At 58.3% G+C, this 66,823-nt stretch overlaps 1 protein-coding gene across 1 annotated transcript; it reads left to right on the top strand.

Moving 5' to 3' along the window:
* Positions 1-27,368: 27,368 nt before the first annotated feature.
* On the top strand, positions 27,369-66,412 carry NPHS1 (NPHS1 adhesion molecule, nephrin; the record flags this gene model as incomplete). Its single annotated transcript, XM_068999300.1, has 23 exons — positions 27,369-27,374; positions 28,214-28,247; positions 29,836-30,030; positions 32,361-32,452; positions 33,648-33,777; positions 36,037-36,118; positions 36,791-36,894; positions 37,825-37,949; positions 39,652-39,820; positions 41,359-41,516; positions 44,089-44,215; positions 45,228-45,352; positions 49,481-49,658; positions 50,381-50,513; positions 54,796-54,968; positions 56,138-56,275; positions 60,184-60,324; positions 61,534-61,655; positions 63,645-63,834; positions 64,463-64,646; positions 65,293-65,591; positions 65,997-66,108; positions 66,249-66,412. Coding segments are annotated over exons 1-23 (3,181 nt in total), but the record flags the coding sequence as incomplete, so codon positions are not given.
* Between the last annotated feature and the right edge of the window lie 411 nt (positions 66,413-66,823).

Here is a 66,823-nt window from a genome sequence, read left to right as displayed (position 1 = left end):
CTCCCAGTCCCCTCCCAGTCCCTCCCAATCCCCCCCAGTCCCTCCCAGTCCTCTCCCAATCCCCTCCCAGTTTGATCCCAGTCCCTCCCAGTCCCTCCCAGTTTGATCCCAGTCCCTCCCAGTCCCCTCCCAGTCCCCTCCCAGTCCCTCCCAGTCCCTCCCAGTCCCCTCCCAGTCCCTCCCAATCCCCTCCCAGTCCCCTCCCAGTCCCTCCCAGTCCCTCCCAGTTCCTTCCCAGTCCCTCCCAGTCCCCTCCCAGTCCCTCCCAGTCCCTCCCAGTTCCTTCCCAGTCCCTCCCAGTCCCCTCCCAGTCCCTCCCAGTCCCCTCCCAGTCCCTCCAGTCCCTCCCAGTTCCCACCTCTCCTCCCGAGCCGTTCCAGTTTCCGAGCCTCGATTTTGTCGCAGCGCCGGAGCCTGGGGGGGGGGGAGGGGCCCGGGGGGGGCGTCAGGGGGTCCCAAAATTCCCAAAAAACCCCAAAAGATCCCAAAAAATCCCAAAAACCCCAAAATGTCCCAAAATATAAAAAAAAAAATCCCCAAAATCAGCCCAAAATCACCCAAAAAAAACCAAAATCACCCCAAAATCTCCAAAAAGTCAGCCCAAAATCACCAAAATCACCCCCAAATCACCCCAAAATCACCAAAAACCCCAAAATCACCCAAAAAATCACCCCAAAATCAACGCAAAATCACCCAAAAAACCACAAAATCACCCCAAAATCTCCAAAATCCCTCAAAAATCACCCCAAAATCACCAAAATCACCAGAAAATTACCCCAAAATCACCAAAATCCCCAAAATCACCCCAAAATCAGCCCCAACCCCCCAAATATCCACCCCAAATCCCTCCTAAACTCCCCAAAATCCCCCAAAATTCCCCCAAATCCCCTTTAAACCCCCCAAAATTGCCCAAATTTCCCTCAAATTTCCCCCAATTTTTCCCCAATTTCTTCAAATTTTTCCCAAAATCGCCCAAATCCCCCCCAAATCCCTCCCAAATCCCCTTTAAATTCCCAAAAACTGCTCCAATTTCCCCAAAAATCACCCCAATTTTCCCAAAATTGCACGAATTTTGCCGAATTTTCCCCAAATTTTTCCTAAAACCCCCAAAACCTCCCCAGTCTCCCCAAAATCCCCCAAAATCCCCCCAAATCCTCTTTAAATCCCCCAAAATTGCTCAAATTTCCCCCAATTCCCCCCAAATTTTTCCCAAAATCGCTCCAAATTTTCCCCAAATTTCACCCAGTTTTTCCCAAATTTTTCCTAAACCCCCCCAAAATCTCCCCGAATCGCCTTTAAACCCCCAAAAATCCCCCCAAAATTGCTCAAATTTCCCCCAAATTTTTCCCCCAAACCCCCTGAATTCCCCAACCCCCCCCAAAATCTCCCCAAAGTTCCCCCAAAGTCCCCCAAAATCCCCCAAAATTCCCCAAATCCCCTTTAAACCCCCCAAAAAACCCTCAAATTTCCCCGTATTTTCCCCAAATTTCGCTCCAATTTCGCCGAATTTTTTCCTGATTTTTCCCCAAATCTCTCCCAAATCTCCCCAAATTTCCCCAAAGCTCCCCCAAAATCCCCCCAAATCCCCTTTAAACCCCCCAAAATCCCCCCAATTTCGCTCCAATTTTGCCATATTTTCACCAAATTTTCCCCAAATTTTGCTCAAATTTCGCCAAATTTTTTCCCAATTTTTCCCAAATCTCCCAAAATCTCCCCAAACCGGCCCCCAAACCTCCCCAAATCCCCTTTGAACCCCCCAAAATCGCTCCAAAATCGCGCCAATTTCCCCGTATTTTCCCCAAATTTCGCCGCATTTTCCCCGTATTTTCCCCAAATTTCGCCGAGTTTTCCCAAATTTCGCTGAATTTTTTCCCGATTTTTCCCAATCTCCCAAAATCTCCCAAAATCTCCCAAAACCGCCCCCAAACTTCCCCAAATCCCCTTCAAATCCCCCCCCAAAATCGCTCCAATTTTACCGTATTTCCCCTAAATTTCCCCGTATTTTCCCCAAATTTCGCTCAGTTTTCACCGAATTTTCTCCCGATTTTTCCCAAAATGCCCCGAATTCCCCCAAAACCTCACTCCCAGCGCTGCTTCTTGGGGTTGGGCCCCCCGAACTTGGGCCCCAAATCCCCTTTAAACCCCCCCAAAATCCCCCCAAAATCCCCCCAAAATCGCTCCAATTTCGCCCCAATTTCACCAAATTTTACCAAATTTTCCCCAAATTTCGCTCAAATTTTGCCGAATTTTCCCCAAATTTCACCAAATTTTTTCCCGATTTTTCCCAAATCTCCCCCAAATCTCCCAAAATCCCCCCAAACCGCCCCCCAAACCTCCCCAAATCCCTTTTAAACCCCGCAAAATCGCTCCAATTTTACCGTATTTCCCCTAAATTTCGCCGCGTTTCCCCCGTATTTTCCCCAAATTTCGCCGAATTTTCTCCCGATTTTTCCCGAAACGCCCCAAATTTCCCCGATTTCCCCCCAAAACCTCACTCCCAGCGCTGCTTCTTGGGGTTGGGCCCCCCGAACTTGGGCCCCAAATCCCCTTTAAACCCCCCCCAAATCCCCCCAATTTCGCTCCAATTTCGCCCCAATTTTACCAAATTTTCCCCAAATTTCGCTCAAATTTCACCAAATTTTTTCCCGATTTTTCCCAAATCTCCCCCAAATCTCCCAAAATTCCCCCAAACCGCCCCCCAAACCTCCCCAAATCCCTTTTAAACCCCCCCAAAACCCTCTCCAATTTTACCGTATTTCCCCTAAACTTCGCCGCGTTTCCCCCGTATTTTCCCCAAATTTCGCCGAATTTTCTCCCGATTTTTCCCGAATCCCCCCGAATTCCCCCCAAAACCTCACACGCAGCACTGCTTCTTGGTGTTGGGCCCCCCGAACTTGGGCTTGTCGCGGCAGTTGGGGCACAGGGCGCAGTCCTGGGGCCGCCGGCAGCCCCGGCAGCGGCCGCAGCGCGACCCCCGCGAGCCCCCCCGGCGGGGGCCGGCCCGGGGGGGGAGGGGCGCGCCGGACCCCCCCCCGGCGTTGGAGGGGGGGGGAGGGGCGGCCGGAGGCGGGGGAGGGGCGGGGGGAGGTGGAGGAGGAGGGGGGAGGGGGAGGGGGAGGGGCCGGGGGCGTTTGGGCGCAGCCCCTCCCCCGCAGTCGGAGGCGGCGTCTGGAAATGGGGGGGGGGGGAGGGGGGGTTAGAAAGGGGGGGTTTTGGGGGGATTTGGGGGGGATTCAAGGGGATTCAAGGGGATTTGGGGGGGTTTTGGGGGGATTTGGGGAAATTTGGGGGGATTTGGGGAGATTTAGGGGGGATTTGGGGGGATTCAAAGGGGTTTGGGGGGATTTGGGGGGGTTTTGGGGGATTTGGGGAAATTTGGGGGGATTTGGGGAAATTTGGGGGGATTTGGGGGCATTGAAGGGGATTTGGGGGGGGATTTAGGGAAATTTGGGGGAATTCTGGGGGATTAAAAAGGGATTTGGAGAGATTTGAGGGCAATTTTGGGGGGATTTGAGGGGGATTTGGGGAGATTCAAGGGGGATTTGGGGGGAGTTTGGGGGGATTTTGGGGCATTTGGGGGGATTTGGGGGGATTTGAGGGCAATTTTGGGGGGATTTGGGGGGATTGAAGGGGATTTGGGGGCGATTTGGGGGGATTGGGGGGTGTTTGTGGGGTTTTGTGGGATTTGGGGGGGATTTGGGGAAATTTGGGGGGGTTTGGGGAGATTTTGGGGGGATTCAAGGGGATTCAGGGGGAACTTGGGGGGATTTCGGGGGGATTCAAGGGGGATTTGGGGAAATTTGGGGAGATTTGGGGGGGATTTGGGGGGATTCAAGGCGATTTGGGGGGATTTAAGGGGATTTGGGGGGGATTTTGGGGGGATTGGAGGAATTTTGGGGGGATTTGGGGGCATTTGGGGGGATTTAAGGGGATTTGGGGGCGATTTTGGGGCATTTGGGGGATTTTGGGGGGATTTGGGGGCATTTGGGGAATTTAAGGGGATTTGGGGCAATTTGGGGGGGGGTTTGGGGGGATTTGGGGAAATTTGGGGGGGTTTGGGGAGATTTTGGGGGGATTCAAGGGGATTTGGGGGGGAATTTGGGGGGATTTCGGGGGGATTCAAGGGGGATTTGGGGAAATTTGGGGAGATTTTGGGGGGATTTGGGGGGACTTAAGGGGATTTGGGGGCGATTTTGGGGCATTTGGGGGGATTTTGGGGGGATTTGGGGGCATTTGGGGAATTTAAGGGGATTTGGGGGCGATTTTGGGGGGATTTGGGGGGATTTGTGGGGGATTTGGGGGGATTCAAGGGGATTCAGGGGGAATTTGGGGGGATTTTGGGGAGATTCACGGGGGATTTGGAGAGAGTTTGGGGGGATTCAAGGGGGATTTGGGGAGAGTTTGGGGGGATTTTGGGGCATTTGGGGGGATTTGAGGGGATTTGGGGGGGATTTGGGGGGATTGGGGAGGATTCAAGGGGATTTGGGGGCGATTTGGGGAGATTTTGGGGGGATTTGGGGGCACTTGGGGGGATTTAAGGGATTCAAGGGGATTTGGGGGGGTTTGGGGGGGATTTTAGGGGGATTTTGGGGGCATTTGGGGAAATTTGGAGGGATTTAGGGGGATTCAAGGGGATTTGGGGGGGTTTTGGGGGGTTTAAAGGGCATTTTGGGGGATTTGAAGGGGATTTTTGGGGGGATTTGGGGGGATTTGGGGGGTTTTGGGGGGATTTGGGGGGATTCAAAGGGATCTGGGGGGGATTTGGGGGGGATTTGGGGGGGGATTTGGGGGGTTTTTGGGGGGGATTTTGAGGATTTGTGGGGGATTTTGAAGGACATTTTGAAGGTTATTTGGGAGGATTTTTGAGGGGGATTTTGAGGTTTTTTGGGGGGATTTTTGGGGATTGTGGGGGTTTTGGGGGGATTTTGGGGGAATTTTGAGGTTTTTAGGGGGATTTTTGGGGATTTTGGGGGGATTTTGGGGGTTTTTTTGGGGGGGATTTTCAGGTTTTTGGGGGGGATCTTTGGGGAAATTTTGAAGGTTTTTTGGGGGGCTTTGGGGGGGGATTTTGAGGTTTTTGGGGGGGATTTTTGGGGGGTTTTGGGGGCGATTTTTGGGGGGTTTTGGGGGGGATTTTTTGGGGGGTCCCTCACCTTCGGGGGGTGCCCCCGGCCGGGGGGGGCTGCGGGGGCTGTCGGGGGGGGGGCGCTCGGCGGCAAACGTGCTTGATCCGAGGGGACCCCTGGGAATTTCGGGAGGGTCCGGGGGGGGGGGAGGGGGGTCAGGAACAGCCCCAGACCCCCCCAAAACCCCCCCGGGAGTCCCAGACCCCAAAATCCCCCCCCCCATTCCCAAAAAAACCCCCAAATTCCCATAAAATTCAGTTACAAACGTGCCCTGAAATTCAGCAAAAAAACAGGGAAATTCAGCCAAAATTACCCCAAAACTGAACCAACATTCACCCAAAATTTGGCAGAAAAAATCAGCGAAATCCCCCCGAAATCAGCTGAAAATTTACCCAAAATCCGCCCCAAAGTTCACCCAAATCCGCTCGAAGTTCACCCAAAATTCACCCAAATCCACCTAAATCCACCCAAATTCGTCCAAAACTCACCCCAAATTCACCCAAAATTCACCCAAATCCGCTCGAAGTTCACCCAAAATTCACCCCAAATCCACCTAAATCCACCCAAATTCACCCAAAACTCACCCCAAATTCACCCAAAATTCACCCAAATCCACCTAAATCCACCCAAATCCACCCAAATTCACTCCAAATTCACCCAAATCCACCTAAATCCACCCAAATTCACCCCAAATTCACCCAAATCCACCTCAAATCCACCCAAATTCAGCCCAAAATCACCCAAAATTCACCCAAATCCACCTAAATCCACCCAAATCCACCCAAATTCACTCCAAATTCACCCAAATCCACCTCAAATCCACCCAAATTCACCCAAATCCACCTAAATCCACCCAAATTCAGCCCAAAATCACCCAAAATTCAACCAAATTTACCTCAAATTCACCCGAAATCCATCCAAAATATCTCAAAATCACCCCAGACCCCCTAAAACCCCAAAATTCCCCACAAATGACCCCAAATCCCCCCAAAATCCTCCTGAAATATCTCAAAATCACCCAACCCCCCCGAAATTCCCCCAAAATCCTCCAAAATCCCCCCCAAAATCCCCCAAATCCCCCAAAATGACCCCAAATCCCCCCAAATCCCCCCAAATAACTCCAAATCCCCCCAAACTGCTCCTGAAATATCTGAAAATTACCCAAAATACCCCCAAAATACCCCCAAAATCCCCAAATTCTCCCCAAAATCCCCCTAAATTCGCCCAAAATCCCCCCAAAATCCCCCAAATCCTCCCAAACCACCCCAAAGGATCCCAAAATCACCCCAACCCCCCCAAGTGACCCCAAAATCCCCCAAAACCCCCAAAACTCCCCTAAAATCCCCTCAGATTCCACCCAAAAAATCCCCCCAAAACCCCCCAACTTCCCCCAAAACCCCCCAAAAATCCCCCCAAAACCCCCAAATGACCCCAAATCCCCCCAAAATCCCCCGAACCCCCCAAATGACCCCAAAATCCCCCCAAAATCCCCCCAAAATCCCCCAAATCCCCTCCCCCCCCCTCACCTGGGGGTCTCCCGGGACTCCCTGGGGCTCCTCCGGCTCCTCCGAGCCCCCCTGGAACAGAGGGGGAGGGGAATTGAGGCTGGGGCGCCCAAACCGCCCCAAATCCCCCCAAATCCACCCCAAAATCACCCCCAAAATCAACACAAATCACCCCAAATCACCCAGAATCACTCAGAATCACCTAAAATCAACACAAATCACCCCAAAATTCACCCAAATCACCCCAAAAATCACCCCAAAATCAACACAAATCACCCCAAATCACCCAGAATCACCCAAAATCCACCTAAAATCAACACAAATCACCCCAAAATCCCCCCAAATCACCCCAAATCACCCCAAAATCAACACAAATCACCCCAAATCACCCAGAATCACTCAGAATCACCCAAAATCCACCTAAAATCAACACAAATCACCCCAAATCCACCCCAAATCACCCCAAAATCACCCAAAATCACCCGAAATCCTCCCAAAATCAACACAAATCACCCCAAATCACCCCAAAATCAACAGAAATCACCCCAAATCCATCCAAAATCACCCAAATCACCCAGAATCAGCCCAAAATCACCCCAAAGCCACCCAAAATCGCCAAAAACCCCCCAAAATCTACCCAAATCAGCCCAAAATCACCCAGAATCACCCAAAATTCACCCAAAATTCACCCAAAATCCTCCCAAATCACCCCAAAATCAACACAAATCACCCTAAAATTCACCCCAAATCCACCCAAAATCAACACAAATCAGCCCAAATCACCCAGAATTCCCCAAAATCCCCCAAAATCTACCCAAATCACCCCAAAATCAACACAAATCACCCCAAAATCCACCCCAAATCAACACAAATCACCCCAAATTCCCCAAAATTCACCCAAAATCACCCCAAAATCTACCCAAATCCACCCCAAAATCAACACAAATCACCCCAAATTCCCCAAAATCCACCCCAAAATCACCCCAAAATCTACCCAAATCCACCCAAAATCAACACAAATCACCCAAAATCACGCAAAATCACCAAAAATTGCCAAAAAATGCCCCAAAATCCACCCAAAGTCACCCCAGAATCAACATAAGCCACTCCAAATCACCCCAAAATCGCCAAAAAATCAACCAAATCCACCCAAAATCCACCCAAATCAGCAAAAAATCACCCCAAATCCACCCAAAATCAACACAAATCACCCCAAAATCCTCCCAAATCACCCAAAATCACCCAAAACTCACCCAAAATCACCCCAAATCCACCCCACATCACCCCAGAATCAACACAAATCACCACAAATCACCCCAAATCCCCCAAAATCCATCCAAATCAACCCAAATCCACCCAAAATTCCCCAAAAATCACCCCAAATCACCCAAATCACCCCAAATCCACCCCAAATCACCCCAAAATCAACACAAATCACCCCAAATCACCCAGAATCACCCCAAATCCACCCAAAATCAACACAAATCACCCCAAATCACCCAAAATTACCCAGAATTCACCCAAAATCACCCCAAAATCCTCCCAAATCAGCCCAAAATCACCCCAAATCACCCAAAATCCACCCAAATCAACAAAAATCCACCCAAAATTCCCCAAAATTCACCCAAACTCCACCAAATCCACCCAAAATCCCCCAAAATCAACACAAATCCACCCAAAATCCACTCAAAATCACCCAAATCAGCCCAAATTCACCCAAGTCCAACCAAAATCCCCCAAAATCCACCCAAATTCCCCCAAAATTCACCCAAAATTCAGCCAAAATCCCCCAAATCAACCAAAATCAACCCAAAATCACTTAAAATGCCCCCAAATTTCAAGAATTCTCCCAAGATTCCCCCAAAATCCCCCAAAATCAACCCAAAATCACCCAAACTCCTCGAAAATCTCCCCAAAATTCCTCGGAACTCCCCCAAAATTTCCCGAATTCCCCCAAAATTCCCAGAATTCCCCCCAAAATTTCCCGAATTCCCCCCAAATCTCCCCAAATCAGCCCAATAGCCCCCAAATCCCTCGAAAATCCCCCCAAAATTCCCCCAGTTTTCCAAAAATTCCACAAAATTCCCCCCAAAACCCCTCGGAATTCCCCCAAATTTCCCAAATTCCCCCAAAATCTCCCCAAATCCCAAAAATCCCCCAAATTGCCCCCAAAATCCACCCAAAATCCACCCAAATTCCCCCAAATTTCCAGAATTACCCCCAAATTCCCCCAAAGTCAACCCAAAATCACCAAAAATCCTCAAAAATCCCCCCAAAATTCCCCAATTTCCAAAAAATTCCACAAAATTCCCCCCAAAATCCCTCAAAATTCCCCCAAAATTTCCCAAATCTCCCCAAATCCCCTCAAACCCCCCCAAAATCCCCAAAAATTCCCCCTAAAACCCTCAAAATCCGCCAAAATCCCACCAAATTCCCCCAAATTTCCAGAATTACCCCAAAATCCCCACAAAATCTCCCCCAAATCAACCCAAAAATCACCAAAAATTCCACAAAATTCCCCCCAAAACCCCTCGGAACTCCCCCAAAATTTCCCGAATTCCCCCCAAATTTCCCGAATTCCCCCGAATCTCCCCAAATCCCCTCAAAATTCCTCCAAATTTCCAGAATTCCCCCAAAATCGCCCTGAAATCCCTCAAAATGCCCCCAAATTTCAAGAATTTCCACAAAATCCCCCCAAAATCCCTCAAAATTACCCAAACTCCTCGAAAATCCCCTCAAAATTCCCGCAATTTCCAAAAATTCCACAAAATTCCCCCCAAAATCCCTCAAAATTCCCCCAAAATTTCCCAAATTTCCCCCAAAATTTCCTGAATTCCCCCGAATCTCCCCAAATCCCCTCAAAATTCCCCCAAATTTCCAGAATTACCCCAAAATCCCCCCAAAATCCCCACAAATTATTCAAATTCCTTGAAAATCCCCCCAAAATTCCCGCAATTTCCAAAAATTCCACAAAATTCCCCCCAAAATCCCTCAAATCCCCCCCAAATCCCCAAAAATTCCCCCCAAAACCCTCAAAATCCTCCAAAATCCCACCAAATTCCCCCAAATTTCCAGAATTCCCCCCAAATCTCCCCGAAATCCCCCAAAATCAACCCAAAAATCACCAAAAATTCCACAAAATTCCCCCCAAAACCCCTCGGAACTCCCCCAAAATTTCCCGAATTCCCCCAAAATTTCCCGAATCCCCCCAAAATGTCCCAAATCTCCCCCAAATCCCCCCAAACCCCCCCCGCCCCCCCCCCCCCGGGCCCCTCCCCCACCCTGTGCCTGCGGTCGATCCTCCCCAGCTGCAGCCGGGCCCGGCTCAGCAGGTCGAACACGCGCCCCGTGACGTCATCCAACCCCGCCGCCGTGACGTCATCGGCACCGCCGCCCACGTCACCGCCCGTCCCCGCCGAGGCGCTTCCGGCCGTGACGTCATCGCGGAGGGCGGCGCCGCCCCCCTCCTCAGCGCCCCCTAGCGGCGGCGGCGGCGCGAGGCGCGCGGGCAGCGCCAGGTGGTTGGGGCCGGAAGTGGGCGGGGCTTGGGGCGGAAGCGAGGGGGCGGGGCCGGGAGCGGCGCTCAGCGATTGGTAGATGCGGAGGTGGGCGGGGCCGGGGGTGAAGAGCGGCGCGCGCAGCAGGAGGGGGCGGGGCCGGCAGGGGGCGGGGCCCGGCGGGGTCACGTGGAGCAGCCGCAACGTCACCGGGAGGGGGGGGAGGGAGGGGGGAGGGGGCGCTCGGCGCCACCGGGAGGGGCCCGGAAGGTTCCCCGATGACGTCGCTGCCGTCGGTGACGTCACTTCCGCCTTCGGCGGCCTCGCCGCCGCCGTTGAGGGCGCGGCGGGCGGCCTCGGTGACGTCACCGGAGGGCTTGGTGACGTCATTGGGGGCTCTGATGACGTCGGCGCCGTCCCAGCGGAAGGTGGGCGCCCTCAGGATGGCACGGCGGGGGGGGGGGGAGGGGCAAACCGGGGTAGCCCCGGGGCTACCGGGAACCTCCGGGGGGGGGGCCCGGGGGCTCCTTGGGGCCCTCAGGGGGGTCCCGGGGAGGGTCCTGGGGGGTCTCAAGGGGGTCCTGGGTGGGGCTGGGGGGGGTCCTGGGGGTCCCCGGGGGGGGTCCCTGGGGGTCCTTGGGGGTCTCGGGGTGGCCCTCGGGGGGGTCCAGAGGGTCCAGGGGGTCCTTGGGAGGGTCCCGAGGGTCCCCGGGGGGGCACTCGGGGTGGTCCCGGTGGTCCTTGGGGGTCCTGGGGGGGTCCCCAAGAGGGTCCCGGTGGTCCCCGGGGACGTCCCGAGGGTCCCTTGGGGGTTCCCGGTGGTCCCTGAGGGGTCCTGGGGGGGTCCCGAGGGTCCTTGGGGGTCTCCGGAGGGTCCTGGGGGGTCCTTGAGGGGGTCCCCGGGAGGGTCCCTGGGGGGTCTCCAGACTGTCCTGGGGATCCTTGGGGGGGTCCCGAAGGTCTTTTGGGGGGGTTCCCGGTGGTCCCCAAGAGGGTCCCGGTGGGTCCCGGAGGGTCTTGGGGGGATCCCGGTGGTCCCCAAGGGGGTCCCTGAGGGGGTCCCGGTGGTCTCCGGGAGGGTCCCTGAGGGTCCTGGGGGGGTCCCGGTGGTCCCCAAGGGGGTCCCTGAGGGCCCTGGGGGGGGTCTCGGTGGTCCCCGGGGGGGTCCCGGTGGTCCCTGAGGGTCCTGAGGGGATCCCGGTGGTCCCCGGGGGGGTCCCTGAGGGCCCTGGGGGGATCTCGGTGGTCCCCGGGGGGGTTCCGGTGGTCCCCGGGGGGATCCCGGTGGTCCCTGAGGACCCTGGGTGGGTCCCGGTGGTCCCCGGGGGGCTCCCGGTGGTCCCTGAGGACCCTGGGTGGGTCCCCGGTGGTCCCCGGGGGGCTCCCGGTGGTCCCTGAGGGCCCTGGGTGGGTTCCGGTGGTCCCCGGGGGGCTCCCGGTGGTCCCTGAGGGCCCTGGGTGGGTCCCGGTGGTCCCCCGGGGGGCTCCCGGTGGTCCCTGAGGACCCTGGGTGGGTCCCGGTGGTCCCCGGGGGGGCTCCCGGTGGTCCCTGAGGACCCTGGGTGGGGTCCCGGTGGTCCCCGGGGGGGCTCCCGGTGGTCGCGGAGGCTCCTTGGGGGCTCCCCGGCGGTCACTTCCGGGATGGGCGTGTCCGCGAAGCGCCTCGGGGGTCTGATTGGCCGAGCCGAGCGGGCGCTGACCAATGGCATCACGAACTGCCGCAAGCCCCGCCCACCGCCGCCGCCGGCCCGAGCCCCGCCCCCTCGGCGAGCTCCGCGGGGGGCGGGGCCAGCGCCGGCCGAGGCCACGCCCCCTCCTCGGCCACGCCCCTTCCGCCTCCTCCAGGCCCCGCCCCGGAAGCGCAGGAGGCGCAGGCGCGGACGGGGCGGGGGGCGGGGCGAGGGCGAGGAGGCCACGCCCCCCGCGCGGGGGGGGGGAGGGGGCGGAGCCGGGGGGGAGCCGCGAGCCTGTGGGGGAGGGGAGAGGGGGGGGGTCAGGGGGGGGGTTTTGGGGGGGTTTTGGGGGGTTTGGGGGGGTTTGGGGGGGGTTTTGGGGGCTCCCAGGGTGATTTGGGGGGGTCAGGGTGATTTTGGGGCGGCTTTTGGGGGTCCCAGGGATGTTTTGGGGGGATTTGGGGAGATTTTGGGGGGGCCAGGGGGGATTTTGGGGCCATTTTGGGGGATTTTGGGGCTCTCAGAGCGATTTGGGGGGGTCCCAGGGTGATTTTGGGGTGAATTTGGAGGGTCCCGGGGTAATTTTGGGGGGTTTTGGGGCTCCCAGGGGTGATTTGGGGGGGGTCTCAGGATGATTTTGGGGTGAATTTTGGGGGTCCCAGGGATGTTTTGGGGTCACTTTGGGGGGTCTCGGGGTGATTTTGGGGTGATTTTTGGGGGTCTCAGAGTCATTTTGGGGGGATTTGGGGAGATTTTGGGGGTTTTGGGGTCACTTTGGGGGGGTCTCAGGGATGATTTTGGGGTGAATTTTGGGGGTCCCAGGGATGTTTTGGGGGGATTTGGGGAGATTTCGGGGGGATTTTGGGGGGTCAGGGGGGGTTTTGGGGTGATTTTTGGGGGTCCCAGGGATATTTTGGGGGGATTTGGGGGGATTTTGGGGGGATTTTGGGGAGTCAGGGGGGGTTTTGGGGGGGTCCCGGGGGGATTTTGGGGTGATTTTGGAGGGTCCCAGGGTAATTTTGGGGTAATTTTGGGGGGGTTTTGGGGGGTCCCAGGGTGATTTGGGGGGTTCTCAGGGTGATTTTGGGGTGACTTTTGGGGGTCCCAGGGATATTTTGGGGTAATTTGGGGAGATTTTGGGGGGTCAGGGGGGATTTTGGGGTGAATTTTGGGGGTCCCAGGGATGTTTTGGGGGGATTTGGGGAGATTTTGGGGGGTCAGGGGGGATTTTGGGGTGAATTTTGGGGGTCCCAGGGATGTTTTGGGGGGATTTGGGGAGATTTTGGGGGGGTCAGGGTGATTTTGGGGTGAATTTTGGGGGTCCCAGGGATGTTTTAGGGGGATTTGGGGAGATTTTGGGGGGTCAGGGTGATTTTGGGGTGATTTTGGGGTGAATTTTGGGGGTCCCAGGGATGTTTGGGGGGGATTTGGGGAGATTTTGGGGGGTCAGGGGGGATTTTGGGGTGATTTGGGGGATCCCGGGGGGATTTTGGGGTGATTTTGGAGCATCACAGGGTAATTTTGGGGTAATTTTCGGGGGTTTTGGGGCTCCCAGGGTGACTTGGGGGGGTCTCAGGGTGATTTCGGGGTGATTTTTGGGGGTCCGAGGGATATTTTGGGGGGATTTGGGGAGATTTTGGGGGGTCAGGGTGATTTTGGGATGAATTTTGGGGGTCCCAGGGATGTTTTGGGGGGATTTGGGGAGATTTTGGGGGGCCAGGGGGGATTTTAGGGGGGTCAGGGGGGGATTTTGGGGTGACTTTTGTGGGTCCCAGGGACATTTTGGGGGATTTAGGGGATTTTGGGGGGTCAGGGGGGGTTTTGGGGTGACTTTTGGGGGTCCCAGGGATGTTTGAGGGTGATTTGGGGGAATTTTGGGGGGGCCAAGGGGGATTTTGGGGGGTCCTGGGGGAATTTTGGGGTGATTTGGGGATCTCAGAGTCATTTTGGGGTGGCTTTGGGAGGTTTTGGGGTGATTTTGGGGGGTTTGGGGGTCATTTTGGGGGTCTCAGGGTGATTTTGGGGTGACTTCTGGGGGTCCCAGGGATGTTTGGGGGGGGATTTGGGGAGATTTTGGGGGGTTTTGGGGTCACTTTGGGGGGTCTCAGGATGATTTTGGGGTGAATTTTGGGGGTCCCAGGGATGTTTTGGGGGGATTTGGGGGGATTTTGGGGGGATTTTGGGGAGTCAGGGGGGGGTTTTGGGGGGGTCCCGGGGGGGATTTTGGGGTGATTTTGGAGGGTCCCAGGGTAATTTTGGGGTAATTTTGGGGGGTTTTGGGGGTCCCAGGGTGATTTGGGGGGTTCTCAGGGTGATTTTGGGGTGACTTTTGGGGGTCCCAGGGATATTTTGGGGTGATTTGGGGAGATTTTGGGGGGTCAGGGGGGATTTTGGGGTGAATTTTGGGGGTCCCAGGGATGTTTTGGGGGGATTTGGGGAGATTTTGGGGGGGTCAGGGTGATTTTGGGGTGAATTTTGGGGGTCCCAGGGATGTTTTGGGGGGATTTGGGGAGATTTTGGGAGGTCTTGGGGGGTCTCAGGGTGATTTTGGGGTGATTTCAGGGGGTTTTGGGGCTCCCAGAGTGATTTTGGGGTGATTTTGGGGGGTCCCAGGGATATTTTGGGGTGATTTGGGGGGATTTTGGGGGGTCAGGGGGGGTTTTGGGGTGACTTTTGGGGGTCCCAGGGATGTTTGGGGGTGATTTGGGGGAATTTTGGGGGGGCCAAGGGGGATTTTGGGGGGTCCTGGGGGAATTTTGGGGTGATTTGGGGATCTCAGAGTCATTTTGGGGTGGCTTTGGAGGTTTTGGGGTGATTTTGGGGGTTTGGGGGTCATTTCGGGGGTCTCAGGGTGATTTTGGGGTGACTTCTGGGGGTCCCAGGGATGTTTGGGGGGGATTTGGGGAGATTTCGGGGGGATTTTGGGGGGGTCAGGGGGGGTTTTGGGGTGATTTTTGGGGGTCCCAGGGATATTTTGGGGGGATTTGGGGGGATTTTGGGGGGATTTTGGGGAGTCAGGGGGGGTTTTGGGGGGTCCCGGGGGATTTTGGGGTGATTTTGGAGGGTCCCAGGGTAATTTTGGGGTAATTTTGGGGGGTTTTGGGGGTCCCAGGGTGATTTGGGGGGGTCTCAGGGTGATTTTGGGGTGACTTTTGGGGGTCCCAGGGATATTTGGGGGGGATTTGGGGAAATTTTGGGGGGTCCCAGGGTGATTTTGGGCTGATTTTGGGGGGTCCCGGGGTGATTTTGGGGTGACTTTTGGGGGTCCCAAGGTGATTTTGGGGTGATTTGGGGGGGTTTTGGGGCTCCCAGGGGGATTTTGGGGTGATATTGGGGGGATTTGGGTTTCCCAGGGGGATTTTGGGGTGATTTTGGGGGGATTTGGGGCTCCCAGAGTGATTTCAGGGTGATTTTGGGGGGATTTGGGGTCTCCCAAGGTGATTTTGGGGGATTTGAGGCTCCCAGGGTGATTTTGGGGTGATTTTGGGGGGATTTGGGGTCTCCTAAGGTGATTTTGGGGGATTTGAGGCTCCCAGAGGGATTTTGGGGTGATTTTGGGGCTCCTAGGGTGATTTTGGGGTGATTTTGGGGTTCCCAGGGTGATTTTGAGGTGATTTTGGGGCTCCTAGGGTGATTTTGGGGTTCCCAGGGTGATTTTTGGGGTAATTTCAGGGGGATTTGGGGTTCCCAGGATGATTTCGGGGTGATTTTGGGGTTCCCAGGGTGATTTTGGGGTGATTTCGGGGGGTTTTGGGGTCACCGACCTCTGCGGGAGCGCCGTGGGGGGAGGGGCATCTCCAGCTCCTCGGGGAGGAACCCCCGGAACTCCTCCTGGGGTGGGGGAGGGGCGGGGGGCGGGGTCAGTGCAGGCCACGCCCCCTCCCCAAAAAAATCCTCCCAAAAATCCCCAAATTCCTCCCCCAAATCCCATCAGGACTCCCCAAAAACCTCCTCAGGAGCCCCAAAACCGCCCCAAATCCCCCCAAAATCCCCCCAAAACCCTCTCAGGACCCCCCAAGACCCCCCAGACCACCCCCAAAACCTTCAGGACCCCCCCAAAATCCTCTCAGGAACCCCCAAATCCCCTCAATCCGCCCCAAAATCCCCCTCAGGAACCCCAAAATCAGCCCCCAAAATCCCTCAGGACCCCCCCAAAACCCCTCAGGATCCCCCAAAATCCCCTCAGGAACCCCCAAACCGCCTCAAAGTCCCCAAACTCCCCCCAAACCGCCCCAAATCCCCTCAGGAACCCCCCAAAATCCCCTCAGGACCCCCCCCCCCAAATTCCTTCAGAACTTCTCAAAATCCCCTCAAACCACCCCAAATCCACTCAAACCGCCCCAAAATCCCCTCAGGATCCCCCAAAATCCCATCAGGAGCCCTCAAAACCCCCTCAGGACCCCCTGAAATTCCCTCAGGACCCCCCAAAATCCCCTCAAACCTCCCCAAAATGCCCTCAGGATCCCCCAAAACCCCCTCAGGACCCCCCCAAAATCCTCTCAGAAGCTCCAAAATCCCCTCAAACCGCCCCAAAACCCGCTCAGGACCCCCCAAAATCAGCCCCAAATCCCCTCAGGACCCTCAAGACCCCTCAGGACCCCCCAAATCCCCTCAGAATCCTTCAAATCCCCTCAAACTGCCCCAAAATTCCCTCAGGAGCCCCCAAAATCAGCCCCAAACCCCCTCAGGACCCCCCAAAGACCCCCCCAGGTCACCCCCAGAACCTTCAGGACCCCCCCAAAATCCTCTCGGGAACCCCCAAACACTTTCAGGATCCCCCAAAATCCCCTCAGGGTCCCCAAAATCCCCTCAGAAGCCCCCAAATCCTCTCAGGAGCCCCCAAAATCCCCTCAGGACCCCCCAAATCTCCTCAAACCGCCCCAAAACCCTCTCAGGACCCCCCTAAATCCCCTCAGGACTCCCCAAAATCAGCCCCAAACCCCCTCAAAACCCCCTCAAAACCCACTCAGGAATCCCCAAAATCCCCTCAGGACCCCCCAAAATCCCCTCAGAAGCCCCAAATCCCCTCAAACCGCCCCAAACCCCCTCAGGACCCCCCAAAATCAGCCCAAACCCCCTCAGGACCCTCCAGACCCCTCAGGGTCCCCAAAACCCCTTCAGGACCCCCCAAACTCTCTCAAATCGCCCCAAAATCCCCTCAGAACCTCCCCCAAACTCCCTCAGGAACCCCCAAACCCCCTCAAAGCCCCCCCAAACACCCCAAAATCCCCTCAGAACCTCCCCCCAAACACCGCCAGGGGCCCCTAAACCCCCTCAGGACCCCCCAAAATCCCCTCAAAGTCCCCCAAACCCCCTCAAAAGCCCTCAAACCCCCTCAGAACCCCCAAATCCCCCCAAACCACCCCAAATCCCCTCAGAGCCTCCCTCAAACCCCCTCAGGAGTCCCCAAAATCAGCCCCAAATCCCCTCAGGACCCCCAAAATCCCCTCAGGACCCCCCAAACCCCCTCAGAATCCCCAAACCCCCTCAAGCTGCCCCCAAACCCTCTCAGGGTCCCCCAAAATCAGCCCCAAATCCCCTCAGGACCCCTGAAGACCCCCCCAGATCACCCCCAGAACCTTCAGGACCCCCCAAAACTCCTCAGGACCCCCCAAAATCCCCTCAGGAACCCCCAAAATCCCCTCAGAAACCCCCAAATCCTCTCAGGATCCCCCAAAATCCCTTCAGGATCCCCCAAAATCCCCTCAGAAGCCCCCAAATCCTCTCAGGAGCCCCCAAAATCCCCTCAGGACCCCCCAAATCTCCTCAAACCTCCCCAAAACCCTCTCAGGACCCCCCAAATCCCCTCAGGACTCCCCAAAATCAGCCCCAAACCCCCTCAAAACCCCCTCAAAACCCACTCAGGAATCCCCAAAATCCCCTCAGGACCCCCCAAAATCCCCTCAGAAGCCCCCAAATCCCCTCAAACCACCCCAAAATCCCCTCATAACCCCCCCAAACCCCCTCAGGAGCCCCCAAAATCCCCTCAGGACCCCTAAACCCTCCCACACCCCCCCCCAAAACCCACTCAGGAATCCCCAAATCCTCTCAGGACCCCCCAAAATCCCCTCAAACCTCCCCAAAACCCCCTCAGGATCCTCAAGACCCCTCAGGATCCCCCAAATCCCCTCAGGAACCCCCAAAACCTCCTTAAATCGCCCCAAAACCCCCTCAGGACCCCTCCCCAAATCCTCTCAGAATCCTTCAAATCCCCTCAAACCGCCCCAAAACCCCCCCAGGACCCCACAAATCCCCTCAAACCCCCCCAAAATCCCCTCAAACCCCCCCAAAATCCCCTCCGAATCCCCTCAAACGGCCCCAAATCCCCTCAGGCCCTTCCAGACCCCCCAAAATCCCCCAAATCCTCTCAGGGTCCCCCAAAATCCCCACAGAAACTCCCCCAAATCCCCTCAAACCACCCCAAAATCCTCTCAGGAACCTCCACATCCCCTCAGGACCCCCCAAAATCAGCCCCAAACTCCCTCAGGACCCCCAAAACCCCCTCAGAATCCTTCAAATCCCCTCAGGACCCCCCAAATCCCCTCAGGATCCCCCAAAATCCCCTCAGGATCCCCCAGAATCTCCTCAGGAGCCCTCAAATCCCCTCAGGACCCCCCAAATCCCCTCAGGATCCCCCCAAATCTCCTCAGGATCCCCAAAAATCCCCTCGGGACCCCCAAAACAGCCTTGAAACCCCTCAGAATCCCTCAAATTCCCTCAAACGCCCCCAAAGCTCCCACAGGGACCCCCAAAATCCCCTCAGGAGCCCTCAAACCCCCCCAAATCCCCTCAGAATCCCTCAAAATCTCCTCAAACCCGCCCCAAACCCCCTCAGGAGCCCCCAAAATCAGCCCCAAATCCCCTCAGGACCTTCCAGACCCCTCAGGATCCCCCAAAATCCCCTCAGGACCCCCCAAATCCCCTCAACCCCCCCCCAAACCCACTCAGGAATCCCCAAATCCCCTCAAACCTCCCCAAAATCCCCTCAGGACCCCCCAAAACCCCCTCAGAATCCCTCAAATCCCCTAAAACCACCCCAAAACTGCCTCGGGGTCCCCAAAATCCCTTCAGGACCCCCCAAACCCCCTCAGAATGCCCCAAACCCCCTCAGGACTCCCCAAAATCAGCCTCAAACTCCCTCAGGACCCCCCAAACCCCCTCAGGGTCCCCAAAATCCCTTCAGGACCCCCCCAAACTCACTCAGGATCCCCCAAAATCCCGCTCAGGAATCCCCAAATCCTCTCAGGACCCCCCAAATCCCCTCAAATCCCCGAAAATCCCCTCAGGACCCCCAAACCCACTCAGGACACCCCAAATCCCCTCAAATCCCCCAAAACCCCCTCAGGGGACCCCCAAACCCTCCCCAAACCCCCTCAGGAGCCCCTCAAACCTCCTCAGGACCCCCCCAAATCCCCGCAGGACCCCCAAAATCAGCTCCAAATCCCCTCAGGACCCCCCAAACCCACTCCGGACCTCCCAAATCCCCTCAAACCACCCCAAAATCCCCTCAGGACCCCCCAAAACCCCTCAGAATCCCTCAAATCCCCTTAAACCACCCCAAAACCCCCCTCGGGGTCCCCAAAATCCCCACAGGACCCCCTAAACCCTCTCAGGACTCCCCAAAATCAGCCCCAAACTCCCTCAGGACCCCACAAGCCCCCTCAGGGTCCCCAATATCCCTTCAGGACCGCCCGAAAACCCGCTCAGGAATCCCCAAATCCCCTCAGGACCGCCCCAAATCCCCTCAACCTCCCCAAAATCCCCCTCAAACCGCCCACAAAACCCCCTCAGGAACCCCCAAACCCTCTCAAACCTCCCCAAACCCCCTCAGGAGCTCTCAAATCCCCTCAGGAACCCCCAAACCCCCTCAGGATTCCTCAAACCTCCTCAGGAACCCCCAAATCCCCCAGAAACTCCCCCCAAATCCCCTCCAGACCCCCAAAATCGCCTCAAAAATCCCCAAAATCCCCTCAAACCCCCCCAAACCCCCTCAGGACCCCCCAAATCCCCTCAAACCGCCCCAAAATCCCCTCAAACCGCCCCAAAACCCCCTCAGGGACCCCCAAACCCTCTCAAACCACCCCAAACCCCCTCAGGACCCCTCAAATCCCCTCAAACCGCCCCCAAACTCCCTCAGGATTCCTCAAACCTCCTCAGAACCCCAAATCGCCCCAGGAAACTCCCCCAAATCCCCTCCAGACCCCCAAAATCGCCTCAAAAATCCCCAAAATCCCCTCAAACCCCCTCAGGACCCCCAAATCCCCTCAAACCGCCCCAAAACCCCCTCAGGGACCCCCAAACCCTCTCAGGAGCCCTCAAACCTCCTCAGGAACCCCCAAATCCCCACAGAAACTCCCCCAAATTCACTCAAGACCCCCAAAATCGCCTCAAAATCCCCAAATCGCCTCAGGAACCCCCAAATCCCCTCAGCCCCCCCCAAATCGCCTCAGGACCCCCCAAAACCCCCTCAGGACCCCCAAATACCCCTCAGGAACCCCCAAATCCCCTCAGGGACCACCAAAATCCCCTCAGGACCACCAAAATCCCCTCAAACCTCCCCCAAACCCGCTCAGGACCCCCAAATCGCCTCAGGACCCCCCAAATCCCCTCAGGAACCCCCAAATCCCCTCAGGGACCACCAAAACCCCCTCAGGACCACCAAAATCCCCTCAAACCTCCCCAGCCCCCCTCCCCCCCCCTCAGCCTTTTCCCGCCGCTCCCTCCCCTCCCCCCCCTCCCCCCTCACCGTCCGGGCGGGCCTTTGGCGCTCCCCGAGCAGCGCCCGCAGGCGGCGGAGGCCGCGGCCGATGGCCACGAGCGCCCGGAGCGCGGGGGTCGGGCCGGGAAGGGCCCGGGGGACCCCCGAGAGGGGTCCGGGAACGAGGGGGCCCGGGAAGGGCCCGAGGCCACGGCGGGGGCCGGGCGGGGAAGCGGCCGCGGGCGGCGGCGGCGGCGGGGCCCGCCGCCATCTTGGGCCGGGGGCGGGCCTAGGGCGGAGCCAATGGGGAGAAGGGCTGGGGAGGGAGGGAGCCAATGGGGAGGCGCGAGGTGGGTGGGGTTGAGTGGAAGCGGGGCCAATCAGAGCGGAGAGGGGCGGGGCTACGGAGGCGGGAGACGGCGGGAGGAGGGGGCGGGGTTGGAGAGAACCGGAGCCAATCGGAGCGAGAGGTGGGCGGGGTCACGCGGTACCGGGGCCAATCAGAGCGAGGAGGGGGCGGGGTGAAGGAGGGGGCGGGGCTAAGAAGCACCGGGGCCAATGGGGAGAGCGGCTGGAGGGGAGCGGGGCCAATCAGAGCGCGCGGAGGCGGCGGGGTGGTGGGGGGCGAAGGGAAGGGGCGGGGCTAAAGGGCACCGGAGCCAATGGGAGACAGGCGGAGAGGGGAGCAACCAATCAGAGCGCGGCGTTGGGCGTGGTTAGACAGGGGGGGCGTGGCTACGGCGGGCCGGACCAATCAGAGCGGGGCGGGGTCAGGGAGCGGAGGGGGCGTGGCCCTGTGGGGGCGGGGCTGCGCGGAAGGGGGCGTGGCTTGCTCGGACGGGAGGGGGGAGGGGGTCCCTGAACACCCCCCCCCCCCAAAAATCCTTTGGAACCCCCAAAATCCGCCCCAAAAGCACCAAAATTCGCCCCAAAATCCGCCCCAAAAAGCCCCAAAATCCGCCCCTAAATACGCCCAAAAATCCCCTCCCAAAAGCCGCCCCAAAATCCCCTCCCAAAGGCCCCAAAATCCGCCCCACAAGCCCCAAAATCCGCCCCAAATTCCCAAAATCCGCCCCCAAATCCCCCAAATCCACCCCAAAAGTCCCTCCCAAAAGCCTCAAAATCCACCCCAAAAGCCCCAAAATCCGCCCCAAAATCCTCCCCAAAAGCCCCAAAATCCGCCCAAAAATCCCCAAAAGCTGCCCCAAAATCCGCCCCAAAATCCCCAAAATCCACCCCAAAAGCCCCTTCCAAAAGCCCCAAACATCTGCCCCAAAATCCGCCCCAAAAGCCCCAAAATCCGCCCCAAAAATCCCCCAAATCCGCCCCAAAAGCCCCAAAATCCGCCCCAAAAGCTGCCCCAAAATCCGCCCCAAAATCCTCCCCAAAATACCCAAAATCTGCCCCAAAATCCGCCCCAAAATCGCCCCAAAAGCCCCAAAATCCGCCCCAAAATCTGCCCCAAAATCGCCCCAAAAGCCCCAAAATCTGCCCCAAAATACGCCCAAAAATACTCTCCCAAAAGTCTCAAATCCGCCCCAAAAGCCCCAAAATCCGCCCCTAAATACGCCCAAAAATCCGCCCCAAAAGCTCCAAAATCGCCCCAAAATCCGCCCAAAAATCCCCCCCCCCCAAAATCCACCCCAAATCCCCAAAATCCGCCCCAAAATCCCCTCCCAAAAGCCCCAAAATCCACCTCCAAATTCCCAAAATCCGCCCCAAAAGCCCCAAAATCCGCCCCAAAAGCCCCAAAATCCGCCCCAAAATCCGCCCCAAAATCCGCCCCAAAAGCCGCCCCAAAAGCCCCAAAATCCGCCCCAAAATCCGCCCCAAAATCTGCCGCAAAATCCGCCCCAAAATCCGCCCCAAAATCCGCCCCAAAATCCGCCCCAAAATCTGCCCCAAAAGCCCCAAAATCCGCCCCAAAATCCGCCCCAAAATCCGCCCCAAAATCTGCCCCAAAAGCCCCAAAATCCGCCCCAAAATCCGCCCCAAAATCCGCCCCAAAATCTGCCCCAAAATACGCCCCAAAAGCCCCAAAATCCGCCCCAAAAGCCCCAAAATCCGCCCCTAAATACGCCCAAAAATCCGCCCCAAAAGCTCCAAAATCGCCCCAAAATCCGCCCAAAAAGCCCCAAAATCCCCAGAATCCGCCCCAAAAGCCCCAAAATCCGCCCCAAAAGCCCCAAAATCCGCCCCAAAATCCCCAAAATCAGCCCCAAAATCCGCCCCAAAATCCCCAAAATCCCCAAAATCCCCAAAATCCCCTCCCAGGAGCTCTCTGGACCCTCTCGGGGACAAATTTGGGGTCCCAGCCCCTCTTGAGGTGAATTTTGGGGGTCCCTGGACACTTTTTGGGGTCCCTGGACCCTTTTTGGGTGAATTTTGGGGTCCCAGCCCCTTTTTGGGGCCAATTTTGGGAGGGTCCCTGGAAATTTGGGGTCAATTTTAGGGGTCCCAGCCTCTTTTTGGGGTCCGTGGTCCCTTTTTGGGTCAATTTTTGGACCCGTTTTGGGTCAATTTTGGGGGTCCCAGCCCCTTTTTGGGGTCACTGGACCCTTTTTGGGTGAATTTTGAGGGTCCCAGCTCCTTTTTGGGTCAATTCTGGGGGTCCCTGGAAATTTGGAGTGAATTTTGGGGGTCCCTGGACCCTTTTTGGGTCAATTTTGGGGTCCCCGAACCCTTTTTGGGGAGGATTTTGGGGTCCCTCGATCGGTTTTGGGTCAATTTTTGGGGTTCCCAGCTCCTTTTTCGGGCTCCCTGGACCCTTTTGGGGTCCCTGGACCCATTTTGGGTGAATTTTGGGGGTCACCGGACATTTGGGGTCAATTTTTGTGGTCCCTCAAACGTTTTGGGGTCAATTTTTGGGGTCCCAGCCCCTTTTTGAGGGTCCCTGGACCCTTTTGGGGTCAATTATGGGAGTCCCAGCCCCTTTTTGGGTGAATTTTGGGGGGTCCCAGCCTCTTTTTTGGGGGTCCCTGGACCCTTTTTGGGTCAATTTTGGGGTCTCTGGACATTTCGGGGCAATTTTGGGGGTCCCTCGATCGTTTCTGGGTGAATTCTGGACCCATTTTGTGTCAATTTGGGGTTCCGAGCCCCTTTTTGGGGTCCGTGGTCCCTTTTTGGGCCAATTTTGGGGTCCCAGCCCCTTTTGGGGTGAGTTTTGGGGGTCCCAGCTCCTTTTTGGCGTCAATTTTGGGGGTCCTCAGCCACTTTCGGGGGCAATTTTGGGGTTCCAGCCCCTTTTTTGGGTCCCTGGACCCTTTTGGGGTGAATTTGGGGGTCCCAGCCCCTTTTAGGGGGTCCCAGCCCATTTTAGGGTCCCTGCACCCTTTTTGGGTCAATTTTGGGGTCCCCGAACCCTTTTTGGGGAGGATTTTGGGGTCCCTCGATCGGTTTTGGGTCAATTTTTGGGGTTCCCAGCTCCTTTTTTGGGCTCCCTGGACCCTTTTGGGGTCCCTGGACCCATTTTGGGTGAATTTTGGGGGTCCCTGGACCCTTTTTTGGGTGAATTTTTGGGGTCCCTCGATCGTTTCTGGGTGAATTTTTGGGGTCCCAGCTCCTTTTTGGGGTCCCTGGACCCATTTGGGGTCAATTTTGGGGGTCCCCGGACCCTTTTTGGGTCAATTTTGGGGTCCCTGGATCCTTTTTGGGGGTGAATTTTGGGGTTCCCAGCTCCTTTTTGGGGTCCGTGGTCCCTTTTTGGGCCAAATTTGGGGTCCCAGCCCCTTTTGGGGTCAATTTTGGGGGTCCCCGGACATTTGGGGTCAATTTTGGGGTCCCTCGATCGTTTTGGGGTGATTTTTTGGGGTCCCAGCTCCTTTTTGGGGTCCCTGGACCCATTTGGGGTCAATTTTGGGGGTCCCCGGACCCTTTTTGGGTCAATTTTGGGGTCCCTGGACCCTTCTTGGGGGTGAATTTTGGGGTTCCCAGCTCCTTTTTGGGGTCCGTGGTCTCTTTTTGGGTCAATTTTTGGGGTCCCCGGACATTTGGGGTCAATTTTGGGGTCCCTCGATCGTTTCTGGGTGAATTTTTGGGGTCCCAGCTCCTTTTTGGGGGTCCCGGGACCCTTTTTGGGTCAATTTTGGGGGTCCCTGGACCCTTTTGGGGAGGATTTTGGGGGTCCCAACTCCTTTTTGGGGCTCCCGGCCCATTTTAGGGTCAATTTTGGGGGTCCCTGGACCCATTTTGGGGTGAATTTTTGTTGTCCCAGCCCCTTTTTTGGGGTCCCTGGACCCTTTTGGGGAGGATTTTGGGGGTCCCTGGACCCTTTTGGGGTCAATTTTGGGGTCCCCGGACCCTTTTTGGGTGAATTTTTGGGTGAATTTTTGGGGTTCCCCTCCCCCCCCCCCGTTCCCAGCTCTGTCCCCCCCCGCTCCCCTCCCCCCCTCCCCTCCCCCGCATTCCCCAAATTCCCAACTCCGGGATCCTCCAATGGCAGCGCGGGGGGGGGAGGGGAGGTGGGGGAGGGGCCCTGGAGGGGGGGAGGGGCCTCAGGCCCCGCCCCTCCCCCCCCAAAAGGGGCCCCGGGGGCTCCTCCCCCCCCCAAAAATCCCCGGCGGGAGCCGCAGCCGGGATGGGGGAGGGGCTGGGCTGGGTGAGTGGGGGAGGGGAGGGGATTTGGGGGGTCCCGGGGGGGATTTGGGGGGAGTTTGGGGAGATTTGGGGGGAGTTTGGGAGAATTTTGGGGCGTTTGGGAGAATTTGGGGGAGTTTGGGGGGAAATTTGGGGAATTTGGGAGAATTTGGGGGAGTTTTGGGAGATTTGGGGGAGTTTTGGGAGAATTTTGGGGGGATTTGGGGGGAGTTGGGGGGGCTGGGGGGGAATTGGGGGAATTTGCGGAATTTGGGAGAATTTTGGGGAGAATTTGGGGGATTTGAGGGGAATTTGGGGGAGTTTGGGGGGGAATTTGGGAGAATTTGGGGGAGTTTTGGGAGATTTGGGGGAGTTTGGGAGAATTTGGGGGGATTTGGGGAGTTTTGGGAGAATTTTGGGGGATTTGGGGGAATTTGGGGAATTTGGGAGAATTTGGGGGGAGTTTGGGAGAATTTTGGGGGGGTTGGGGGGATTTCGGGGAGAATTTCGGGGATTTGGGGGGGAATTTGGAAGAATTTGGGGGAATTTTGGGAAATTTTGGGGAGTTTGGGAGAATTTTAGGGGGATTTGGGGAGGATTTGGGGGAATTTGGGGAATTTGGGGGAATTTGGGAGAATTTGGGAGAATTTTAGGGGGATTTTGGGAGGATTTGGGGGGAATTTGGGAGAATTTGGGGGAGTTTGGGAGAATTTTAGGGGGATTTGGGGAGGATTTGGGGGAATTTGGGGAATTTGGGGGAATTTGGGAGAATTTGGGAGAATTTTAGGGGGATTTTGGGGAGGATTTGGGGGAATTTGGGAGAATTTGGGGGAGTTTGGGAGAATTTTGGGGGGAATTTGGGGGATTTGGGGGGATTTGGGGAATTTGGCAGAATTTGGGGGGGTTGGGAGAATTTGGGGGAGTCTGGGGAAATGTGGGGGAGTTTGGGGGGGAATTTGGGAGAATTTGGGGGAGTTTTGGGAGATTTGGGGAGTTTTGGGAGAATTGATTTGGGGGGATTTGGGGAGTTTTGGGAGAATTTTGGGGGGATTTGGGGGAATTTGGGAGAATTTGGGGGGAGTTTGGAGAATTTTGGGGGGGTTGGGGGTATTTGGGGAACTTGGGAGAATTTTGGGCGGAATTTGGGGGAATTTGGGGGAGTTTGGAGAATTTGGGGGGCTTGGGGTGGATTTGGGGGGAATTTGGGAGAATTTTGGGGAATTTGGGGGAATTTGGGGGAGTTTTGGAGATTTGGGGGAGTTTGGGAGAATTTTGGGGGGCTTGGGGGAATTTGGGGGAGAATTTGGGGAAATTTGGGGGAATTTGGGGAGTTTTGGGGGAGTTTGGGAGAATTTGGGAGAATTTTGGGGGGCTTGGGGGGATTTGGGGAATTTGGGAATTTGGGAAAATTTGGGGGGGATTTGGGAGAATTTGGGGGGATCCTGGAGAAAATTTTGGGAAATTTGGGAGATTAGGGGGAAATTTGGGGCAATTTGGAAGAATTTGGGGGGATTTTTGGGGAAATTTGGGGGAATTTGGGGGAGTTTGGGGGGTTCTGGGGGGGTTTGGGGGAGTTTGGGGGGGGATCTTGGAGGGGTTCTGGGAGAATTTGGGGGGCTCCTGAGAGAAATTTTGGGAAACTTGGGAAAATTTGGGGGAAATTTGGGAAAATTTGGGGAATTTTAGGGGAATTTGGGGGAGATTTGGGGCAATTTGAGAGATTTTGTTGGAATTTGGGAGAATTTGGGGGAGTTTTGGGGAATTTGGGGGAGTTTTGGGGGGTCCTGGAGGGGTTTGGGGGAAATTTGAGGGAATTTGGGAGAATTTGGGGGCTCCTGGGAGAAATATTGGGAAATTTGGGCAATTTGGGGAAAATTTGGCATAATTTGGGGGATTTGGGGGGAATTTGGGAAAATTAGGGGGGTCCTGGGTGGGTTTGGGGGGATTTTGGGGAGATTTGGGAGAATTTGGGGGAGAATTTGGGGGAATTTGGGGAGAATTTGGCAGAATTTGGGTAAAATTTGAGGGAATTGGGGAGGATTTTGGGGCAGTTTGGGAGAATTTGGGGGAATTTGGGGCAATTTGGGGAATTTGGGCTGAATTTCGGGCAATTTTGGAAAAATTGGGGCAATTTTGGGGAATTTGGGCTGAATTTCGGGCAATTTGGGGGAAATTGGGGAGAATTTGGCAGAATTTGGGTAAAATTTGAGAGACTTGGGGAGGATTTTGGGGCAATTTGGGAGAATTTGGGAGAATTTGGGGCAATTTGGGAGAATTTCGGAAAATTTGGCGGAATGTGGGTAAAATTTGGGAAAATTTGGGAGAATTTCAGAGAATTTTGGGGCAATTTTAGGATAATTTGGGGCAATTTGGGAAAATTTGGGGCAATTTGGGGAAAATTTGAGGCAATTTGGGAGAATTTGGGGGAATTTGGGGGAATTGGGGAGAACTTTGGGGCAATTTTAGGATAATTTGGGGCAATTTGGGCTGAATTTGGGGCAATTTGGGAAAATTTGGGGCAATTTGGGCTGAATTTGGGGCAATTTGGGGCAATTTGGGCTGAATTTGGGGCAATTTGGGAAAATTTGGGGCAATTTGGGGCAATTTGGGGCAATTTGGGCTGAATTTGGGGCAATTTGGGAAAATTTGGGGCAATTTGGGCCAATTTGGGCTGAATTTGGGGCAATTTGGGCCAATTTGGGCTGAATTTGGGGTAATTTGGGTCAATTTGGGCTGAATTTGGGGCAATTTGGGAAAATTTGGGCTGAATTTGGGGTAATTTGGGTCAATTTGGGCTGAATTTGGGGCAATTTGGGAAAATTTGGGGCAATTTGGGCTGAATTTGGGGCAATTTGGGCCAATTTGGGCTGAATTTGGGGCAATTTGGGAAAATTTGGGCCAATTTGGGCTGAATTTGGGGCAATTTGGGGCAATTTGGGCCAATTTGGGCTGAATTTGGGGCAATTTGGGGAGAATTTGGCAGAATTTGGCAGAATTTGGGTAAAATTGGAGGGAATTGGGGAGGATTTGGGGGCAATTTGGGGGAAATTTGGGGGAATTTGGGGGTCCTGGTTGGGTTGAAATGTTTGACCTTTTGACCTTTTGACCTTTTGACCTTTTGACCTTTGACCCCGGGCAGGCTTTGCTGGCGCTGACGCTGCTGGGGGGGGCAGGTGAGGGGTCACTGAGGGGTCACTGAGGGTCACTCAGGGGTCACTCAGGGGTCAGGGAGGGGTCACTCAGGGGTCACTCAGGGGTCACTCAGGGGTCACTCAGGGGTCACTCAGGGGTCACTCAGGGGTCAGGGAGGGGTCACTCAGGGGTCACTCAGGGGTCACTCAGGGGTCACTCAGGGGTCACTCAGAGGTCACTCAGGGGTCACTCAGGGGTCACTGAGGGGTCACTCAGGGGTCACTCAGGGGTCACTCAGAGGTCACTCAGAGGTCACTCAGGGGTCACTCAGGGGTCACTCAGGGGTCACTCAGAGGTCACTCAGGTCACTCAGGGTCACTCAGGGGTCACTGAGGGGTCACTCAGGGCTTCACTCAGGGGTCACTCTGGGGTCACTCAGGGGTCACTCAGGGTCACTCAGAGGTCACTGAGGGCTCACTCAGGGGTCACTCAGGGGTCACTCAGGGGTCACTCAGCGGTCACTCAGGGCTCACTCAGGGGTCACTCTGGGGTCACTCAGGGGTCACTGAGGGGTCACTCAGGGGTCACTCAGGGTCACTCAGGGGTCACCGAGGGGTCACTCAGGGGTCACTCAGGGTCACTCAGGGGTCACTCAGGGGTCACTCAGGGGTCACTCAGGGGTCACCGAGGGGTCACTCAGGGGTCACTCAGGGGTCACTCAGGGGTCACTCAGGGGTCACCGAGGGGTCACTCAGGGGTCACTCAGGGGTCACTCAGGGGTCACTCAGGGGTCACTCAGGGGTCACTGAGGGGTCACTCAGGGTCACTCAGGGTTCACTCAGGGGTCACTGAGGGGTCACTCAGGGGTCACTGAGGGGTCACTCAGGGGTCACTCAGGGGTCACTCAGGGGTCACTGAGGGGTCACTCAGGGGTCACTCAGGGGTCACTGAGGGGTCAGGGAGGGGTCACTCAGGGGTCACCGAGGGGTCACTCAGGGCTCACTCAGGGGTCACTCAGGGGTCACTCAGCGGTCACTCAGGGGTCACTCAGGGCTCACTCAGGGGTCACTCAGGGGTCACTCAGGGGTCACTCTGGGGTCACTCTGGGGTCACTCAGGGGTCACTCAGGGGTCACCGAGGGGTCACTCAGGGGTCACTCAGAGGTCACTCAGGGGTCACTCAGGGTCACTCAGGGGTCACTCAGGGGCACTCAGGGGTCACTCAGGGGTCACCGAGGGGGTCACTCAGGGGTCACCGAGGGGTCACTCAGGGGGTCACTCAGGGCTCACTCAGGGCTCACTCAGGGGTCACTCAGGGGTCACTCAGAGGTCACTGAGGGCTCACTCAGGGGTCACTCAGGGTCACTCAGGGGGTCACTCAGAGGTCACTCAGGGGGTCACTGAGGGGTCACTGAGGGGTCACTCGGGTCACTCAGGGGTCACTCAGAGGTCACTGAGGGCTCACTCAGGGTCACTCAGGGGTCACTCAGGGTCACTCAGGGGTCACCGAGGGGTCACTCAGGGGGGTCACTCAGGGGTCACTCAGGGGTCATTCAGGGGACACTCAGGGGTCACTCAGGGGTCACTCAGGGGTCACTCAGGGTCACTCCCCGCCCCCCTCCCCCCTCAGGCTCCGCCCCCGAGGTGGCCCCGCCCTTCCTGGAGCAGCCGGCCAATGGCAGCGCGGCGCTGGGCGCGGGGGCGGAGCTTCGGTGCCGCGTCCGGGTGGGCGTGGCCGTGCAGTGGGCGAGGGGGGGGCTCCTGCTCGGGGCCACGCCCACCCGCGCCACCCTCGCTACCGATTGGCTGGAGACCCCCCAGAAAGGTGGGCGGGGCTAAAGGGGGCGGGGTTTTGGGGAGAAATTGGGGGTTTTAGAATGGGGGATTTTGGGGCATTTTGGGTGGTTTGGGAGGGTTTGGAGAGTTGGGGTTTGGGGAATTTTGGGGGGGTTTGAGAGGATTTTGGGGGCTGAAATTTGGGGGGTTTTGGGGTGGTTATTGGGGAGAAATTGGGGGTTTTAGAATGGGGATTTTGGGGCATTTTGGGCGGTTTGGGGGGGGTTGGAGGGTTGGGGTTTTTGGGGTATTTTGGGGGATTTGGGTGGATCTTGGGGCTGAAATTTGGGGGGTTTTGGGGACAATTCTGGGGAGAAATTGTGGGTTTTAGAATGGGGGATTTTGGGGCATTTTGGGCGGTTTGGGAGGGTTTGGAGGGTTGGGGTTTTGGGAATTTTGGGGGGGTTTGGGAGGATTTTGGGGCTGAAATTTGGGGGGTTTGGGGCCAATTCTGGGGAGAAATTGGGGGTTTTAGATGGGGGATTTTGGGGCATTTTGGGTGGTTTGGGAGGGTTTGGAGAGTTGGGGGTTTGGGGAATTTTGGGGGGGGTTGAGAGGATTTTGGGGCTGAAATTTGGGGGGTTTTGGGGACAATTCCGGGGGAGAAATTTGGGGTTTTAGAATGGGGGATTTTGGGGCATTTTGGGCGGTTTGGGGGGGTTTGGGGCGTTGGGGTTTTGGGGAATTTGGAGGGGTTTGGGGGGATTTTGGGGCTGAATTTTGGGGGGTTTTGGGGTGTTTTTTGGGGAGAAATTGGGGGTTTTAGAATGGGGAATTTTGGGGGATTTTGGGCGGTTTGGGGGGTTTGGGCGTTGGGGTTTTGGGTTATTTTGGGGGGGGTTGAGAGGATTTTGGGGCTGAATTTTGGGGGGTTTGGGGGTGGTTTTTGGGGAGAAATTGGGGGTTTTAGAATGGGGGATTTTGGGGCATTTTGGGCGGTTTGGGAGGGTTTGGAGAGTTGGGGGTTTGGGGAATTTTGGGGGGGGTTGAGAGGATTTTGGGGCTGAAATTTGGGGGGTTTTGGGACAATTCCGGGGAGAAATTGGGGGTTTTAGAATGAGGGAATTTGGGGCATTTTGGGCAGTTTGGGGGGGTTTGGAGAGTTGGGGTTTTGGGGAATTTTGGGGGGATTTGGGTGGATCTTGGGGCTGAATTTTGGGGGGGTTTTGGGGCCAATTTGGGGGAGAAATTGTGGGTTTTAGAATGGGGGATTTTGGGGCATTTTGGGCGGTTTGGGGGGGGTTTGGAGGGTTTGGGGTTTTGGGGAATTTTGGGTGGTTTTGGGTTAATTTTGGAACAATTTTGGGATGATTTTGGGCAACTTTGGGGCTGATTTTGGGGTAATTTGGGGATGATTTTGGGTAGTTTTAGGATCACTTTGTGGTGATTCTGGGCAATTTTGGGATGAATTTGGGTAATTTTGGGCAAATTTGGGATCATTCTGAGTAATTTGGGGTTGATTTTGGGATGATTTTGGGGTCATTTTCGGGCTGATTTTCGGGTCATTTTGGGGCTGATTTGGGTCATTTTGGGATGATTTTGGGTAATTTTGGGCTGATTTTGGGGCTGATTTTGGGGCTGATTTTGGGTAATTTTAGGATCATTCTCGGTAATTTTGGGGCTGATTTCGGGCTGATTTCAGACAATTTTGGGGCTGACTTTGGGCAGTTTTGGGATCAATTTTGGGATCGATTTTTGGGCTGATTTTGGGCTGATTTGGGGCCGATTTTGGGGCTGACTTTGGGCAGTTTTGGGATCGATTTTGGGATCGATTTTGGGCTGATTTGGGCCGATTTTGGGGGCAGTTCGGAGGCGATCTTGGAGCGATTTTGACTCGATTTTGACTCAATTTTGGGGTGATTTTGAGGCAATTTTGACTCAATTTTGAATCGATTTGGGGCGATTTTGAGTCGATTTTGGGGCGATTTTGAGTCGATTTTGGGGCGATTTTGAGTCGATTTGGGGCGATTTGAGGCAATTTTGACTCAATTTTGAGTCCATTTTGGGGCGATTTTGAATCAATTTTGGGCGATTTTGAGTCGATTTTGACTCAATTTTGAGTCAATTTTGAGTCAATTTTGGGGCGACTTTGAGTCGATTTGGGGCGATTTTGACTCAATTTTGACTCAATTTTTGAGTCAATTTTGAGTCAGTTTTGAGTCAATTTTGGGGCGATTTTGGGGCGATTTGGGGCTTTGACCAAACGGGGGGCGGGGTTATGCGGGGCGGGCGTGGCCCGGGGTGGGCGTGGCCGTGGTGGGCGTGGCCTGAGGTGGGCGTGGCCCCAGGTGAGCACCACCTGCGCATCCGGCCCGTGAGGCTCGAGGACGACGACGTCTTCCAGTGCCAGGCGGGGGAGGGGAACGGCAGCCGGCCCCGAGCGTCCCGGCCCGCCCAGCTCAGCGTACTGGGTATACTGGGAGGGACTGGGAGGGACTGGGAGGGGATTGGGGGGGACTGGGAGGGGATTGAGAGGGATTGGGAGGGACTGGGAGGGACTGGGAGGGGATTGGGAGGGACTGGGAGGGACTGGGAGGGACTGGGAGGGACTGGGAGGGGATTGGGAGGGATTGGGAGGGGATTGGGAGGGGATTGGGAGGGACTGGGAGGGACTGGGGAGGGGATTGGGAGGGACTGGGAGGGACTGGGAGGGGATTGGGAGGGGATTGGGGAGGGACTGGGAGGGACTGGAGGGGATTGGGAGGGACCTGGGATGGACTGGGAGGGACTGGGAGGGGATTGGGAGGGGATTGGGAGGGACTGGGAGGGGATTGGGAGGGACTGGGATGGACTGGGATGGACTGGGAGGGACTGGGAGGGACTGGGATGGACTGGGAGGGGATTCGGTGGACTGGGAGGGGGATTGGGATGGACTGGGAGGTTACTGGTTATTACTGGGAGTCACTGGGAGGTCACTCAGTGGTCACTGGAACTCACTGGTTTTTACTGGGACGTACTGGGCTGTCATTGGGAGTCAGAGGACCGCCCCTCCCCCCCTCCCAGTCCCTCCCAGTTCCCTCCCAGTCCCTCCCAGTCCCTCCCAGTTCCCTCCCAGTCCCCTCCCAGTCCCTCCCAGTCCCCTCCCAGTAACTCCCAGTTCCCTCCCAGTCCCTCCAGTCCCTCCCAGTCCCCTCCCAGTCCCCTCCCAGTCCCTCCCAGTCCCTCCCAGTCCCTCCCAGTCCCCTCCCAGTCCCTCCCAGTCCCTCCCAGTCCCCTCCCAGTCCCTCCCAGTCCCTCCCAGTCCCTCCCAATCCCCTCCCAGTCCCCTCCCAGTCCCTCCCAGTCCCCTCCCAGTCCCTCCCAGTCCCTCCCAGTCCCTCCCAGTCCCCTCCCAGTCCCTCCCAGTCCCTCCCAGTAACTCCCAGTTCCCTCCCAGTTCCCTCCCAATCCCCTCCCAATCCCCTCCAGTCCCTCCCAGTCCCCTCCCAGTCCCTCCCAATCCCCTCCCAGTCCCCTCCCAGTCCCTCCCAGTCCCCTCCCAGTCCCTCCCAGTCCCTCCAATCCCTCCCAGTCCCTCCCAGTCCCCCTCCCAATCCCTCCCCAGTTCCCTCCCAGTCCCCCCCAATCCCCTCCCAGTGCCTCCCAGTCCATCCCAGTCTCTCCCAGTGCCCCCCGGGCCGCCGGTGCTGGAGCTGCTGGAGGGGGCGGAGCTCCCGGTGCCGGGCGGGGCCGAGCTGCGCCCTTCGCTGCCGCGCCCCCGACGGGCGGCCCCCGCCCAGCCTGGAGCTGCGCCTCGGTGAGCGCCGCGCATTTCGGGCCATTTCGGGCAATTTCGGGCAATTTCGGGCGGATTTCGGGCAATTTTGGGCCGTTTCGGGCCATTTCGGGCGATTTTGGGGGATTTTGGGAAATTTTCGGGCGATTTTGGGGGATTTCAGGCAATTTTGGGGGATTTTGGGCAATTTCGGGGGATTTCGGGACATTTCGGGACATTTTGGGCAATTTCAGGACATTTTGGGCGATTTCGGGCGATTTCGGGACATTTCGAGGGATTCGGGCCATTTTGGGGGATTTCGGAGGATTTTGGGCGATTTTGGGGCATTTCGGGCGATTTGGGGGCATTTCGGGGCATTTCGGGGGATTTTGGGGCATTTCAGGGGATTTCGGGACATTTCGGGCTATTTCGGGGGATTTCAGGGGATTTGGGGCATTTCGAGGGATTTCAGGCGATTTTGGGCGATTTCCGGGAGATTTCAGGAGATTTCGGGCGGTTTCGGGCAACTTGAGGTGATTTGGGGTGATTTCGCGCGATTTCAGGAGATTTTGGGTGATTTTGGGCGATTTCGGGGCATTTTGGGACATTTCGGGGGATTTTGGGAGATTTCCGGACATTTCGGGACATTTCGGGGGATTTCAAGCGATTTCGGGGCATTTTGGGGCGATTTCGGGCAATTTTGGGCCATTTCGGGGCATTTTGGGGCATTTTGGACAATTTCGGGACATTTTGGGCCATTTCGGGGCATTTCGGGCCATTTCGGGCAATTTCGGGGCATTTCGGGCAATTTTGGGGCATTTCGGGTGATTTCGGGGCATTTCAGGGGCATTTCAGGGCATTTTGGGGCATTTCGGGGCAATTTCGGGCGATTTAGGGCCATTTCGGGGCATTTCGGGGCATTTCGGGCGATTTCGGGCAATTTCGGGCCATTTCGGGGCATTTTGGGTGATTTTGGGCAATTTCGGGGGATTTCGCGACATTTCAGGGCATTTCGGGGCATTTTCGGGCAATTTCGGGGAATTTCGGGGCATTTCTGGCCATTTCGGGTGATTTTGGACAATTTCGGGGCATTTCAGGGGATTTCGGGCCATTTCGGGGCATTTCGGGCCATTTCGGGCGATTTCAGGGCATTTTGGGCAATTTCAGGGTATTTTGGGCCATTTCGGGGCATGTTGGGCAATTTCGGGGGGAATTTCGGGCAATTTTGGGGGATTTCGGGCGATTTTGGGCAATTTCGGGGGATTTCGGGACATTTTGGGCAATTTCTGGGCATTTCGGGGCCTTTTGGGGCATTTCAGGGGCATTTCGGGCAATTTCGGGGGATTTCGGGACATTTCGGGTGATTTCGGGCCATTTCGGGGGATTTCGGGCGATTTCGGGGGATTTCGGGACATTTCGGGGCATTTCGGGGCATTTTGGGCAATTTCGGGGCATTTTCAGGCGATTTGGGGGGATTTCGGGCGATTTCGGGACATTTCGGGCGATTTCAGGCGATTTCGGGGCATTTCGGGCGATTTCGGGACATTTCAGGGCATTTCGGGCCATTTTGGGCAATTTCGGGCGATTTCGGGGCATTTCGGGTGATTTTGGGACATTTCAGGGGATTTCGACACTTACGGGCCATTTCGGGCCATTTCGGACTTTTCGGGGGATTTTGGGACATTTCGAGGGATTTCGGGAGATTTCGGGAGAGTTTGGGTGATTTCTGGCAACTTTGGGCAATTTAGGGCGACTCCTGGCGATTTAGGGGCAATTTGGGGGGATGTTGGGGCAATTTGAGAGATTTGGGGCAATTTTGGGATGATTTCGGGGGATTTCGGTTGATTTTGGCTGATTTTGGGGGGAATTTCAGTTGCTTTTCGGGTGATTTTGGCCAATTTTGGCTGATTTTGAGCTAATTTTGCTTGATTTTGGGGTGATTTTGGTTATTTGGAGGTGATGGTTGATTTTGGGCCGATTTTGGCCAATTTTGGCCGGTTTTGGCTGATTTTGGCCGATTTTGGGGTGATTTCGGTTGATTTTGGGCTGATTCTGGCCATTTTTGGCTGATTTGGGCCGATTTGGGCTGATTTGGGGGCATTTCAGTTGATTTTGGGCTGATTTGGGCCGATTTTGGGCTGACTTGGGCCAATTTCGGTTGATTTGGGGCCGATTTTGGGCCGATTTGGGCTGATTTCGGTTGATTTTGGCCGATTTTGGGCCAATTTTGGGCCGATTTTGGCCGATTTGGGCCGATTTGGGCCGATTTTGGGCTGATTCGGGGGCGTTTTGGGGCCGCAGGGGAGCAGCCCCTGCCCGACGTCTCCACCCGGGTGTTCGAGGGCTCCCACCCCAAACTCAGCTCCAGCGAGGCCACGGCGAGGTGAGCACCAGTACCGACCAGTATAAACCAGTACCGACCAGTATCAACCAGTACCGACCAGTATAAACCAGTACCGACCAGTATCAACCAGTACCAACCAGAATAAACCAGTGTAAACCAGTATCAACCAGTACAAACCAGTATAGACTGGGATAGACTTGTATGGACCAGTAGAGACCAGTTTGTCCCTCCCAATCCCTCCCAGTCCTCTCCCAGTCCCCTCCCAGTCCCCTCCCAGTTCCTTCCCAATCCCCTCCCAGTCCATCCCAGTCTCTCCCAATCCCCTCCCAGTTCCCCGAGTCCCTCCCAGTCCCCTCCCAGTTCCACCCAGTCCATCCCAGTCCCCTCCCAGTCCCCCTCCCAGTCCCTCCCAATCCCCTCCCAGTCCCTCCCAGTCCCCTCCCAGTCCCCTCCCAATCCCCTCCCAATCCCTCCCAGTCCCCTCCCAGTCCCTCCCAGTTCATCCCAGTCCCTCCCAATCCCCTCCCAGTCCCTCCCAGTCCATCCCAGTCCCTCCAATCCCCTCCCAGTCCCTCCCAGTCCCTCCCAGTCCCTCCCAATCCCCTCCCAGTCCCTCCCAGTCCCTCCCAATCTCCTCCCAGTCCCTCCCAGTCCCCCCCAATCCCCTCCCAGTCCCTCCCAGTGCCTCCCAGTAACCCCAGTGCCCCCCAGGCTGACCCCGGGCCCCTCGGACCAGGGTCGCTTCCTCGTCTGCTCGGCCTCGAACGCGGCCGGGGCGGCTCCGGCCGAGGCCAAACTGCGGCTGGACATCCAGGGTGAGTCCCGAAATGCCCCGAAACCGCCCCAAAATCACCCCAAATCACCCCAAAATCACCTGAAATCACCCCAAAATCACCCGAAATCCCCCGAAACCGCCCCAAAATCACCCCAAATCACCCCCAAAATCACCCAAAATTCCCCGAAATCACCCCGAAATTACCCAAAGTCACCAGAAATCCCCCAAAATCCCCCAAACTTCCCCAAAATCACCCCAAAATCACCCGAAATCACCCCAAAATCACCCGAAATCACCCCAAAATTACCCCCGATTCCCCCAAAATCACCCGAAATCACCTGAAATCACCCGAAATCACCCCAAAATTACCCCAAAATCCCCCAAAATCCCCCAAAATTATTCAAAATCACCTGAAGTCACCCCAAAATCACCCAAAATTACTCAAAATCCCCCAAAATCCCCCCAAATCCCCCAAAATCCCCCCAAATTCCCCCAAATCGCTCCAAAATCACCTGAAATCACCCAAAATCATGCAAAACCCCCTAAAATCCCCCCAAATCCACCAAAATCCCCCGAAATCACCTGAAATCACCCCAAATCACCCAAAAATTCCCCAAAATCCCCCCAAAACCCCCGAAATCAGCACAAAATCCCCCAAAACAAAGTTTAAAAAAATCCCCAAAATTCCCCGAAACTCCTCAACCTCCCCCAGTCCCCTCCCAGTTTGATCCCAGTCCCTCCCAGTCCCTCCCAATCCCCTCCCAGTCCCTCCCAGCTTGATCCCAGTCCCTCCCAGTCCACCCCAGTCCCTCCCAGTTTGATCCTAGTCCCTCCCAGTCCCTCCCAATCCCCTCCCAGTCCCTCCCAGTCCACCCCAGTCCCTCCCAGTCCCTCCCAGTTTGATCCTAGTCCCTCCCAGTCCACCCCAGTCCCTCCCACTGCCCCCTAGTTTGATCCCAGTCCCTCCCAGTCCCTCCCAGTGCTCCCAGTATCGAGGGGCTGCCGTCGCCGCCGTTGGTGCGGGCGGGGGAGGAGCTGCAGCTGCTCTGCATCAGCCGGGGGGGGCGCCCCCCGCCCAGTCTGCACTGGGACAAGGTACTGGGAGCACTGGGATCGAACTGGGAGGGACTGGGAGGGACTGGGAGCACTGGGATCCAACTGGGAGGGACTGGGAGGGACTGGGAGCACTGGGATGGAACTGGGAGGTCACTGGGAGGTCACTGGGAGCGCTGGGAGGTCACTGGGAGGTCACTGGGATGGAACTGGGAGCACTGGGAGGTCACTGGGATGGAACTGGGATCCCTGGGATGAAACTGGGATGGAACTGGGAGCACTGGGATGGAACTGGGATGGAACTGGGAGCACTGGGAGGTCACTGGGAGGTCACTGGGAGGTCACTGGGATGGAACTGGGATGGAACTGGGATGGAACTGGGAGCACTGGGAGGTCACTGGGAGGTCCCTGGGATGGAACTGGGAGCACTGGGAGGTCACTGGGAGGTCCCTGGGATGGAACTGGGAGCACTGGGAGTCACTGGGAGGTCACTGGGATGGAACTGGGAGCACTGGGAGGTCACTGGGAGGTCACTGGGAGGTCACTGGGAGCAATGGGAGGTCACTGGGAGGTCACTGGGAGCACTGGGAGGTCACTGGGAGCACTGGGAGCACTGGGAGGTCACTGGGATGGAACTGGGAGGTCACTGGGATGGAACTGGGAGGTCACTGGGATGGAACTGGGAGCACTGGGAGCACTGGGAGGTCACTGGGAGGTCACTGGGAGTCACTGGGAGCACTGGGAGGTCACTGGGATGGAACTGGGAGGTCACTGGGATGGAACTGGGATGGAACTGGGAGCACTGGGAGGTCACTGGGAGTCACTGGGATGGAACTGGGAGCACTGGGAGCACTGGGAGGTCACTGGGAGCACTGGGAGCACTGGGAGCACTGGGAGGTCACTGGGAGCACTCGGAGGTCACTGGGAGGTCACTGGGATGGAACTGGGAGCACTGGGAGGTCACTGGGAGGTCACTGGGAGGTCACTGGGATGGAACTGGGAGGTCACTGGGATGGAACTGGGAGCACTGGGAGTCACTGGGAGGTCACTGGGAGGTCACTGGGATGGAACTGGGAGCACTGGGAGGTCACTGGGAGGTCACTGGGAGGTCACTGGGATGGAACTGGGAGGTCACTGGGATGGAACTGGGAGGTCACTGGGATGGAACTGGGAGCACTGGGAGGTCACTGGGAGGTCACTGGGAGGTCACTGGGATGGAACTGGGATCCCTAGGATGGAACTGGGATGGAACTGGGAGGTCACTGGGAGCACTGGGAGCACTGGGAGGTCACTGGGATGGAACTGGGAGCACTGGGAGCACTGGGAGGTCACTGGGAGGTCACTGGGAGTCACTGGGATGGAACTGGGATCCCTAGGATGGAACTGGGATGGAACTGGGATGGAACTGGGAGCACTGGGATGGGACTGGGAGCACTGGGATGGAACTGGGGGCACTGGGCTGGAACTGGGAGCACTGGGAGCACTGGGAGGTCACTGGGAGTCACTGGGAGCACTGGGAGCACTGGGAGCACTGGGAGCACTGAGAGGTCACTGGGATGGAACTGGGAGCACTGGGAGCACTGGGAGTCACTGGGAGGTCACTGGGAGGTCACTGGGAGGTCACTGGGATGGAACTGGGAGCATTGGGAGTCCCTGGGCTCCCTGAGGGGGGGGCGTGGCTTCACCTCGGCCCCGCCCCCTTTTCCCCTGGCCCCGCCCCCTTTTCCCCTGGCCCCGCCCCCAGGACGGGCGCCCCCTGGCGGGGGCGTGGTCTCACGAGGCGGGGGGCGGGGCCCGGAGCCGCCTCGTGCTCAGCCCCGCCCCCGAGGACGATGGCGCCACCCTGCGGTGCCGCGCCGTGACGTCAGTTCCGGGGGGCGGGGCCAGCGTCAGCGTCAAACTGGGAGTGCTGTGTGAGTGACTGGGAGGGACTGGGAGGGGACTGGGATGGGACTGGGAGGGACTGGGAGGGACTGGGATAAACTGGGATGGACTGGGAGGGACTGGGATAAACTGGGATGAGACTGGGAGGGGACTGGGAGGGACTGGGAGGGGATTGGGATGGACTGGGATGGACTGGGAGGGGATTGGGATGGACTGGGAGGGACTGGGCTGGACTGGGGGGGGGTTGGGAGGGACTGGGAGGGAACTGGGAGGGGATTGGGAGGGACTGGGAGGGGATTGGGAGGGGACTGGGAGGGACTGGGAGGGGACTGGGAGGGACTGAGAGGGGATTGGGAGGGACTGGGATGGACTGGGAGGGGACTGGGAGGGACTGGGAGGTGATTGGGAGGGGACTGGGAGGGACTGGGAGGGGATTGGGAGGGACTGGGATGGACTGGGAGGGGACTGGGAGGGACTGGGATGGACTGGGAGGGACTGGGAGCGACTGGGAGGGGATTGGGACGGACTGGGCTGGACTGGGGGGGGATTGGGAGGGACTGGGAGGGACTGGGAGGGACTGGAAGGGGCTGGGAGGGACTGGGATGGGACTGGGAGGGGACTGGGAGGGGACTGGGAGGGGACTGGGAGGGGATTGGGAGGGACTGGGAGGGACTGGGATGGACTGGGAGGGGATTGGGAGGGATTGGGGGGGACTGGGAGGGGACTGGGTTATACTGGGAGGGACTGGGAGGAGACTGGGTTATACTGGGACGGACTGGGACTAGTGTGGGTTCTGCTGGTTCGGCTTATACTGGTCTATTCTAGTCATACCGGTCCGTACTGGTCAGTACTGGTTTATACTGGTCTGTGCTAGTCTATACTGGCCTGTATGGGTCCATAGTGGTCCATACTGGTCCGTACTGGTCCGTACCGATCTGTACTGGTCCGTACTGGTCCGCACTGGTCCATACCAGTCTGTACTGGTCCATATCGGTCCGTACCGGTCTCTACTGGTCCGTACTGCTCTGTACTGGTCCGTACTGGTCCATACTGGTCTGTACTGGACCATACCGGTCCGTACCGGTCTGTACCAGTCTGTACTGGTCCATACTGATCCGTACTGGTTATTACCAGTCCATACTGGTCCGTACTGGTCTGTACCAGTCTGTACCAGTCTGTACCGGTCCGTACTGGTCTGTACTGGTCCATACCAGTCTGTACTGGTCCATACCAGTCCGTACCGGTCTGTACTGGTCCGTACTGGTCCGTCCTGGTCCGTACCGGTCTGTACTGGTCAGTATTGGTCCATACTGGTCTGTACTGGTCCGTACCGGTCCATACCGGTCCGTACTGGTCTGTACTGGTCCATACTGGTCCATACCGGTCTATCCCGGTCTGTACTGGTCCGTACTGGTCCGTACCGGTCTGTACCGGTCCGTACTGGTCCATACCGGTCCATACCGGTCCGTACTGGTCCGTACTGGTCCGTACTGGTCAATACCGGTCCGTACTGGTCCATACCGGTCCGTACTGGTCCGTACTGGTCCGTACTGGTCCGTGCCCCCAGACGGGCCGCCGGAGGTGTCGCTGCTGGGCTCGGCCGCGGTGGCCGAGGACGGGGAGGCGTCGCTGAGCTGCACCAGTGCTCCCAGTAACCCCCCAGTGCGGCTGCGCTGGTGGCTGGGGGGGCGCGAGCTGCAGCCCTCGCACCAGGGGGAGGGGCCTGTGAGTGGGGGAGGGGCCTGGGAGTGGGGGAGGGGCTTGGGAGAGTGGGGGAGGGGCCTGGGAGAGTGGGGGAGGGGCTTGGGAGAGAGGGGGAGGGGCTTGGGAGAGTGGGGGAGGGGCTTGGGAGAGTGGGGGAGGGGCCTGGGAGAGAGGGGGAGGGGCTTGGGAGAGAGGGGGAGGGGCCTGGGAGAGAGTGGGGGAGGGGCTTGGGAGAGAGGGGGAGGGGCCTGGGAGTGGGGGAGGGGTTTGGGAGAGAGGGGGAGGGGCCTGTGAGTGGGGGAGGGGCCTGGGAGAGAGGGGGAGGGGCCTGGGAGAGAGGGGGAGGGGCTTGGAGAGAGGGGGAGGGGCCTGGGAGAGAGTGGGGGAGGGGCTTGGGAGAGAGGGGGAGGGGCCTGGGAGTGGGGGAGGGGTTTGGGAGAGAGGGGGAGGGGCCTGTGAGTGGGGGAGGGGCCTGTGAGTGGGGGAGGGGCTTGGGAGTGGGGGAGGGGCCTGGGAGAGAGGAGGCGGGGCCTGGGAGTGGGGGAGGGGCTTGGGAGAGAGGGGGAGGGGCCTGGGAGTGGGGGAGGGGTTTGGGAGAGAGGGGGAGGGGCCTGTGAGTGGGGGAGGGGCCTGGGAGAGAGGGGGAGGGGCCTGGGAGAGAGGGGGGAGGGGCCTGTGAGTGGGAGAGGGGCCTGGGAGTGGGGGAGGGGCCTGGGAGAGTGGGGGAGGGGCTAGGGAGTGGGGGAGGGGCTTGGGAGTGGGGGAGGGGCCTGGGAGAGAGGGGGAGGGGCTTGGGAGAGAGTGGGGGAGGGGCCTGGGAGAGTGGGGGAGGGGCTAGGGAGTGGGGGAGGGGCTTGGGAGTGGGGGAGGGGCCTGGGAGTGGGGGAGGGGCCTGGGAGTGGGGGAGGGGCTTGGGAGTGGGGGAGGGGCCTGGGAGAGAGGGGGAGGGGCTTGGGAGAGGGGGAGGGGCTTGGGAGTGGGGGAGGGGCTTGGGAGTGGGGGAGGGGCCTGGAGAGAGGGGGAGGGGCCTGGAGAGTGGGGGAGGGGCCTGGGAGTGGGGGAGGGGCTTGGGAGAGAGGGGGAGGGGCCTGGGGGGGGAGGGGCTTGGGATAGAGGGGGAGGGGCCTGGGAGAGAGTGGGGGAGGGGCTTGGGAGAGAGGGGGAGGGGCCTGTGAGTGGGGGAGGGGTTTGGGAGAGAGGGGGAGGGGCCTGTGAGTGGGGGAGGGGCCTGGGAGAGAGGGGGAGGGGCCTGGGAGAGAGGGGGGAGGGGCCTGTGAGTGGGAGAGGGGCCTGGGAGTGGGGGAGGGGCCTGGGAGAGTGGGGGAGGGGCTAGGGAGTGGGGGAGGGGCTTGGGAGTGGGGGAGGGGCCTGGGAGAGAGGGGGAGGGGCTTGGGAGAGAGTGGGGGAGGGGCCTGGGAGAGTGGGGGAGGGGCTAGGGAGTGGGGGAGGGGCTTGGGAGTGGGGGAGGGGCCTGGGAGTGGGGGAGGGGCCTGGGAGTGGGGGAGGGGCTTGGGAGTGGGGGAGGGGCCTGGGAGAGAGGGGGAGGGGCTTGGGAGAGGGGGAGGGGCTTGGGAGTGGGGGAGGGGCTTGGGAGTGGGGGAGGGGCCTGGAGAGAGGGGGAGGGGCCTGGAGAGTGGGGGAGGGGCCTGGGAGTGGGGGAGGGGCTTGGGAGAGAGGGGGAGGGGCCTGGGGGGGGAGGGGCTTGGGATAGAGGGGGAGGGGCCTGGGAGAGAGTGGGGGAGGGGCTTGGGAGAGAGGGGGAGGGGCCTGTGAGTGGGGGAGGGGCCTGGGAGAGAGGGGGAGGGGCCTGGGAGTGGGGGAGGGGCCTGTGAGTGGGGGAGGGGCCTGGGAGAGGGGGCGGGGCTTGGGAGTGGGGGAGGGGCCTGTGAGTGGGGGAGGGGCTTGGGAGAGTGGGGGAGGGGCCTGGGAGAGAGGGGGAGGGGCTTGGGAGAGAGGGGGAGGGGCCTGGGAGTGGGGGAGGGGCTTGGGAGAGGGGGAGGGGCCTGTGAGTGGGGGAGGGGCCTGGGAGTGGGGGAGGGGCCTGTGAGTGGGGGAGGGGCCTGGGAGAGGGGGCGGGGCTTGGGAGTGGGGGAGGAGCCTGGGAGTGGGGGAGGGGCCTGGGAGAGTGGGCGGGGCCTGGGGAAGGGGCGGAGCCTGGGAGGGGGGGGCAGGGCCTGTGACCCCTAGATGACCCTTGTCTGACCCCTTGGTGTCCCCATGGGTGCTCCCCCTGTCTGACCCCTGGGTGACTCCCCAGTGACCCCCAACTGACCCCTCAGTGACCCCTGGCTGACCCCTGCGTGACCCCTGGGTGACCCCTGGCTGACCCCTGCGTGACCCCTGGGTGCCCCCACACTGACCCCTGGGTGACCCCTGCGTGACCCCTGGGTGATCTCTGGGTGCCCCCCATGCTCACCCCTGTCTGACCCCTCAGTGACCCCTCGGTGCCCCCTGGGTGACCCCACACTGACCCCTGGGTGACCCCTGCGTGACCCCTTGCTGACCCCTGGGTGATCTCTGGGTGCCCCCCACACTGACCCCTGGGTGACCCCTCGCTGACCCCTGGGTGACCCCTGGGTGCCCCCTCCCCCAGGGGGGCGGGGCCGTGTCCAACCTGACGCTGCGGGGGAGGGTCCAGGACCACGGCGCCCCCCTGGTGTGCGAGGCCGAGACCCCCGGGCTGGGGACCAGGAGTGCGGCCGTGACCATCAGTGTCAGCCGTGAGGGACTGGGAGAGACTGGGAGGGACTGGGAGGGGATTGGGAGGGAACTGGGAGGGACTGGGAGGGGATTGGAAGGGACTGGGAGGGGATTGGGAGGGGAATGGGGGGGACTGGGAGGCACTGGGGGGCACTGGGGGGGACTGGGAGGGACTGGGAGGGGATTGGGAGGGACTGGGAGGGGATTGGGAGGGGATTGGGAGGGAACTGGGAAGGGATTGGGGGGGACTGGGAGGGGACTGGGGGGGACTGGGGGTCACTGGGAGGGGACTGGGGGGGACTGGGGGTCACTGGGAGGGGATTGGGAGGGACTGGGAGGGGACTGGGGAGACTGGGAGGGGACTGGGAGGGGACTGGGGGGACGGGGAGGGGATTCGGGGGGACTGGGAGGGACGGGGAGGGACTGGGAGGGAACTGGGAGGGACTGGGAGGGGATTGGGAGGGAACTGGGAGGGACGGGGAGGGACTGGGAGGGGACTGGGAGGGACTGGGAGGGGATTGGGGGGGACTGGGGGTGACTGGGAGGGACTGGGAGGGAGTGGGAGGGGACTGGGGGTCACTGGGAGGGAACTGGGAGGGCATGGAGAGTCACTGGGAGCATACTGGGTGTTACTGGCATGAACTGGGAGGGCACTGGCTGTTACGGGGAGTCACTGGGAGGGCACTGGGAGTTACTGGGACGAACTGGGAGTTACTGGGAGGGCACTGGGAGTTACTGGGACGAACTGGGAGTTACTGGGAGGGCACTGGGATGAACTGGGAGTTACTGGGAGGGCACTGGCTGTTACTGGGACGAACTGGGAGTTACTGGGAGGGTCTGGGGCTGTGTCTTTTTAAGAGGGAGCCTGTCCCTTTAAGAAGGGGCCTGTCCCTTTAAGAAGGGGCCTGTCCCTTTAAGAGGGGGCCTGTCCCTTTAAGAGGGAGCCTGTCCCTTTAAGAGGGGGCCTGTCCCTTTAAGAGGGGGCCTGTCCCTTTAAGAAGGGGCGTGTCCCTTTCTGGCCCCGCCCCCCAGACCCTCCCCAGGCGCTCTGGGTCGAGGCCCCTCCCCCCAACGCCACCTTCCGGGTGGGGGAGGGGCTGCGGCTGCTCTGCCACGCCCGGGGGGGGCACCCGCCCCCCAAACTCACCTGGAGCAAGGTGAGAGAGCCCCGAAACGGCCCCGAAACGGCCCCAAAATATCCCTGAAATGACCCAAAAATGTCCCCAAAATATCCCAAAAATATCCCCAAAATATCCCTGAAATGGCCCCAAAATATCCCTGAAATGACCCCAAAATGTCCCCAAAATATCCCTGAAATGGCCCCAAAATATCCCTGAAATGACCCCAAAATGTCCCCAAAATATCCCTGAAATGGCCCCAAAATATCCCAAAAATATCCCCGAAACGGCCCCGAAATGTCCCCAAAATATCCCTGAAATGACCCCAAAATATCCCTGAAATGGCCCCAAAATATCCCCAAAATGTCCCCAAAATATCCCTGAAACGGCCCCAAAATATCCCTGAAATGGCCCCAAAATATCCCAAAAATATCCCTGAAATGGCCCCGAAATGTCCCCAAAATATCCCTGAAATGACCCAAAAATGTCCCCAAAAATATCCCTGAAACGACCCCGAAATGTCCCCAAAATATCCCTGAAACGGCCCCAAAATATCCCTGAAATGGCCCAAAAATGTCCCCAAAATATCCCCAAAATATCCCTGAAACGGCCCCAAAATGTCCCCAAAATATCCCTGAAATGACCCCAAAATGTCCCCAAAATATCCCTGAAATGGCCCAAAAATGTCCCCAAAATATCCCTGAAATGACCCAAAAATATCCCCAAAATATCCCTGAAACGGCCCCAAAATGTCCCCAAAATATCCCTGAAATGGCCCCAAAATGGCCCCAAAATATCCCTGAAACGGCCCCAAAATATCCCCAAAATATCCCTGAAACGGCCCCAAAATATCCCCAAAATATCCCTGAAACGGCCCCAAAATATCCCCAAAATATCCCTGAAATGGCCCCAAAATGTCCCCAAAATATCCCTGAAATGGCCCCAAAATGACCCAAAAATATCCCTGAAATGACCCAAAAATGTCCCCAAAATATCCCTGAAACGGCCCCAAAAATGTCCCTGAAATGGCCCCAAAATATCCCTGAAATGGCCCCAAAATGACCCAAAAATATCCCTGAAACGGCCCCAAAAATGTCCCCAAAATATCCCTGAAACGGCCCCAAAATGTCCCCAAAATATCCCTGAAACGACCCAAAAATATCCCCAAAAATATCCCCGAAACGGCCCCAAAATGTCCCCAAAATATCCCTGAAATGACCCAAAAATGTCCCCAAAATATCCCCGAAACGGCCCCAAAATATCCCCAAAATATCCCTGAAACGGCCCCAAAATGTCCCCAAAAATATCCCTGAAACGGCCCCAAAATGTCCCCAAAATATCCCGGAAACGACCCAAAAATATCCCCAAAATATCCCCGAAACGGCCCCAAAATGTCCCCAAAAATATCCCTGAAACGGCCCCAAAATGTCCCCAAAATATCCCTGAAACGACCCAAAAATATCCCCAAAAATATCCCCGAAACGGCCCCAAAATGTCCCCAAAATATCCCTGAAATGGCCCCAAAATGGCCCCAAAATATCCCTGAAACGGCCCCAAAATGTCCCCAAAATATCCCTGAAACGGCCCCAAAATGTCCCCAAAAATATCCCTGAAACGGCCCCAAAATGGCCCCAATATATCCCCGAAACGGCCCCAAAATATCCCCAAAATATCCCTGAAATGGCCCAAAAATGTCCCCAAAATGTCCCCAAAATATCCCTGAAATGACCCAAAAATGTCCCTGAAATGGCCCAAAAATATCCCCAAAATATCCCCAAAATATCCCCAAAATATCCCTGAAATGGCCCCAAAATGTCCCCAAAAATATCCCTGAAATGGCCCCAAAATGTCCCCAAAATATCCCTGAAACGGCCCCAAAAACATCCCAAAAATATCCCTGAAACGGCCCCAAAATATCCCCAAAATATCCCTGAAACGGCCCCGAAATGTCCCCAAAATATCCCTGAAACGGCCCCAAAAATGTCCCTGAAACGGCCCCAAAATATCCCTGAAATGGCCCCAAAATGTCCCCAAAATATCCCTGAAATGGCCCCAAAATGTCCCCAAAATATCCCTGAAATGGCCCCAAAATGTCCCCAAAATATCCCTGAAATGGCCCCAAAATGTCCCCAAAATATCCCTGAAACGGCCCCGAAATATCCCTGGAATGGCCCAAAAATATCCCTGAAACACCTGGAAAATATTCCCAAAAGTATCCCTGAAATGACCCCAAAATATCCCCAAAATATCCCTGAAACGGCCCCAAAATGTCCCCAAAATATCCCTGAAATGACCCAAAAATGTCCCCAAAATATCCCCAAAATATCCCTGAAACGGCCCCAAAATGTCCCCAAAATATCCCTGAAATGGCCCAAAAATATCCCCAAAATATCCCCAAAAATGTCCCTGAAACGGCCCCAAAATATCCCCAAAATATCCCTGAAATGGCCCCAAAATGTCCCCAAAATATCCCTGAAATGACCCAAAAATGTCCCCAAAATATCCCCAAAAATATCCCTGAAACGGCCCCAAAAATGTCCCCAAAATATCCCTGAAATGACCCAAAAATGTCCCCAAAAATGTTCCCAAAATATCCCTGAAATGGCCCAAAAATGTCCCCAAAATATCCCTGAAACGGCCCCAAAATATCCCCAAAATATCCCCAAAATATCCCCAAAATATCCCTGGAACGGCCCAAAAATATCCCTGAAATGGCCCCAAAATATCCCCAAAAATATCCCTGAAATGGCCCCAAAATATCCCAAAAAATCCCAAAAATTTTCCCAAAAAATCCCCAAAAAATCCCCCCAAAAAATCTTAAAAAGTCTCCAAAACATCCCCCAATAATTCCCAAAAAATCCCCCCAAAAAAAACCCAAAAATCCTCAAAAAATAAAAAAAAAACCTTCAAAAACCCCCAAAAAATCCTCCAAAAAATCCCTAAAAAATCCCCAAAATTCCCCAAAAAACTCTAAAAAAAACCCCCCAAAAATAAAAAAATCAAAAAAAAATCCCTAAGAAATCCCAAAAAAATTCCCCCAAAAAATCCCCAAAAATCCAAAAAAAACCCTTCAAAAACCCCAAAAAAATCCCCAAAAAATCCCAAAAATTTTCCCCAAAAATCCCAAAAATAGTCCCAAAAACTCCCAAAAAATCCCCCCAAAATTCCTAAAAAGTCTCCAAAACATCCCCCAATAATTCCCAAAAAATCCCCCCAAAAAAAACCCAAAAATCCTCAAAAAATCAAAAAAAAACCTTCAAAAACCCCCAAAAAATCCTCCAAAAAATCCCTAAAAAATCCCCAAAATTCCCCAAAAAACTCTAAAAAAAACCCCCCAAAAATAAAAAAATCAAAAAAAAATCCCTAAGAAATCCCAAAAAAATTCCCCCAAAAAATCCCCAAAAATCCAAAAAAAACCCTTCAAAAACCCCAAAAAAATCCCCAAAAAATCCCAAAAATTTTCCCCAAAAATCCCAAAAATAGTCCCAAAAACTCCCAAAAAATCCCCCCAAAATTCCTAAAAAGTCTCCAAAACATCCCCCAATAATTCCCAAAAAATCCCCAAAAAAACCCCAAAAATCCTCAAAAAATCAAAAAAAAAACCTTCAAAAACCCCCAAAAAATCCTCCAAAAAATCCCTAAAAAATCCCCAAAATTCCCAAAAAAATCTCTAAAAAAAACCCCCAAAAATAAAAAAAATCAAAAAAATCCCTAAGAAATCCCAAAAAAAAACCCCAAAATAAAAAAAACCTTCAAAAACCCCAAAAAAATCCCAAAAATTTTCCCCAAAAATCCCAAAAATAATCCCAAAAACTCCCAAAAAATCCCCCAAAAATTCCTAAAAAGTCTCCAAAACATCCCCCAATAATTCCCAAAAAATCCCCAAAATATTCCCCAAAAAATCTCCCCAAATTTCCCAAAATTTCCCTGAAAAAATCCTAAAAAAATCCCCAAAACATCCCCCAAAAAATCCCCAAAAAATCCCCAAAAAATTCCAAAAAATCCCTAAAAAGTCCCCAAAAAATCCCCAAAATATCCCCCCAAAAAATCTCCCCCAACTTCCCAAAAAATCCCCCCCAAAAATTCCCAAAATTCCCCCCCAAAAATTCCCAAACTATTCCCAGTCCCTCCCAGTCCCTCCCAGTTCAAGCCCCGCCCCCTCCCCAGGCCGGGCGCCCCCTGGCGGACGCTCCCCCCCAGACCCGTTCTGGTCACGTGACCTCGCGCGCCTTGCACGTGACCACCACGCCCAGCGACAACGGCGCCCCCTACCGGTGCGAGGCGGGGCCCGTCCGCCAGGGGGCGCCACCCACCCGCAGCGCCCCCGTGCGGCTCCGAGTCACGTGTGAGGGGGCGGGGCTTAGAAAGGGGGCGGGGCCCGGGGACTGGGAGGGACTGGGAGGGACTGGGGGGGACTGGGGGGGGATTGAGAGGGACTGGGAGGGACTGGGAGGGGATTGAGAGGGACTGGGAGGGACTGGGAGGGACTGGGAGGGGATTGAGAGGGACTGGGAGGGACTGGGGGGGACTGGGAGGGACTGGGAGAAACTGGGAGGGACTGGGAGGGGATTGAGAGGGACTGGGAGGGACTGGGAGGGGATTGAGAGGGACTGGGAGGGACTGGGGGGGACTGGGAGGGACTGGGAGGGACTGGGAGGGACTGGGGGGGACTGGGAGGGACTGGGAGGGACTGGGAGGGGATTGAGAGGGACTGGGATGGACTGGGAGGGACTGGGAGAGACTGGGAGGGGACTGGGGGGACTGGGAGGGACTGGGATATACTGGGAGGGAACTGGGAATGGAGTAGGAGGGGACTGGGGGGACTGGGAGGAGATTGAGGGGGCACTGGGATGCACTGGAAGGGACTGGGAGGGGATTGGGGGCGTGGCCACAGGTGGGCGGGGCTTCTTTGTGGCCCTCCCAGTCCCCCCCAGTCCCCTCCCAGTCCCCTCCCAGTCCCTCCCAGTCCCTCCCCGTCCCTCCCAGTCCCCTCCCAGTCCCTCCCAGTCCCTCCCAGTCCCCCCCAGTCCCCTCCCAGTCCCTCCCAGTAACTCCCAGTCCCCCCAGTCCCGGCCCAGGCCGTCTCCATCTCGGTGGCCCCGCGGGAGCCCCGCCCTGGCCACGCCCTGACCCTCACGTGCCGCGCCGGCCCCGCCCACCCGGCCCCGCAGCTGCGCTGGCTCCGCCCCGGCCGCGCCCCGTGAGCGCCCCAGTCACACCAGTGACATCCCAGTAACATCCCAGTAACACCAGTAACCGCTCCCAGTCACACCAGTGACACCAGTAACCGCTCCCAGTCACACCAGTGACACCTCCCAGTGACACCAGGGACACCTCCCAGTAACACCAGTGACACCTCCCAGTAACACCAGTGACACCTCCCAGTGACACCAGTGACACCAGTAACCGCTCCCAGTAACACCAGTAACCGCTCCCAGTAACACCAGGGACACCAGTAACCGCTCCCAGTAACACCAGTAACACCTCCCAGTGACACCAGTAACCGCTCCCAGTCACACCAGTGACACCTCCCAGTAACATCCCAGTAACACCAGTAACCGCTCCCAGTCACACCAGTGACACCAGTAACCGCTCCCAGTCACACCAGTGACACCAGTGACACCAGTAACACCTCCCAGTGACACCAGTAACACCAGTGACACCAGTAACCGCTCCCAGTCACACCAGTGACACCAGTAACACCTCCCAGTGACACCAGTGACACCAGTAACCGCTCCCAGTGACACCAGTGACACCAGTGACCGCTCCCAGTAACACCAGTAACCGCTCCCAGTAACACCAGGGACACCTCCCAGTAACTGCTCCCAGTGACACCAGTAACCGCTCCCAGTAACACCAGTGACACCTCCCAGTGACACCAGTAACCGCTCCCAGTAACACCAGTAACCGCTCCCAGTGACACCAGTAACCGCTCCCAGTGACACCAGGGACACCAGTAACACCTCCCAGTGACACCAGTGACACCTCCCAGTAACACCAGTAACACCAGTAACCGCTCCCAGTGACACCAGTAACCGCTCCCAGTGACACCAGGGACACCAGTAACACCTCCCAGTGACACCAGTGACACCTCCCAGTAACACCAGTGACACCAGTAACCGCTCCCAGTGACACCAGTGACACCAGTGACACCTCCCAGTAACACCAGTAACCGCTCCCAGTGACACCAGTAACCGCTCCCAGTGACACCAGTGACCGCTCCCAGTGACACCAGTAACCGCTCCCAGTCACACCAGTAACACCTCCCAGTGACACCAGTAACACCAGTAACCGCTCCCAGTAACACCAGTGACACCAGTAACACCTCCCAGTGACACCAGTGACACCAGTAACCGCTCCCAGTGACACCAGTGACACCAGTAACACCTCCCAGTGACACCAGTAACCGCTCCCAGTGACACCAGTGACACCTCCCAGTAACACCAGTGACACCAGTAACACCTCCCAGTGACACCAGTGACACCAGTGACCGCTCCCAGTAACACCAGTAACCGCTCCCAGTAACACCAGGGACACCTCCCAGTAACCGCTCCCAGTGACACCAGTAACCGCTCCCAGTAACACCAGTAACCGCTCCCAGTAACACCAGTGACACCTCCCAGTGACACCAGTAACCGCTCCCAGTAACACCAGTAACCGCTCCCAGTAACACCAGGGACACCTCCCAGTGACACCAGTAACCACTCCCAGTAACACCAGTAACCGCTCCCAGTGACACCAGTGACACCAGTAACTGCTCCCAGTAACACCAGTGACACCAGTAACCGCTCCCAGTAACACCAGTAACCGCTCCCAGTAACACCAGGGACACCTCCCAGTGACACCAGTAACCACTCCCAGTAACACCAGTAACCGCTCCCAGTAACACCAGGGACACCAGTAACTGCTCCCAGTAACACCAGTGACACCAGTAACCGCTCCCAGTAACACCAGTGACATCCCAGTGACACCAGTGACACCTCCCAGTAACACCAGTGACATCCCAGTAACACCAGTAACCGCTCCCAGTAACACCTCCCAGTGACACCAGTAACCGCTCCCAGTAACACCAGTAACCGCTCCCAGTAACACCAGGGACACCTCCCAGTGACACCAGTAACCGCTCCCAGTAACACCAGTGACACCAGTAACTGCTCCCAGTAACACCAGTGACATCCCAGTAACACCAGTGACACCAGTAACACCAGGGACACCTCCCAGTAACACCAGTGACACCTCCCAGTAACACCAGTGACATCCCAGTAACCGCTCCCAGGGACACCAGGGACATCCCAGTAACACCAGTGACCCCTCCCAGTAACACCAGTGACACCAGTAACATCCCAGTAACCGCTCCCAGTAACACCAGTAACCGCTCCCAGTAACACCAGTGACATCCCAGTAACACCAGGGACACCCAGTGACCGCTCCCAGTAACACCAGTAACATCCCAGTAACCGCTCCCAGGGACACCAGGGACATCCCAGTAACACCAGTAACATCCCAGTGACACCAGTAACATCCCAGTAACCGCTCCCAGGGACACCAGGGACATCCCAGTAACACCAGTAACATCCCAGTAACACCAGTAACATCCCAGTAACCGCTCCCAGGGACACCAGGGACATCCCAGTAACACCAGTAACATCCCAGTGACACCAGTAACATCCCAGTAACCGCTCCCAGGGACACCAGGGACATCCCAGTGACACCAGTAACACCAGTAACATCCCAGTGACCACTCCCAGTAACACCAGGGACCCCTCCCAGGGACTCCGAGTAACCCCCAGTGACTCCCAGTAACCCCAGTAACCCCAGGGACCCCTCCCAGTAACCACAGGGACCCTTCCCAGTGACTCGCAGTGACTCCCAGTAACCCCCAGTAACCACAGGGACCCCTCCCAGTGACCCCAGTAACACCCAGTAACTCCTCCCAGTGACCCCAGGGACCCCTCCTAGGGACCCCCAGCAACCCCAGTGACCCCTCCCAGTGACCACAGGGACCCCTCCCAGTAACCCCAGTAACACCCAGTGACCCCTCCCAGTAACACCCAGTGACCCCTCCCAGTAACCCCAGGGACCCCTCCCAGTAACCCCAGTAACCCCTCCCAGTAACCCCAGGGACCCCTCCCAGTAATCCCAGTAACCCCTCCCAGTAACCCCAGGGACCCCTCCCAGTAACCCCAGTAACCCCTCCCAGTAACCCCAGGGACCCCTCCCAGTGACCCCAGTAACTCCTCCCAGTAACTCCCAGTAACCCCAGTGACCCCTCCCAATAACTCCCAGTAACACCCAGTAACACCCAGTAACCCCCGGGACCCCTGGGACCCCTCCCAGTGACCCCAGTAACTCCCAGTAACCCCCAGTAACATCCCAGAGACCCCTCCCAGTGACCCCAGTAACTCCCACTAACATCCCAGTAACATCCCAGTGACCCCTCCCAGTGACCCCAGAAACTCCCAGTAACATCCCAGTAATCCCAGTAACATCCAAGGGACCCCTCCCAGTGACCCCCAGTGACCTCAGTGACCCCTCCCAGTAACGCCCAGTGACCCCTGAGACCCCTCCCCGTAACCCCAGTGACTCCTCCCAGTGACCCCAGTGACCCCTCCCAGTCCCTCCCAGTCCCTCCCAGTCCCCTCCCAGTCCCTCCCAGTCCCCTCCCAGTCCCTCCCAGTTCCCTCCCAGTCCCCTCCCAGCCCCTCCCAGTCCATCCCAATCCCTCCCAGTTCCCTCCCAGTCCCCCGAAATCCCCTCCCAGTGCTCCCAGTCCCCTCCCAGTCCCTCCCAGTCCCTCCCAGTCCCCTCCCAGTCCCTCCCAGTCCCTCCCAGTCCCCTCCCAGTCCCCTCCCAGTTCCCTCCCAGTCCCCCAAAATCCCCTCCTAGTGCTCCCAGTCCCCTCCCAGTCCCCTCCCAGTCCCTCCCAGTCCCTCCCAGTCCCCTCCCAGTCCATCCCAGTCCCTCCCAGTTCCCTCCCAGTCCCCCGAAATCCCCTCCCAGTGCTCCCAGTCCCTCCCAGTCCATCCCAGTCCCTCCCAGTTCCCTCCCAGTCCCCCGAAACTCCCTCCCAGTGCTCCCAGTCCCCTCCCAGTCCCTCCCAGTCCCTCCCAGTCCCTCCCAATCCCCTCCCAGTTCCTCCCAGTCCCTCCCAGTCCCTCCCAGTCCCTCCCAGTCCCTCCCAGTCCCCTCCCAGTCCCTCCCAATCCCCTCCCGATCCCCTCCCAGTCCCTCCCAGTCCCTCCCAATCTCCCCCAATCCCCTTCCAGTCCCTCCCAGTCCCTCCCAGTCCCTCCCAGTTCCCCCCCAATCCCCTCCCAGTCCCTCCCAATCCCCTCCCAGTCCCTCCCAGTCCCTCCCAATCCCCTCCCAGTCCCTCCCAGTCCCTCCCAGTCCCCTCCCAGTTTCCTCCCAGTCCCTCCCAATCTCCCCCAATCCCCTCCCAGTCCCTCCCAGTCCCTCCCAGTAACCCCAGTTCCCCGCAGGGACCCGGGCCTGCCCCTCCCCCCCAGCCCCGCCCCCTACGGGGGGGTCACGGTGGGGTCGCGGCTGCTCCTGCAGGGGGCGCTGTCAGAGCAGGGGCAGCCAATCACGTGCCGCGCCTGGAGCGGGGGGATGGGCGTGGCCGTGAGCTCCGCCCACATCCTGTGGCTGCGGCGTGAGTGATACTGGGAGGGACTGGGAGGGACTGGGAGGGACTGGGAGGGGACTGGGAGGGACTGGGAGGGACTGGGTGGGGATTGGGAGGGACTGGGAGGGACTGGGAGGGACTGGGAGGGACTGGGTGGGGATTGGGAGGGGATTGGGACGGACTGGGAGGGGATTGGGAGGGAACTGGGAGGGAACTGGGAGGGACTGGGAGGGACTGGGGGGGACTGGGAGGGACTGGGAGGGGCTGGGAGGGGCTGGGATGGACTGGGAGGGAACTGGGATATACTGGTGCTGTACTGGTCTGTACTGGTCCATACTGGTCCATGCTGGTTGGTACTGGTCCGTACTGGTCCGTACTGATCCGTACTGGTCTGTACCGGTCTGTACTGGTCCATGCTGGTCCATACTGGTCAGTACTGGTCAGTACTGGTCCATATTCATTTATACTGGTCCGTACTGGTCTGTACTGGTCTGTACTGGTCCATACTGGTCTGTACTGCTCCGTACTGGTCCATACTGGTACCGTACTGGTCCATACTGGTCTATACTGGTCTATACTGGTCCGTACTGGTCTGTACCGGTCTGTACTGGTCCATGCTGGTCCATACTGGTCCATACTGGTCCGTACTGGTCTGTACCGGTCTGTACTGGTCCATGCTGGTCCATACTGGTCCATACTGGTCCGTACTGGTTTATACTGCTCCGTACTGGTCTGTACTGGTCCATACTGGTCTGTACTGGTCTGTACTGGCCTATACTGGTTTTTACTGGCCTGTACTGGTCCATAGTGGTTTATACGGGTCCGTACCGCTCCATACTGGTTTATAGTGATTTATACTGGTCCGTACCGCTCCGTACTGGTCCATACTGGTCCATACTGGTTTATACTGGTCCGTACCAGTCCGTACTGGTCTATACTGGTCTGTACCGGTCCGTACTGGTCTATACTGGTCCGTACCGGTCCATACTGGTTTATACTGGTTTATACTGGTCTGTACCACTCCGTACCGGTCCATACTGATTTATACTGGTCCGTACCGCTCTGTACTGGTCTATACTGGTCCGTACCGGTCCGTACTGGTCTATACTGGTCCGTACCGGTCCATACTGGTTTATACTGGTCCGTACCGCTCCGTACCGGTCCGTACTGGTCCATACTGGTCGGTACTGGTGCAGACGCGCCCCTGGTGCGCGCGGGGCCCTCCCCGGTGCTGGTTCCGGAAGGTTCCGATGCCGTCCTGGGGTTCGAGGTCAGCGCCCATCCCCCCCCCGAGAGCTGCAGCTGGAGCGTGCGGGGGAGGAGCCTGAGCCCCGGTACTGGGAGCACTGGGAGGGACTGGGAGGGCATTGGGAGGGGATTGGGAGGGACTGGGAGGGACTGGGAGGGGATTGGGAGGGATTGGGAGGGGATTGGGAGGGATTGGGAGAGACTGGGAGGGGACTGGGAGGGACTGGGAGGGATTGGGAGTGTATTGGGAGGGAACTGGGAGGGACTGGGATGGACTGGGAGGGACTGGGACAGACTGGGAGGGACTGGGGGGGACTGGGATGGACTGGGAGGGTGCTGGGAGGGACTGGGAGGGGACTGGGAGGGACTGGGAGGGACTGGGAGGGACTGGGATGGACTGGGAGGGATTGGGAGGCACTGGGATAAACTGGGGCGTTACTGGGAGGTCACTGGGAGCACTGGGGCATTACTGGGAGCACTGGGGCGTTACTGGGGCGTTACTGGGAGGGCACTGTGGCGTTACTGGGAGCACTGGGAGGTCACTGGGAGCACTGGGGCATTACTGGGGCGTTACTGGGAGGCACTGGGGCGTTACTGGGGCGTTACTGGGAACACTGGGGCGTTACTGGGGCGTTACTGGGGCGTTACTGGGAGCACTGGGGTGTTACTGGGAGGTCACTGGGAGCACTGGGGCGTTACTGGGAGGTCACTGGGAGGGCACTGGGGCGTTACTGGGGCGTTACTGGGAGCACTGGGGCGTTACTGGGAGGTCACTGGGAGGGCACTGGGGCATTACTGGGAGCACTGGGGCGTTACTGGGAGGTCACTGGGAGGGCACTGGGGCGTTACTGGGAGGTCACTGGGAGCACTAGGGCGTTACTGGGAGGTCACTGGGAGGGCACTGGAGCATTACTGGGAGGTCACTGGGAGCACTGGGGCGTTACTGGGGCGTTACTGGGAGGGCACTGTGGCGTTACTGGGAGCACTGGGAGGTCACTGGGAGCACTGGGGCGTTACTGGGAGCACTGGGGCGTTACTGGGGCGTTACTGGGAGCACTGGGGCGTTACTGGGCCGTTACTGGGGCCGTTACTGAGGCGTTACTGGGCCGTTACTGGGCCGTTACTGGGCCGTTACTGGGCCGTTACTGGGCCGTTACTGAGGCGTTACTGGGCCGTTACTGAGGCGTTACTGGGCCGTTACTGGGCCGTTACTGGGAGCACTGGGGCGTTACTGGGCCGTTACTGGGGCGTTACTGGGAGCACTGGGGCGTTACTGGGCCGTTACTGGGGCGTTACTGGGCCGTTACTGGGCTGTTACTGAGGCGTTACTGGGCCGTTACTGGGCCGTTACTGGGGCGTTACTGGGGCGTTACTGGGCCGTTACTGGGCCGTTACTGAGGCGTTACTGGGCCGTTACTGGGCCGTTACTGGGCCGTTACTGGGGTGTTACTGGGAGCACTGGGGCGTTACTGGGCCGTTACTGGGGCGTTACTGGGCCGTTACTGGGGCGTTACTGGGGCGTTACTGGGGCGTTACTGGGGCGTTACTGGGGCGTTACTGGGAGCACTGGGGCGTTACTGGGAGGTCACTGGGAGCACTGGGGCGTTACTGGGAGGTCACTGGGAGGGCACTGGGGCGTTACTGGGGCGTTACTGGGAGCACTGGGGCGTTACTGGGAGGTCACTGGGAGGGCACTGGGGCATTACTGGGAGCACTGGGGCGTTACTGGGAGGTCACTGGGAGGGCACTGGGGCGTTACTGGGAGGTCACTGGGAGCACTAGGGCGTTACTGGGAGGTCACTGGGAGGGCACTGGAGCATTACTGGGAGGTCACTGGGAGCACTGGGGCGTTACTGGGGCGTTACTGGGAGGGCACTGTGGCGTTACTGGGAGCACTGGGAGGTCACTGGGAGCACTGGGGCGTTACTGGGGCGTTACTGGGAGCACTGGGGCGTTACTGGGCCGTTACTGGGCCGTTACTGAGGCGTTACTGGGCCGTTACTGGGCCGTTACTGGGCCGTTACTGGGCCGTTACTGGGCCGTTACTGAGGCGTTACTGGGCCGTTACTGAGGCGTTACTGGGCCGTTACTGGGCCGTTACTGGGAGCACTGGGGCGTTACTGGGCCGTTACTGGGGCGTTACTGGGAGCACTGGGGCGTTACTGGGCCGTTACTGGGGCGTTACTGGGCCGTTACTGGGCCGTTACTGAGGCGTTACTGGGCCGTTACTGGGCCGTTACTGGGCCGTTACTGGGGCGTTACTGGGCCGTTACTGGGCCGTTACTGAGGCGTTACTGGGCCGTTACTGGGCCGTTACTGGGCCGTTACTGGGGTGTTACTGGGAGCACTGGGGCGTTACTGGGCCGTTACTGGGGCGTTACTGGGCCGTTACTGGGGCGTTACTGGGGCGTTACTGGGGCGTTACTGGGCCGTTACTGGGCCGTTACTGGGGCGTTACTGGGCCGTTACTGGGGCGTTACTGGGCCGTTACTGGGCCGTTACTGGGCCGTTACTGGGCCGTTACTGGGAGCACTGGGGCGTTACTGGGAGGTCACTGGGAGGGCACTGGGGCATTACTGGGAGCACTGGGGCGTTACTGGGAGGTCACTGGGAGGGCACTGGGGCGTTACTGGGAGGTCACTGGGAGCACTAGGGCGTTACTGGGAGGTCACTGGGAGGGCACTGGAGCATTACTGGGAGGTCACTGGGAGCACTGGGGCGTTACTGGGGCGTTACTGGGAGGGCACTGTGGCGTTACTGGGAGCACTGGGAGGTCACTGGGAGCACTGGGGCGTTACTGGGAGCACTGGGGCGTTACTGGGGCGTTACTGGGAGCACTGGGGCGTTACTGGGCCGTTACTGGGCCGTTACTGAGGCGTTACTGGGCCGTTACTGGGCCGTTACTGGGCCGTTACTGGGCCGTTACTGGGCCGTTACTGAGGCGTTACTGGGCCGTTACTGAGGCGTTACTGGGCCGTTACTGGGAGCACTGGGGCGTTACTGGGCCGTTACTGGGGCGTTACTGGGAGCACTGGGGCGTTACTGGGCCGTTACTGGGCCGTTACTGAGGCGTTACTGGGCCGTTACTGGGCCGTTACTGGGCCGTTACTGGGCCGTTACTGAGGCGTTACTGGGCCGTTACTGAGGCGTTACTGGGCCGTTACTGGGAGCACTGGGGCGTTACTGGGCCGTTACTGGGGCGTTACTGGGAGCACTGGGGCGTTACTGGGCCGTTACTGGGCCGTTACTGAGGCGTTACTGGGCCGTTACTGGGCCGTTACTGGGCCGTTACTGGGCCGTTACTGAGGCGTTACTGGGCCGTTACTGGGGCGTTACTGGGCCGTTACTGGGCCGTTACTGGGAGCACTGGGGCGTTACTGGGCCGTTACTGGGGCGTTACTGGGAGCACTGGGGCGTTACTGGGCCGTTACTGGGCCGTTACTGGGCCGTTACTGGGGCGTTACTGGGCCGTTACTGAGGCGTTACTGGGCCGTTACTGGGCCGTTACTGGGAGCACTGGGGCGTTACTGGGCCGTTACTGGGGCGTTACTGGGAGCACTGGGCCGTTCCTGGGCCGTTACTGGGCCGTTAGTGGGCCGTTACTGGGGCGTTACTGGGCCGTTACTGAGGCGTTACTGGGCCGTTACTGGGCCGTTACTGGGGTGTTACTGGGAGCACTGGGGCGTTACTGGGCCGTTACTGGGGCGTTACTGGGCCGTTACTGGGGTGTTACTGGGAGCACTGGGGCGTTACTGGGCCGTTACTGGGCCGTTACTGGGCCGTTACTGAGGCGTTACTGGGCCGTTACTGGGCCGTTACTGGGGTGTTACTGGGAGCACTGGGCCGTTACTGGGGCGTTACTGGGGCGTTACTGGGCCGTTACTGGGCCGTTACTGGGCCGTTACTGGGCCGTTACTGGGCGCGCCCCGGAAGTTCCGGGGTGGGCGTGGCCTCTCTCTGACCCCGCCCCCTTTTCTTGGCCCCGCCCCCTCAGAGGGCTCCCCGCGCTTCCGCCTCTCGCCAGGGGGCGCCCTCCTCATCGCCAACGTCACGCGCGCCGACAGCGCCCCCTACCGGGTGTGGTGCCGCAACGCCGAGGGCGGGGCCGGCGCTGACGTCACGCTGCTGGTCCAGGGTCCGGGACCCCCCAAATCACCCCCCAAAATCACCCCAAAAATGACCCCGGGATGACCCCAAAATCCCACCCCAAAATCGCCCCCAAATCAGCCCAAAATCACCCCAAAATCCCATCTCAAAATCGCCCCAAAATGACCCCAAAAACGACCCCGGAATGAAATGACCCCAAAATCCCACCCCAAAATCGCCCCCAAATCACCACAAAATCCCCCAAAATCCCATCCCAAAATTGCCTCAAAATCACCCCAAAAATGTGCCCGGGATGACCCCAAAATCCCACCCCAAAATCGCCTCAAAATCGCCCCAAAATCCCCCCAAAATCACCCCAAAAATGACCCCGGAGTGACCCCAAATCCCACCCCAAAATCGCCCCCAAATCAGCCCAAAATCCCATCCCAAAATTGCCTCAAAATCACCCCCAAATCACCCCAAAATCACCCCAAAAATGAGCCCGGGATGACCCCAAAATCCCACCCCAAAATCGCCTCAAAATCAGCCCAAAATGACCCCAAAATCCCACCCCAAAATCGCCCCCAAATCAGCCCAAAATCACCCCCAAACAACCCCAAACCGCCCCAAATCCCCCCAGGACCCCCCAAATCTCCCCTAAACTGCCCAAAATCCCACCCCGGGACCCCCAAAATCCCCCCCAAGTCCCCCCAGGACCCCCCAAATCCCCCCCAAACCGCCCCAAATTTCCCCAAATCCCCCCAGGACCCCCAAACTGCCCCAAATCCTCCTCAGGACCCCTCAAATCCCCCCCCAAATCCCCCCCAGGACCCCCCAAATCCCCCCCCCATCACTCCCAGGACCCCCCAAATCCCCCTCAAATCCCCCTCAGGACCCCCCAGATCCCCCCTAGGACCCCCCCAAATCCCCCCCAGCACCCCCCAAATCCCCCCCAAACTGCCCCAAATCCCCCCAGGACCCCCCAAATCCCCCCCAAACTGCCTCAAATCCCCCCCAGGACCCCCCAAATCCCCCCAAACTGCCCCAAATCCCCCCCAAATCCCCCCCAGCACCCCCCAAATCCCCCCCAACCTGCCCCAAATCCCCCCAGACTGCCCCAAATGCCCCCCAAACCCCCCCAGGACCCCCCAAATCCCCCTCAAACCGCCCAAATCCCCCCCAGGACCCCCCCAGGACCCCCCCAAATCCCCCCCAGCCCCCCCTCCCGCCCCCCTGACCCCTCCCCCTGCCCCCCCAGTGCCCCCCAGCATCGTCCGCGCCCCCGACCCGGTGGTGGTGGACGAGGGGGGGGAGGGGCAGCTGCTGTGCGAGGCCGAGGGAAGCCCCCTCCCCCCGGGGAGCGTCCGCTGGGGGCGGCTGGTGAGGGGGAGGGGCTGGGGGGGGATTTGGGGGGTCCTGGGAGGGATTTAGGGGAAATTTGGGGGGGGTCCTGAGGGGGATTTGGGGGGTCTTGAGGGGGTTTGGGGGGATATGGGGGGGATATGGGGCGGTTTGGGGCGATTTGGGGGGTCCTGGAGGGGCTTGGGGGGGTTGGGGAGGATTTGGGGGGGCCTGGGCCGGTCTGGGGGGGTCCTGGGAGGGATTTGGGGGAGTCCTGAGGGGATTTGGGGAGATTTGGGGGTGATTTGGGGGGATTTGGGGGTGATTTGAGGGGTCCTGAGGAGATTTGGGGAGATTTGGGGGTGATTTGGGGGGATTTGAGGGGGTCCTGGGGGGATTTGAGGGGTCCTGGGGGATTTGGGGGTTCCTGAGATTTGGGGAGATTTGGGGGTGATTTGGGGGGATTTGGGGGGTCCTGAGGGGATTTGGGGGGATTTGGGGGTGTCCTGGGGGGATTTGGGGGGGTCCTGGGGGGATTTGGGGGGTCCCGGAGGGGATTTTGGGGGGTCCCGGAGGGGATTTTGGGGGGAGTTGGGGGGTCCTGAGAAGGTTTTGGGGGGGATTTGGGCGGGTTTTGGGTGGTCCTGGGGAGGATTTGGGGGGGATTTGGGGGGTCCTGAGGGGATTTGGGGGGGATTTTGGGGGGGCTTGGGGGGGAGTGGGGGGGATTTGGGGGGTCCTGGGGGAGATTTGGGGGGTCCCTGGAGGGATTTGGGGCGGTTTGGGGGGATTTGGGGGGTCCCAGAGGGGATTTTGGGGGGATTTGGGGGGGTCCTGAGGGGGATTTGGGGGGATTTTTTTGGGGGTTATTTTGGGGTTATTTTTAGGAATATTTTGGGGCTATTTTGGGGCGATTTGGGAGTATTTTATGAATAATTCGGGGATATTTTGGGGTTATTTTGGGGTATTTTTGGGGTTATTTTGGGGGCTATTTTGGGGCTATTTGGGGGCTATTTGGGGGCTATTTTGGGGCTGCCCTGAGGTTATTTTTGGGGTTATTTTGGGGTATTTTTGGGGCTATTTGGGGGCTATTTTGGGGCTGCCCTGAGGGTATTTTTGGGATTATTTTGGGGCTATTTTGGGGTATTTTTGGGGTTATTTTGGAGCTATTTTGGGGCCGTCCTGAGGGTATTTTTGGGGTTATTTTGGGGTATTTTTGGGGTTATTTCGGGGCTATTTTGGGGCCGTCCTGAGGGTATTTTTGGGGTTATTTTGGGGTATTTTTGGGGTTATTTCGGGGCTATTTTGGGGCTATTTTGGGCTATTTTGGGGTTATTTCGGGGCTATTTTGGGGTTATTTTGGGTATTTTTGGGGTTATTTTGGGGCTATTTTGGGGCTGCCCTGAGGGTATTTTTGGGGTTAGTTCAGGGCTATTTTGGGGTATTTTCGGGACTATTTCGGGGTTCTTTTGGGGCTATTTTGGGGCTGCCCTGAGAATATTTTTGGGGTTATTTGGGGGCTATTTTGGGGTATTTTCGGGGCTATTTCGGGGTTTTTTGGGGCTGTCCTGAGGGTATTTTTGGGGTTACTTTGGGGTTATTTTGGGGCTGCCCTGAGGGTATTTTTGGGGCTATTTCGGGGTTTTTTGGGGCTGTCCTGAGGGTATTTTTGGGGTTACTTTGGGGTTATTTTGGGGCTGCCCTGAGGGTATTTTTGGGGCTATTTCGGGGTTTTTTGGGGCTGTCCTGAGGGTATTTTTTGGGGTTACTTTGGGGTTATTTTGGGGCTGCCCTGAGGGTATTTTTGGGGCTATTTTGGGGCTGTCCTGAAAATATTTTTGGGGTTATTTTGGGCTACTTTGGGGTATTTCAGGGCTATTTCGGGGTTCTTTTGGGGCTGTCCTGAGGATATTTTTGGGGTTATTTGGGGGCTATTTTGGGGTATTTTCGGGGCTATTTCGGGGTTCTTTTGGGGCTGCCCTTTGCCGCCGACCCCGTTCTCTCCCGTTTTTTCCCGTCCTTTCCCAGGGCGATCCCGGCTCCCCCCCCCTGGAGCTGCCCCCGGAGCTGCGGCCGGAGCCGGGGGGGGGTCCCGGGGGTCGCGGGGGGGCCCTGCGGGTGTCGGGGGCGCGGCGGGAGCTGGGGGGACCCTACGAGTGCCGGGTGGACTCGGGGGTGCCCCCCCCGGCCAGGGCCATCGTGCGGCTCGTGGTCAGATGTGAGGGGGAGGGGCCGAAAGGGGAGGGGGCGGGAGGGGGAGGGGGCGGGAGGGGCTGGAGGGGGAGGGGCTTTAAAGGGGGAGGGGCTAAAGGGGGAGGGGTAAAAGGGGGAGGGGTTAAAGGGGGAGGGACTTAAGGGGGAGGGGTCTAACGGGGAGGGGTTTAAAAAAGGGGGAGGGGGCTAAAGGAAGAGGGGTTAAAGGGGGAGGGGTTAAAGGGGGAGGGGCTTAGAGAGGGGGAGGGGTGAAAGGGGGAGGGGTAAAAGGGGGGAGGGGTGGGAGGGGGAGGGGTGAAAGGGGGCGGGGCCAAAGGCGGAGGGGTTAAAGGGGGGAGGGGTGAAAGGGGGAGGGGCTAAAGGGGGGCGGGGTCGAAGGGGAGGGCTCTGAGGGGGAGGGGCCAAAGGGGGAGGGGTTAAGGGGGCGGGGCTTAAAGGGGAAGGGGAGGCGCCAACAGAAAAAGGGGGAGGGGCTTAACAAGCTCAGGGCAAAGGGGGCGGAGCCAATCCGTGGGCGTGGCCGAAATGGGGAGGGGCCAAGGGGGAGGGGCGGGGCTGATAAACCAATGGGTGCCTCCAGCAGGGGGCGCCCTCCCACTGACCCTCCCCCCCCTTCCCCTCCCCCGTTCCAGACGGTCCCGAGATGGAGGCGGAGCCAGAGCTGGGGGCGGGGCCGGGGCCAGGGGCGGGGCCGGGGGCGGTGCTGGTGCCCGAGGGGGCGGAGTCGGCGGAGCTGCGGTGCCGCGCCCGGGGAGTGCCCGCGGTGGAGCTGAACTGGGAGAGGAACGGGCACGGCCTGAGCACCGGGGAGCCGGGGTGAGGCAACTGGGAGGGACTGGGAGGGACTGGAGGGACTGGGAGGGGACTGGGAGGGATTGGGAGGGACTGGGAGGGACTGGGAGGGACTGGGAGGGATTGGGAGGGAACTGGGAGGGACTGGGAGGGACTGGGAGGGATTGGGAGGGACTGGGATGGACTGGGAGGGACTGGGAGGGATTGGGAGGGAACTGGGAGGGACTGGGAGGGACTGGGAGGGATTGGGAGGGAACTGGGAGGGGATTGGGAGGGACTGGGAGGGACTGGGAGGGACTGGGAGGGACTGGAAGGGACTGGGAGGGACTGGGAGGGATTGGGAGGGGATTGGGAGGGACTGCGAGGGGATTGCTGTTTTGCCCAGTAGCCCCCAGTCCATCCAGTTTGTGCCAGTGCGTCCCAGTTTGACCCCAATCTTTCCCAGTTTGATCCAGTTGAAACCCAGTCCACCTCAGCTCCACCCAGTTCCCTCCCAGTCCCTCCCAGTCCCTCCCAATCCCCTCCCAGTCCCTCCCAATCCCCTCCCAGTCCTTCCCAGTCCCCCCCAGTCCCTCCCAGTCCCCCCCAATCCCCTCCCAGTCCCTCCCAGTCCCTCCCAGTCCCCCTCCCAGCCCCACCCTGACCCCACTCTCCCCCATACTGGTCCCAGTTCCCAGTTCCAGGAGCGCCAGTGGCGGGAGGGGCCCTGGACCAGCTCCGTGCTCAGCGTGGCCAACGTCACCGGGGCCCGCGCCCGCCTGCGCCGCCTCTTCCTCCGCTCCCACCAGTCCTCCCAGTCCTCCCAGTCCCCCCGGCCCCGCTACCGCTACCACAACCAACCCCCGGCGCCCCCGGACTGGGAGGACTGGGAGCATTGGGAGAGCCGCAACGGCACCGTCGGCGTCTTCGTGTGCGTGGCCCGGAACGAGCGCGGGAGCGTCCGGAGGAGCCTCCGGCTGCAACTGGGAGGTGGGGCTGGGGAACTGGGAGGGACTGGGAGGGACTGGGGGGGATTGGGAGGGGATTGGGAGGGACTGGGAGGGAACTGGGAGGGGATTGGGAGGGGATTGGGTGGGACTGGGAGCAACTGGGAGGGCACTGGGAGGGACTGGGGGGGACTGGGAGAGAACTGCGTTATACTGGGAGGGAACTGGGTTATACTGGGAGGGCACTGGGATGGACTGGGAGGGAACTGGGACAGACTGGGATGGACTGGGAGAGAACAGGGCTGGACTGGGAGGTCACTGGGAGGCACTGGGGGGAACTGGAAGGGTTCAAGACGGCACTGGGACAATACTGGGACCATACTGGGACCATACTGGGCTGATACTGGGAGCACTGGGATGATTCCCCTCCCCTCCCCCCCCCCCCCAGACCGGCCGGACCCCCCCCGGGCCCTGCGGCTCTCGGGGCTCTCGGGGACCTCCCTGAGCCTCTCGTGGCTCCCCGGCTTCGATGGCGGCCTCCCCCAGCACTTCCTGCTCCGGTAGGAGGCGCCCTTCCCCCCAAACCCCCCACTTCCGGCCCTGTGTGACGTCACTTCCTGTCCGCCCACCCCAACTTCCGGTTTCTCTGCTCTTTCCGCTCCTCACTTCCGCTCCTTCGCTTCCCCCCCCCCTCCACAAGTGCGGAAGGTCCGGACGCCCCTCCCCCACCCGCTGCTCTCGTCACTTCCGGTTTCTCCCTCACGCTGAGCGGGCTCCGCCCGGCCACGCCCTATGACGTCACCGTGCGCGCCCGCAACGCCCGCGGAGACAGCGCCCCCGCGCGGCTGAGGGCCGTCACTTCCGGTAGGGACCCGGAAACGCGGCGGAAGTGGGGTTTGAAAGCGGAAATGACGTGAGGGACACGGAGGGGCTTAGTGGACTGGCGGAGCAAAAATGGCCGCCGGAAGTGGTAGGAGGTTGACTTCCGGTTCTAACCCGGAAGTTGTGGCTTGGCCGGGGTGGGCATTCCGAGAACCGGAAGTGAAGGGAGGATAGACCGGAAGTGAGCGGAGGAAAGACCGGAAGTGGTTGGGTGGGTGTCGGAAATCGGGGCGGAAACCGGAAGCGGAAGTCGAAGCAGCACCGGAAGTCGGAGAAAGAAACGAAAGTGGCACCGGTGTGAGTCGGTGGGCGTGGCCAGAAACGCAAGGCATCACGGGATAGCACCGGGTAGTGAACCGGAAGTTCCCCGGAGCTGACCGGAAGTGCCGTTTC

Source organism: Aphelocoma coerulescens, unplaced genomic scaffold (assembly GCF_041296385.1).
Source record: "Aphelocoma coerulescens isolate FSJ_1873_10779 unplaced genomic scaffold, UR_Acoe_1.0 HiC_scaffold_320, whole genome shotgun sequence".
Taxonomy (NCBI): domain Eukaryota; kingdom Metazoa; phylum Chordata; class Aves; order Passeriformes; family Corvidae; genus Aphelocoma; species Aphelocoma coerulescens.
This window is presented reverse-complemented; position numbering and strand designations above follow the sequence as displayed.